This window comes from Silene latifolia, chromosome 4 (genome assembly GCF_048544455.1).
Source record: "Silene latifolia isolate original U9 population chromosome 4, ASM4854445v1, whole genome shotgun sequence".
NCBI lineage: Eukaryota > Viridiplantae > Streptophyta > Magnoliopsida > Caryophyllales > Caryophyllaceae > Silene > Silene latifolia.
Window position 1 is genome coordinate 29080210 of NC_133529.1, and position 72089 is coordinate 29152298.

General features: G+C 34.0%; 3 protein-coding genes across 3 annotated transcripts; 1 reads left to right on the forward strand and 2 right to left on the reverse strand.

The window, feature by feature from the left end:
- Positions 1 to 7408: 7408 nt before the first annotated feature.
- Positions 7409 to 9642, forward strand: LOC141653360 (acetolactate synthase 3, chloroplastic-like). The gene has a single exon (XM_074461096.1). The coding sequence runs from the start codon at positions 7489 to 7491 to the stop codon at positions 9433 to 9435; it is 1947 nt and encodes a 648-aa protein (XP_074317197.1). The 5' UTR covers positions 7409 to 7488; the 3' UTR covers positions 9436 to 9642.
- A 321-nt stretch (positions 9643 to 9963) lies between these two features.
- LOC141653361 (TITAN-like protein) lies at positions 9964 to 14556 on the reverse strand. The gene is made up of 7 exons (XM_074461097.1): positions 14219 to 14556; positions 13997 to 14123; positions 12640 to 12961; positions 12478 to 12548; positions 12031 to 12076; positions 11074 to 11492; positions 9964 to 10547 (listed from the first exon to the last, which is right to left on the reverse strand). The coding sequence occupies exons 1-7, from the start codon at positions 14497 to 14499 to the stop codon at positions 10488 to 10490; spliced, it is 1326 nt and encodes a 441-aa protein (XP_074317198.1). The 5' UTR covers positions 14500 to 14556; the 3' UTR covers positions 9964 to 10487.
- An 842-nt stretch (positions 14557 to 15398) lies between these two features.
- LOC141653362 (ubiquitin-like modifier-activating enzyme 5) lies at positions 15399 to 22470 on the reverse strand. The gene is made up of 14 exons (XM_074461098.1): positions 22286 to 22470; positions 21282 to 21350; positions 21089 to 21202; positions 20690 to 20818; positions 20404 to 20472; positions 19118 to 19270; positions 18960 to 18996; positions 17913 to 17995; positions 17467 to 17541; positions 17081 to 17155; positions 16530 to 16616; positions 16331 to 16446; positions 15944 to 15990; positions 15399 to 15815 (listed from the first exon to the last, which is right to left on the reverse strand). The coding sequence occupies exons 1-14, from the start codon at positions 22373 to 22375 to the stop codon at positions 15667 to 15669; spliced, it is 1293 nt and encodes a 430-aa protein (XP_074317199.1). The 5' UTR covers positions 22376 to 22470; the 3' UTR covers positions 15399 to 15666.
- Positions 22471 to 72089: the final 49619 nt, after the last annotated feature.

Consider the following 72089-nt stretch of genomic DNA (forward strand, 5'->3'; position numbering starts at 1 on the left):
AGTGGGACTATTTTTTAAGGGTAATTTCATCATCTACATAACCTATTGTCCACTTGTAGATGTGAAATGTATTTTTGAGTGAATTACAGTCAAACTTTTCAAACTTTGATCTAGAAAAAGCAAATGAGGAGTTTTGTGTGAATTGGAGGGAGTAGGATATTAGGATACTACTCTTAAACTCGATTAGTTTAAGATTAATTTTATTAAAGTTATAACTCAATTTTGTTTATTCGAAATGTCATTTATTAACAAAATCAAGTCTCATTATCTTACATTGTTATTCAGCTCTTTATTTATAATAACAAGATGAACAAATTCTCAGAAAAGAGTTTCAATTTTAAGAAATTGACTTCAAATTATTAAATATATATGTACAATCGTTTCACTTCTTAACCAATATATATGTAATTAGTTGTTTTTATCATAACATCAAACTTATAAGTTCGACCTAATTTATTACACTAAGGAGTACCTTATATTCAACTAATTAAATCCATATGAGATACCTCATGGTTAACCATTTACAAAAAAGATGTATTTCCACTTTGGTGGCCTGAGGTTTAGTCTAATTCCACTTTAGTGCCTCGAGGTTTGCATAACTCCACTTTGGTGCCTTGAGATTTTGACAATCCACTTTAGTGACCTATACATAACATTCTTAGTATTTTATATGGAACTAGGTTTAAACCCGTGAAATTCACGGGTCTGCTTTTAAAATTTTATTAACATAGGTAATCATGATTAAGATATACTGTTTAATTTATTTCGGGTTAATGATTATGCATTAACTATGCCGAACGATAAGAAAGAGGAACACAACTCGCTCTCTTATCAATTCACATGAGTTATCAGTTATCACACATTGTGCTCCCGTATAAAGTCCATTAGCATAATTTCAACTTAATAAAAAATTATTAAGTCACACTTAACCTAAAAATATTCAACTCAATATTAAGATTCTAGTTTGTGTTTTAATGGATATCAAATTGCACATCCAACTCTTATACTTGCATAAATTTAATTTTATGCCTAGACAATTGACTTGAAATGACTATACGACAAACACTCTTTTGTACCCTTTATGCATTTGACTCATGTTAAGATTTAAGACGGATACTCCGTCTTAAGCAGAACTTACCATTCATGCCTATAACACAATTTTGTTAGAAGACTTAATAAAAAGGTCCAAAATTATTAAAAACATCAATTTAATTTTATTTACTAAAGAATGTAAATACATACCCGAAAATATAAAAGACACAAAAAATGGAGAAAGTACTTCATTCACATATAATGAGATAATAAATCAAACCTTTAAAAGTACACTCCATGCGAACAAAAGAGCAAAAAAGTATTATTTTTACTAATCCAATAAGAAAATTAGGAAAAATAAGCCAAAAATAAAAATAAAAATGAAGAGGCAGACAAACATATAAACCGACCTGAAAATAACAAAACAGAAATCAAATTGAGCTCTTTTTGCCCACCAGTGCCATTCTTAATTGACAAATTAACCCCACAAATTCATGGATGTAGGCCATATATAGTATGTAGCTATATCAAATGGAGTAATGATTGCCGGCAAGTATTACCAAAAGCAAGCCCAGAGCATCAATAGTGTTGCGTGTTTTATGCTTCAGTTTTTCCTTATAGACCGTACCTTGATTTTCAACAATTTGTTTTGATAAATTTCTTTTTTTTTTTTTTTTGGTACATTTGTTTTGATAAATTTCTAAAGGGTTGTAATTCGTAAATTATGTAAGGTTTGTGTTAACTTTCTGTCGCTTTTGTTGTGACTCACGGAAGGTAATTGGGATTGTCCATGATAATGCATATTTATGTTGATTCATGGGGCATTTTCGAGAACAATCTAATTTAGACATACTATAGGGCAAAAATTTTGCTCTCTTTATCATATTTTGGCTCAATTATTTTGTTATGTAAAAGATAATTAAATATGAATCTCCATGATTTTAACATAATATCAATCAAAATTTATTATATTCCTTTTCTGTATAAATTATGGAATATTCTATTCCATATTTCATTCTTTACCCGTTGAATTAGCAATTAGTTATCAATCAGTTTTTTTTTTTTTTTTTTTTTTTTTTTTTTTTTTAGAATTTACTACTGGTGCTCATCAACTGCCACATAAGACTATGCTAGTAAATTAGGATGCCACATCAGCGGATTTGGCTACTGCTTTAGAGAAATATATGATACTTAAAAAATATGTTGAACATAACAAATCAACCATTTTTTTTTGCAATATTATGTTGATTATTCTATTTTGTATGTAGTTTAATCTCCAATTTTGCACTTTATTTCACTGAAAATGTAATTAATTAAGATTAAAGTTGACTATTAAATATTTTAGGTCACCAGAATGTAATTAATTAAGATTAAACTTGACTATTAAATGGTCGTTCAATTGGTTTTTATTCTTATGTGAATATTATTGGTAATCTAATCATACACATTTGATACGTAATAGAAAGTCGAATTTAAACTATTTATGCCATCGTTGTAGTTGTTTATTTCTAATATAGTCATTATAGAAATTATTCTCATTTCACCTCCATTGTATAAGCCAAATGTCATTCTTTACTTCTTTTTTCTAATGACATGTTACTATTTCCTGAATTATTTTTTAAAAATAAAAATCAGCTTTTTTTTTAAAGTTTTTGTAAAAGATAATTACGTGTTTGGTTATAAGTAACAACTCGAATCTTTGTAAATCTTTTAAATATTCAAAAAAGTTTTAAAATATAATTATCTTTATTACAACACGGGTTTTCCTAAGTAGTTAAAATCGAACAACTTAGATTTTTGACAATATTTTATATTTGTAAAAAATTAGGATCTTTTTTTTTTTCTCACAAAGAGTAATTCTATGTTTATAAAATGTAGGCAATTTTAACACTTTTATACGTTTATTAAATGACATTTTGCCTGATAAATATTTCTAAAATAAATATTCTTTATAAGGTTATTTTCCTATTATTAGATCCAGTTCTATTAGTATTATTTTTCTCATAAATAACGGATCTATTTCTAGTAGGATTATTTTCTCATAAATTATTAGTTCTACTCCGATTAGGATAATTTTCTCATAAATTATTAAGAGAAAAAAAGCTAGATCTACACTTTATTAGGATAATGATAATAATTTTATATAAAACTTATTTTATATATAGGAATTCTAAAAAAGTTAGACTCTCTAATATCGCTCGAAAAGTTTCTGCTTTATATATATGTATTGATTACATTCAAACTAGTTTATTTCTAAAATAAATATTCTTTATAAGCTTTCAATGACTTTTTAAAGGCCCAAAGTTTATTTATCCTTGCTTTACTTTTGTTTTCTGGGCCAAAAAATTTGGGGCCCTGTGCAGCCGCACGGCCCGCACAGGCCCAAAGACGCCCCTGTATGCTCTATATACTCTCTCCGTCCCGGTCAATAGTTATCTATTTCCATTTTGGGTGTATCATTGAATAGTTATCTATTTCCATTTTTGGCAACCTTTTGTGGCTCATGTGCATGTGGTCCAAATTCTCTCATATTTATTTCTTTAATCTTTGTGCCAAAAGTAATAGATAACTATTGATTGGGACGGAGGAAATATATACATAAAGACAAAGGTACAAAGAGAGGGGAATTGATTTTATATTTTTAAAAGATAAAGTAAAGAGTATAAAACATACCCAAAACAGAAACGTAAACTATTGACTGAAACACTAAAAAAGGGACAGTGTAAACTATTGACCAGGGAGGGAGTAAATGTTTAATTTTTTAGAGTTTAGGATAGATAGTAGGTACGTATTACTTGTAAATCCGATTAGATCTATATTAGTTTTATTAAAAAATTTGATTATAAGATTAGTTAACTGGCAATATGATTTATATTAACTTCATTGTGTATGCATTTTATTGTGAAATTTTCAAGAGCAAATTTCGTCTTGCCGAGTCCAACTCAAATACCTAGTCAAAGTCGCGCATAATGAAAGTAAAAAATAACTCATTTAAAAGCAAGGATGTCATATGGAGAAGGGGCATGAACGATGGTGGAAACCATAACTGCCTCAAGAGTTATGAAGATGTAAATATTAGCTTTATGTATGTCTTAACGCCCATAGTTGACACGATGTACAATTTAATACCGGCCTAATAAATCGTCATTTACATTCACTCCAACCAAAACAAATGCACTGATATAATTGAACACTTTTAATAGAGTTTGCTTTCTAATAAAAGTGATTTTATTATTGTAGTGCTAACTACTCTTATATTTACGACAAATGTTTAACATTTATTATGAACCAGTCTTAACATAAAACAATGTAGAGTAGTCAAATAAACGTTTTAGAAACTTAAAATTTAAAGGTGTTTTCAATATTGTTAATCATACAAATCCTCTCCATATATTATTTTCTCCTACAAAAGAAATCCACTGGAAAAACACTATGCCAATATCATAAATACTCGTGGAATATAAAGTACTAAACTGCCCCTATAACACTTTAGTTCATGTTCAACTTAAGATAGAAAAAGAAGTTAAAGTTACCATTACTTATAACTTTATACTCACTAAACTCTATATATATGCGTGCGATTTAATAAATTTAATCTACTTATATAAGGATAAAATTAAATGAAATTTATTTTCTACTTATATTAGGATAAAATTAAATAAAATTTGCTTTGTTCTTAAGAAATTTACTTTTATAAGGATAATTTTTTTTGTTTTTTTATAAATCTACTTTTATTAGGATACATTGAATGACATTTTAGTTCATTTTCAACTTAAGATAAAATGATAAGTTGTTACTCCCAATTACATATAAATTTATAATCACTAAAATCTACATATATGTGTGTGATTTAATAAATTCAATCTACTTATATTAGGATATAAAATTATATAAAATTTGTTTTTTTTAAGAAATCTAGTCTTATTTGGATAATTTTATAAATTTAATATTATTTTTAGAAATCTACTCTTATTAGAATAATTTATTAAATTTTTCTTTAAATTATAGGATTTCTAAAAAAATTGGACTCTCTAAGATCACTCGAAAAGTTTCTGCTTTATATATATGTACTAGTTGGAAAGCCTGTGCGATGCACGGGGCTCCCAATATAATTATATGTTGAAATGTATACTAAAGTTGATAAAAAAAAGTTCAACTATGTTGAATTATTGATGGAAAAAAATTCGTAGTTGGTTTAGTTGATCACTGATGAATTATTAGTGTTTTTAACATAAAAGCTTTGTCCTTCAATAGTATAATATCAAGTGACATAGTTACAGTATGTTAGTTTTTTCATTGTTACCGGTACAACTGATTTTTAATTAAAAAAGATGATATCAATGTTATGTAAAACAACAGGTGTCAAGATTATATATATTTAGTATGTTCAGAGAAAATGTTAAATCTCTTACAACATAATTTTTAGTTTTACCTTGACTATTTTTACAATTAAGAGTATTTGCTCCCTATATACTTTTCGCAAAATCAAATCCAAAATGAATTTCAACAGAATTAGTAGTCTCTAAACAAAAATCAAAAATATTAAATAGAATGCAAGGGTCAGGGGGCGCTTAGTAGTATCATCTTTGGCAACATCATTTAGTAGTTTATGGCATCACTAAAATCGTTGGGTTACCGAGTTAGTATTTTATGGCAACGCTGAAAGCGTTGGTTTAAGTTACCATGGTCTAGTAACAGAAAATTTTTAAATTTAACAAAAATTCAAATCATGTTGAAAATGGGAGTAAGCAAAATTTCGGAGGTTGATTTAGATGGTGATCGATTAATCATCAGTTCCAATAACAAAAACGCAACGAAAACGTTGTAGCATTTGGTATTAACTATATCACTTGTATAACATTCATAGATATAGTTGGATTATAGAGTTATCGTTCTTATTGTTTCACGCACCATCAATTTTTTACCGAAATAGTCTTTGACTATGTATACTTCAGACTACTTATCCTTTGAAGTTTACACTTTAATCAAATAAATTCATTATTTATCTACCAGCTCCTTAAATTTATTTTAATGCTTGATTACAAACTACAAATGTATGATACCATAAGTGGGGCAAAAATAAAAATGATAACTTGAACTATTATGAATGCCCATTATTTATGGATGTTCATTTACGTAGTACGCGTTTTACTCAATGTAGTACTCTTTTGACAATTTTACGCTTTCCATTTCACAAGCTTAGTGTACTACATTGAGAAAGAAAAAGAAAAAAAAATCTCCAAAAAGAAAACACACCCCTACAACCCACCGTTCACAGCCCTCCACCACAACAATTGACCACCCACCCCCATTGCCCCTTCCCACTGCCGGCGACCACCCTTTCCACTACCAACGACCACCAATGCCGAAAACAATTATCCCACCAAATCGACCAAAATAGACCTACACCACACCTAAATTATCCTCGTCGGCGTTATCGACACCTCGCCCCTCGTCGCCGACAAAAGCAACGTTGTCCTCTCCTCACTGCCTCCCCATGTCGTTGCTGCACCCACTACATCGTCCTATCACCACCAGACAAGCAATGAACAATAGTTTCTAATCATCAAAAACCCTAAATGAAGAAAAAAAATCCAAAAGAATGTAAGAAAGAGATTAATTTGATTCACAATTATGTAATTAACAAATTAAAAGTATGTTATGCACTCAAATTATCATCAATAGTTGAATAAATCAGTTTAATTTGAGAGATTGTATGGTTAGCTATTGAGAGAATTAAGGTCGTTAGTTTTTTAGGCAGGGGTATGTAAATGAAAATAAGTGGTAAAATGTATTGAGATGAGCAAAAAATGTACTGCGAAAATAAATTACGTTATTTATTTGATCATTTTAATCTACTTATATAAGGATAATTTGTTAAGATATATTTGATCTACTTATATTAGGATAGTTTTAATAAAATTTGTTTTCAATATTAAGAAATCTACTTTTCTTAGGATAATTTTATTTATTAAATTTTTTTCGAAGGATAATTTTATTAAGATATATTTGATCTACTTATATTAGGATTATTTTAATAAAAAAAAATTTCAATACTAAGAAATCTAATTTTATTAGGATAATTTTATTTATTAATTTTTTTCGAAATCTACTCTTGTTAGAATTTTAGTTTATTAAATTTTTTATTTTTTTTATCAATTTTTTTCCGCAATCTACTCTTGTTAGGATTTCTAGAAAAGTTGGACTCTCTAATATTGCTCGAAAAGTTTCTGCTTTATATATATGTATGTATTGATTGATTGATTACATTCAAACTAGTTTTAGAGGATTTTGGAGTGAATGGTTTTGTTTTTGTGGTTTTCTAATCGTGCCTTCGTAGTCCACAGTCTAAAACCCTTTGAAATCATCATGATTCGAAACTTATAAAGATATCCTGAATCCATTTACTCCATCTCCATCTCCATCTCCATCTCCATCTCCTCCCTTCTTCCCATCATGGCGGCCACCTCTACTTTTCCAACTTTTACTATTTTCAAACCCGATACTCCTAATTCCTCACCTACCCTCCATTTTCCCCCTATTTCCCAAATTACCCTTCGCCGTCGCCCCCTCCACATCGCCTCCTCCTTCACCCACACGCCCTCAACCCCCACCATCACCCCCCGCGCCGCCGATTCCCACCACCATTTCATTTCCCGATTTGCCCCTGATGAACCCAGAAAAGGCTCCGACGTCCTTGTCGAAGCCTTAGAACGGGAGGGCGTCCGTCACGTCTTCGCTTACCCTGGAGGGGCATCTTTGGAAATTCACCAATCCCTCACGCGCTCAAATATTATCCGTAATATCCTCCCTCGCCATGAACAAGGCGGTGTTTTCGCTGCCGAGGGATATGCACGCGCGTCTGGGGAAGTGGGGGTTTGCATTGCTACTTCCGGACCTGGGGCTACTAACTTGGTTTCTGGACTCGCTGACGCGCTGCTTGACTCGATCCCACTCGTCGCAATAACGGGTCAAGTTCCGAGGCGAATGCTCGGTACTGATGCTTTCCAGGAGACCCCAATTGTGGAGGTATCACGTGCAATTACTAAGCATAATTATCTGATCAGGGATGTTGATGATATTCCTAGGATTGTTAAGGAAGCTTTTTATTTGGCCAATTCGGGTCGACCCGGTCCTGTTTTAATTGATATTCCCAAAGATGTTCAACAGCAGCTTGTAATACCTGATTGGGGAAAGAAAATGCAGTTAGCTGGGTATACTTCTAGGTTGCCTAAGTCGCCTAAACACGAGCTTTTAGAGCAGATTGTTAGGTTGATTAGCGAGGCGAAAAAGCCGGTTCTGTATGTTGGTGGTGGGAGTTTGAATTCTAGTGAGGAGCTAATTAGGTTTGTTGAATTGACTGGGATTCCTGTAGCCAGTACTTTGATGGGTTTGGGTTCGTATCCTTGTGATGATGAGTTGTCTTTGCAAATGTTGGGAATGCATGGGACTGTGTATGCTAATTATGCTATTGATAATGCGGATTTGTTGTTGGCGTTCGGGGTTAGGTTTGATGATCGTGTGACGGGGAAGTTGGAGGCGTTTGCTAGTCGTGCTAAGATTGTTCATATTGATATTGATAAGGCGGAGATTGGGAAGAATAAGCAGCCTCATGTGTCGATTTGTGCTGATCTTAAGGTTGCATTGATGGGTTTGAATAAGATTTTGGAGTCGAAGTTGAGGAAGTCGAGTTTTGAGTTTTCTGAGTGGAGGGAGGAATTGAGTGAGCAAAAGAAGAAGTTCCCTTTGACCTTTAAGACGTTTGGGGATGCTATCCCTCCGCAGTATGCTATTCAGGTTCTCGATGAGTTGACCCACGGGGAAGCAATTATAAGCACAGGTGTTGGACAACATCAAATGTGGGCTGCTCAGCATTACAAATACAAGAACCCTCGACAATGGCTGACCTCTAGTGGGCTTGGAGCGATGGGATTTGGGCTTCCGGCTGCCATGGGTGCTGCTGTAGCAAGACCTGATGCAGTCGTTGTGGATATTGACGGTGATGGGAGTTTCATGATGAATGTTCAAGAGTTGGCGACTATTAAAGTGGAAAACTTACCTGTGAAGATTATGCTGTTGAACAATCAGCATTTGGGAATGGTGGTTCAATGGGAGGATAGATTCTACAAAGCTAACCGAGCCCACACGTACCTAGGGAACCCTGAGAATACTGAGGCCATCTTCCCTGATATGCTAAAGTTTGCTGAAGCATGCGACATTCCATGTGCTCGCGTGACAAAGGTGTCTGACCTGAGGGCCGCTATTCAGACAATGCTGGACACTCCAGGACCATACCTGCTCGATGTGATCGTACCACACCAGGAACATGTGTTGCCTATGATCCCAGGTGGAGCGACATTCAAGGATACAATCAATGAGGGTGATGGAAGAACCAAGTATTGATCAAATTAGGCTGTTAAAAACCATATATTTCAGAGTTTATGATTCTTTATGGCAGACTTGTGAGTTAACCGTATCTATTTCAGAGTGAGGGCCGAGGGGAGATGATTGTTTTTACTTGGTATGTCAGATTCAGATTCGTAGAACTCCGTATGTTGTTCCTCTACCTTTTGAAGCGTAAATTAAGAGAATATATTCCATCGGCTCCAACATTTCTTTACTTTTTATTTTTATTTGTTATGAGATGCATTTTAATCAAAAATAAACTAAATTGGGATACTAGAGTATTATGCATTGAGCCTGTGGAATTATGGGTGCCCTACGTAGAGAGAAGACAATTTTGTGACCTAAGATATTCGTGGTATGATCCAAATCAATGTACATAAAAATTGAAGGTGCGAATATAAAAAGACATTAGAGATCTGCAGTGAATATCAGTTTTTAGGTTTGACGGTCTGAATTGTTATCAGTTGATTCAATTTACCACCACTTTATTATAATGGCTAAACGCAAAAACGTATAGAGATGCACTCATAAAGAGAACATATTTTGCAAACCGTAACCAAGAGTTTGACACCTTTACAAAAGTCCAAAACACGGGGAGATGAACACAAATTATATTTACAGGCTTACAGAGTTACAGCTGAACAAAGCGAGTCCAACAATATCACAGGAAGAGTTGGCCATAAACTATTAAGCAAGAAAACCACACGATGCATCAAATTAAGGAGCAATGGTCCTAATCCTTGCCAGGATATTGGATAGTGACTTGCAAGCTTCTCTTGAAACTAAACCAATGCACAACTTCTACTTGAACACATGGTGCTAATCTCTGAGACTTGATCTCATAATCAACTGTAAACCTTGATCTAATCCATTGCGCAATAATGTCGAAGATATCTGCTCATAACGCACTTGAGAAAATCCTCAAAACCTCTTTAGTATAACTGGGTTGCAATGGAGTGCTGCGGCAAATTTGAAGCCATGCAGAAATATGCAGGTCATTAACATTGTGTAAAAGCTCTTTGGATGTTGAGCGGACATCATATTAGGATCTATGACGTATCACCAGCTTCTTCAACACCTCCGGAAGAAAAGGTGTCTGTCCCAAGCCGCTGCAAGTATAAAGAAAACATTTCAACAAAATGAAGAATTAGCGGCAAAGAAAATTCCATGATGACTTGATTTCCCATGAAAAAAAGTTGCATTACGCGTATGTAAGGTCCATTTCCCTTCAACCCAATTTACTATCAAAATAAGTGAAATTACATCCCTTCATTTCCCTCCAAATTACTCCATCCAAACAAAACCCTAAATGCATCATTCAAATTTTAAACATTTACTATATCAACTCAATTTTAAACATTTACTATAACAACACATCGCTCTTCTTTAGCTCCCGATTATGATGGAATAAAGTATAATGACTCGCTGGGCTTTTTTGTTCTGGAATAGAAGTTATGTGATGCAATTTTGTGTTTCTGAAAGTCAAAGGTCAAAAGTAATTCTGCATTGAAATATCAAGGCCATCCCCTTGATCCAGTGGCATCCAGCATCATTACAAAGATTCAGTTTTCATGGCACGCTGAAGGCAATTATGAGTTAAGACACAAGACAAAAGCCATAAAGCAGGAAGCTTACCATCCGTTTGCTGATGTATGGCTGTAATTTGATCTCGGCCTCGGGTTGACTATCGGCTTTTGACACGTCGACCTTTTCCTTCTTAAATTCTTTCAATGACTCTTTTCGGCTGCCTGATTGCCAAACACTACCGAAGTTAGGAAGCCAGTCAAGAGCAGATGTATTGGCAACAATCTCCCCTCTCTTTTCCATCTCCAGTTCTCTTTTCCTTTTCTCTGCCCACGCAGCCCCCACCCTCTTAGGGTTTAATTTACTCGCCTTTCTGCAATTCGTTTGAGCAATAATTGATCTGGTTGTCGTGGATTGCCCAACTTCAACTGTTTCAGCTTCTTCAAGCCAAGGAGGAGGAGCCCCAGAGTAAACATTTCCTTTATCGTCGTCCGATTTCCCAGAAGTAATCCTACTGAGAGTCTGGTAACCTAAAAGGGGAAAATCAGAAGAGCGAAAATCAGGCCTTTGTTGTGGCAGCATTCGAATTGGTAGTAAAACACAAAACATACACTACAAAATTAAACCCAGGCCACTTCCTCTAACAAGAAACAAGACCACAAAAATATATGAAGGCTGGAGAAACTATAACCATGGTTTGAAATCGTGGTATCACTATATCAGTCACGTTCATTATCGCAGTAATGGTGTCTTAGGAACGTACAACATTGTCAATTGGAGTAACTATTCTGGCCAACATTATCATTTTATAATAAAAAAACAACACTGCAATAGTGCCTTCATAAAAAAAAATTGGCTCACTGAAAATCTTGGACCCTTCCCGAGTCGTATTGACCAAGCTGACCGATTTACAAAACCAAGCAATAACTTGGCCGGAAATTTTCCATTTCTATCTTCGCCTTGAGATGTCTCGTATCAGTTTTTTTCGATCACGACACAACTCGAAGGAAAATCTTTCTGTCAGATTTTGTGAACCAATGCTGTAAGCCTCAAGAAAGAGATATTTACCATTAAGATAGGGCTCCCTGTTAGTTGTGGGTTGATTAATCTGGACCTAGCAATACAGAAAAACAATAAAAACAATCAAGTGCAAAACTGAAGATATTCAGCATGGTCATAGAAGAAAGAGGATAGCATGAATTGGGGCTGTAATCATAGTAGACGAAGCTGTGAAGGAATGGAATAGTTGTGGCTTTACAGGCAAGAAGAATCACAGATATAAAAATCAAGTAATCATTTTAGGCATTTCATATAATCCTTTTCCACATTTTCTTGGCCAAAATTATTTCATGTTTCTTTCTACGGAGTATTTCTTGATTCTTTGGGAAGAGGGGGAGGCGGGCAGACAAATTCAGCATGCAAAGTAAGCATACCAAGAACAAAGAGTCAGAGACCACAAATCAAAGCTTTGAGGATAAAACATAAATCACAAAAAATAACAATTGACAAGCTTACCTCTCCATGGGCAGGACCTTTTGCGAGTAAATATGCACCAGTAGAAGGAAGAGGACGTACACTACCATAGTCTGGGAAACACAAAAGGATGTAGACGAACTACTTGATAGAGATCTACGATTAAATATTTACAAGTAGGAAAGTAGAGTTGAGGATGGATACCGGTGTATGTTGAGCTCCAAGTGTTTAAACCATGTTCAGAGCCTTGGGGAATCGGTAAGCCAAGATCCGGATATGGACGGCCAGTTTTATCAGCTTCCGGGATATCTGAATGACATACCTGGTAATTCTCATTTGTATCATACTGTAAAGGCAAAACATTATTTGACAGATTGGATGCAAGAAAGTGAATATCATTATTGTCAAAATTATTCAAGATTCCGTAGTTTTGTTGGATATCATTTGATTCATGGGATAGAGATCCCTGGCATATCCCACTTGTTGCTGCAGCTTTACATCTTAAGACTTCACACTTCTTCTCCCACTGCAAAAGTACCACATAACAACTTCAAAAAACCAATCCACAAAAAAGAATAATTCTGGGATAAGCAAATAAATGTAAGCGACTTCATGTTGTAAGGACCCCCAATTTCGACGCGTAGAAAGCCATCCAGAAATAAGATTGCTAAATATGCTAATAACTGATTCTACTTGGAAGGAAAAAAATACAGGTAAACCTGCAATACAAAACCCTTTCCTATTTTAATGGTACATCGTGAGCTGATTAACACACGAAAAGTAGTCTGATCAGACAAAAAAAAAATTTGCTTCTTCGATGAGACACTCAACCTCAAAACATAAAGAAAGAAAGCATCGTACAGTGAGAATAACAGCAGCAATTACATATTTACCTCATCTACGACATCGAATGCATAACCTACAGGATATCATCATAGAACAACGGTACAAAAGACAGAAACAACTTAGCATCACCAAAACACCAAACACAAATTAATAGTCTAACTGGCTCAAATGATAACTTCTCCCGCAGGATCCATTTAGCATTAAATCATCATTCACCATATCTCCAACGATATACAACATGACGTTTAACATCACTTAGTTTTATCCCTATATGTTGGGATATGTTGCGAGTACGTTTTTTATGTTCCTTTTGTTCTAAACTCTTAAGTGCACAAAATCTTGTTCAAGCTCATCCCTTAGTTTATCAAGCATCCTATAAAATATAATTATAACAGCACCACTTCTAAATATTATGTTCATACATTGAGCTTAAAACAAAAGCTCTTCTTCATACATTACAATCTGAAATTCTGAACATAATCATACATTTTAACAGAATTTAAATCGCATATAGAACCGTACAAAACTTCATTTGAGATCGTCATAAGTTTATAATGATAACTACAGTAACTACTCCGTATGTTGTAGGCTTAAGACGGTCTTAAGCAAAACAGTTCCACAAACAGTAATCGTTAATCAAACTAACAAGATTCACAACATGAACAAAATCGACTTCGTTAATCATTAATCAAGATAAGAAGAACAAAAAGCATACCTCAGCGAATTTGGCCTCGGTAACTCGAAAAGAATCCAGCTTGTTACTTCCAGCACCATATTTGCACAAAAATTGCTTCACATTCTTCAAATGATCCTCGCTCGCTAAATGCTTTATCACATTACCACTTCAATTCAATTCAATAATCAATTAATTTTCTCCACAATTCAAACAAATCAATTGAACGAAAAAAACAATAAAATCACATGAACTAGAAATTACCTAACGAAGGAAGCGCCGGCATCATCGACGTCGAATTCGCAGAAAATGCACCAGAAAGAGGTAATTGGAGAAGCATGTTGAGGAAGATTGAAAGTAGGGTTAGAAATTGGGGAATTGAGGAGAGAAAGCTTGTTGAGGAAGCGAGAGAAGAGAGAGGAGAGAGAAGTGGTATGGCGAGGGAAGAAGTTATGGCGACGACCTTGATTGTGATTGATTCTGCATACTTTGCAATACTCGTATTCTTCGTTCTTCTTCTTTTTGTCTCGCTTCATCTTCTCCATCTTTACTTTCTCCTGCACTTCACTTCTCTCTTAGTTACGAGCAAATTCTCGTGTATGTTGGATCACGGTATTTGATTTGATATAACTAATTCTTGTATAAATTTTTTTTTTGGGTGTAAATCGAGGAACAGTATAATTCCCTCGCCGCAGGTGTTCTCACGAAGAGGGAAACGGTTGGTCAAAGAGTTTGCTCCATTCCTATGGGCAGGGATCGAACCCCTGACCTCATGGTTAAGGAATGAGGTAAGCAACCACCACGCCAAATCCATTTGGTTAATTCTTGCATAAAATTGAGATTCAGCATGAGAACAACTTACTTGGTAAAAGGTTGCATGTACTCCCTTCATCCCAAAGGCATTCTAAAATAGAAAGTTAGACAATTGACTAAGACAACCAAAATAAAATAGGCAAACAAATGACCAAATAGAGGGAGTAATAGCTAAGCTCGAGAGAATGTTTCACATGCATGGCCATGGTTCCTAAAAGTAATGCCAGATGTATTGTTGAATGGATGAACTTCAATATATTCGACCTCAATACTTATTCTCATCCCTTAATTTAAGGGTATCATATACAGTATATACACATTAACAATATACGGAGCAAGCTCTTACGGAGTATATAGTTACTCCGTATATTTCATTATCTAGTTCCTTTGCTTTTAAAAGTTAAGGTTGCATCAATAGGTTTCCAAGCACCCATATTTTCTTGTTAACGATTGCTCAAACGCACAAGTCAACAAGCGACGCAACATCTGAGAGGAAAACAGCAGATGGGAAGCAGTGCACATAATTTTTTAGGAACTAAAAATAATACCCGCCTATATTACACGAATATGAGCTTGGTTTCCAGAATCTCCAGCCCCAATCTCCCTCAGTTCTTGGTTCGACATATGCAACTTCCTTAATTTTGTTGTATGTGATAAAATGAAGATTTACAGTTATGAAATGAACTACAAAAATTTTACAACTTCATTCTGCATTTTGCAGAAACACAAAAAACATTCTGTGCTGGAGTTAAAATCTTGAACCTTCTTTCTCTATAAAAATGATGGGGAATAAAAAGTAAATGTCAATTAGAAATCCTTTCAATAGGGCTCCCCTGCCACTCATTTCATTCGAACGACCTTCTCCACTGTTTGTATGCAAACTAACAAATATATAATGCCTATTCAGCGTTAAGCGCCTCAAGTTGTTTCCTTAGCTCGTCCAAGTCGTCAGCTGAGTCGGCACCTTTTGTATCTTGTTCCGACACAGGTGTAGCTATGTAAGCATCTGCAGCTGGGAGCTCGTGAACCAGGCCTTCTGGAAGGGCATCTGAAAGTAGCCAACAATGGTTGAGGACAAAGTAATCCAGATTTAATATTTTGCTATTAAGTTTAATAATGAAAACGTAGAGCACAATAGAGAGGAAAAGCTCTATGACTTTAATGGTTGACTATTACCTGCAATTTGGCTAGTAGATCCTTCCGGCGTACTGTCATCATCGACGCTGAACGAACAGGGAGATTGAACGGTAAATTTAAAAAACGTACCAGTTGAAAACTATCTAAAAAAAGGAGTGTTACAGACTAAAGCTTCATGATCTTGTCTTTGTCTAATAGAAAGTTATTGCTAGACTTCTCGAGTTCTCGTGCTTTAAATTCTCATGAGATTAACACATATTACACGGGATTTACTCTTGGTTTCTGCTGTGAGTTAATGGGTAATTGGATAGGAATTTAAATTTTACTACTATGAGACCGTCTCTTTAGAGTTTAGAGACTAACTGTTGGAAGAGAGAATCATGTCGATACTTCCCATGAAGACATGTAGTAGAGAAAGTGACATACCTAATATTCCATTCATTATCATCGTGAAGTGGACCTTCTGGTGCCAACAGTGCTTCTGCCTCCATCTTGGCCTTGGCTGCAGCATCCCTTTCAGGTTTTGCTATCATGTACTCCTTCTGCAATAATAGACAACATTTACAGCACGAAACATACAAGCTGAACAGATCGGATCCCACCAAACACGCAATCATTACCATACCTGTCTTTCCAAGCAAGCTGAGTTTTGACATTGCAGATTTGGTTTCATTTCCATAGTGGGAAAATAGTCCTTCAAAGCGTTATAACCCTGAATATAAAGCAGTGAAGTAGAAGCAATGATATACGTCAAAGTGCAATTACTTCTGAGTTCTGACAATTTGGCGAGCACAAAGCCTCACACGAGTTGCTCATGATAATATTATCACCAGATTGACCCTTACTACATATAAATGGGGGTAGTTATTCTTCGAGTCAAGGGTTTATGGGGTATAAGAGTAGGGGTTATAATTAAATGGGCGGATCTCACATTATACTAGCATAAGCCATCTTTCAAGAGACCAACTGTTCACGGGATCGAGGATAAGCAAGATGTTGAAAGCAACTTAGGTCTAGCATTCAGCACAGCCACAAAAGCAGCCATGCAATGAACAAGAGACATATTGGAAGAACAAATGGGAGAAAAAGTTTTTAGGCTATCCATACATCAAATGGGAGAACAGATAGATCAATAAAATCACAATGACCCACGCAATCATAGATTAGAGAGGCTACCAAGTATCGTGAAACTTGTCCGAACTTGAGGAGATATTTGAGTGTATTTTGCACAAGAAGTCCAGCAACAACACCCTACAAACCAATCAAGCACAATTAAGAAATTTAGCACAGATCAGAATGGCAGAATCCTAGGGCTGGCCAGAATTTGCAAGAGATTGATGTGACAACATAAATTGCACAACTTGGAATAACATATTTTGCTCTCTCAATATTTGGGACACATTCAAGGTTTTTCAAATTGTTCCGTTGTGAAAACCCAGTTTCATGATGTTTAGACAAAGATAAGAAGTGTCGTGATAAACAAATAATAAAAGACCTTACAAAATCTTTTAAAACTATCTCCAATATGATATTCTTTAATTCAGGGTGATTGGAATAATTACCATGGTTGTTGGGAGAGATGCTGCACAGACACCTTCACGCTTCAGTGTACGCTCATCTACTCCAGATGCCACAACCTGTATAAAATCGACAACGGCACATCAAGGCTACAGTTGAGTTTGCTTCAAAAACTTGTACTTAACATACTCCGATAGTGGTCATTTGCCTTTTAATCTATACGAAAGGAAGAACACCACCCCACTGCCTCAAGGGCTCTTGTCTAAGGCAAGGTAAGGGGGCATTGAATGTATGCAACCTTTACCCCTGTTTTAGAAAACACAGAGATTGTTTCCGAATGACCCAAAACAATTATTGCGTCAAGAATTACATCCGGCTGCTGCTCCGGAGTACAAGAAGCACATCCATATTAATGAGTCATTTTCTTTTAATTCAATTGTCTTTAATCTGTATATATTAAAAAAAATTAATGAGGTAATAAGTAGCCTACCAAGGGGGGCACGCATGCAAAGCAGGCTGTTTCTCCAGGAATAAGCAATTGTATATGGCCAGAAACAGCATCCTCTGACACACCTGTACATGCAACAATATCGGAATGAACTTCAAAGATACTGAGCCGCAGTAATATATCAGATTCCCCATGCATAGAAGTACAAAAAATGACAATCAAGGTTGGCAAGCTAATTCATTTTCGCAGGTAGACAGACACTTTGAGGTTGTGACGTAATTTCTTCGGAGCAAAAAAGGAATTATATTCCTAAACCCCATTTGGGTACAAAAGTCCAGAAAAGAATCATCATACAAAACAAAAGTTGCTTAATAAGTTACTCTAAATACAAAGTAAATGTAGAAGTCACCCACATGCTAAAATAGTGTAAATAAAGATTCTCCCTCGTGCATTGGATCTAAAGTAGGAGGGAAGGAAAGGCAAGTGAAAGGGAGGGAGAGGGGAGGGGAGGAGTGCGTTTCCCCGGCAAAGCTTTCCCCCAATCTAATTGCCAAACAAACAAAGGAAATTGTTAGACTCCCTTCCTTCCAAATTTCTCTAAAAGGATTAAAAACATCTAACATAGCCCCTAACAACCATCAGAAGAGAGCCAGAGCACAATAGAAGCTATCGCTCAAAATGCAGGAACAACTTAGAGAAATTAGATGCTTTGCTAAATTGCAGAGGCTTTAAGCAAGTCTTTTTGATATTACGATGCAGGTGATTCTTGGACACACGCTTATCATGCATGTCTTAGTCTTAAATAATCCCTTTATTTCCCCACTTTAAAAATCGAATGGCATGATCAGACCACGCTAAAGTGGCAAACGGCAAGTCGGAACCTGGAACTCAATAACAAGTAACAACAATGGAAAAGTAATGTAATAGAATTTCATAGAGATAACAAATATGTCAGACAATTTGAACGACCAACAAGTCTGGACCATGTTAGAATTTGTATTCTGAACAGCAAATCAAATGTTGGAATAACACTTCTTTCATCAAACAGAACACAACTGATCCAACAGACAAGAGAAAAAAATCACTTACCCGACTCCATCCATGTTTGATTCAATTCATTGCATGCCTGTAGAGTAAATATTACCATTTCAGGTAAAGGTGACACAAAGGAGATGATTGTCTCAAACTCTCACGCAAGCACCATAAGCAGCAAAAAAAAGAGCTGAAAGGTGAAGATGAGAAAGAACCTGATTAACCACCATCCTTGCTTCATAATTGTCCACACAGCTTAACACAAGATCTACACCACTGCCTGCCTTCGCCGGGCAGAATTTTTTATTTTTCAAACTAGACATGAAAATTTCAAAGCCTTCTACTGTTGTTATGTTCATCGTATAGCTCTGAAAATAGAAGGTAAGTTAGCAGTCAAAGTAGAGCAAAGTGAAGAATAAAGTTTAAAGTGAGACTCTGTTATGTTAAACAGGTACCAACTGATATATCTAGAATTACCATTCAATTTCGCAGATATGCGACATTTATCAGATTAGTCTTTTTTCATTAAGTGCCTTTTGTTGGTGAATGCAGGTTGTTAAATGGTGGGAATATGAGAACAACTAAATAAGATCCAAATGCAAGTAAGTTTCGACAAGGTCTGGGTGGAGACTTGAAAACAAATTTGATAACTCAAATAACGCAGCAATTAACAGCAGTTCTTATCCACGTAAGAATCACAAGAATACAAGGTAGCCTCTCAGAGTCTTTGGTGACAAAATCTTGAATCAGGCATATACAGGAGCTATATAAAGGAAAAGAATGAGAATATTGGAGATTGATAATACTATAATTAATCATCCTGCATCAATGGTGCTAATCTTAAGGTTCCGACCATGAATTAACCACACCTATGACAGTTTTCATTGTTGCAGCAGTTAGAGAGGTCATATTTATACAATTATCAAGAAAAAGTGTAGCTAGCAGATTGAGGGGGACTTGGAGGGCTTGAAGCCTTAACAGATAGTAGCTCATGCCTAATAGCTGGTCTCTTATCACTCTGACTTGCATTTCAGTTTATTAGATACTACATGATTGCGTTACAAAAAGAATACAAATTGTTAAAAACTAGAATTTATCATATAAAGCTGGCTTCATCAGAAATTCCACAGGTCCAAGCAAGTAAATTCACCTCAATAAGTTGCGAGTTTATCAAACAAGGTGTTTGTCGAGCAACTATGTTTGATATACAACCTTTCACATAATAATCTAAGCACCGTGAGAAATTGAGCATGACTTGTAGCATCAATTTGTGAATATCGTTTTTCTAGCCTTGGTTCCAGATTTCAGCTGGTCAAACTATTTCTTAAGGAAAATTGATTAGTTCCTTTGCTTTAACCCCATCCCTTGCATTAAGAGTTGAGAAACTGATCTAGTGACAAGTCCGACAACTCAATCATCAAAGCAATACAGAGAAAACAGAAGTGAAAGATGCATATCATCAGTTTCATAATATGATGAAGTATATATTTAGTATACTCACCTCAAGTACAACATCAGGATTTATATCTGATAGAGTCTGAACAGCAGCATCAGTCTTTGTCATACCAACCTGTAATTGAGAATCCACCATGCAGATGTAAATTAGCAACTGGAGTATATATATTTTTTAAAACAGCACTATGCGATTCAGCTGTAGTCCAATAAAAATTTAGTTATCCTGTGAGCTTTTAGTTACGAAAATGATACTACCAAGACCAACTTCAAAGTAAGCTAAAAAGGAGAATTTATATAGAATACAAATGAAAAAGATCGTATATGAGACAGACCTGCTCTGGACGGAAAAACAACCTATTCATGTTAGCCAACTCCACCGTGTCATAATCATAAAGCAACAATCGACCAATGCCGCATCTAGTAAGCATCTCAGCAGCAACACTTCCTACCCCACCAATACCCTGTATTGTCAAACCATGTTCAATAAAAAAAATTAGAAGTTAAAAAGCTATCTCATCAAACTAACTGATCTGAAAACCAAATTACAGAAAATTTTGCGATATAGCAACCCAATTACCACAACACATGAAATATGCCGAATTTAATTTTCAAAAGTTGAGCAAAAAAATCCCATCATAAATTATTAATGCACACAATAATTTCTAGAAGTGAAATTATTAAAGAAAAAAGTAAATAAGAAACAATTATATAGAGAAAGTTCAAGAACATACCACAACTGCCACGGAAAATTCTCGTATTCTTTCATAATTAGCTACAATGCCCATACGTTGAAGTGCCATTAATCGACTATAAGGATTGCTGTCAATCACTTCAGCACTCATATCCTGTTACATTTCATCAATTCATTATTGCAAACTTAAAACTGCAAATCAGACAAAAGTCTGAAAAAGATATATATAGGACCTTGACTTTGGATCGTTGAACTGGTGCTGACTCTGCAAGGCCGGCAAGATGTTCTACTCGATGTTGCATCTGTAATGTCGGTCAGTAACCAAATAATGAGATAAACAACGTGTATCAATTCGTCAAACAAAGAGCAGTACAACAAATAAATATGACAAATAAATATGAACAAATGTCACAACAGACTGTCGACTATTTCATTTCTATCATGGATTCATGGTCTAGTGCAGCATATTAACAAAATATCAACTACATAATTCCAATACTCCAAGTCTCTAACCTTTGGCAGATACACCTCAAAGCTTAAAGCTATTATCTTTTGTACATTTTACTCATAGTTTGTGCTGATAAAATTTAAATTATTTACGTATTGTATAGATACTTAAAAAAGCAATTTCTGGATCCGCCATTGGTGCCTCCCACCCTAAAACACTACAAACTAAGGTAGTGGTATCACTGGTATGCTAATCTAAACTCGCATATAAAACGACAAATAATTACGACAATTTCTCTAAAACTTCCGATGAGTACCAGCAAAAACAGGTAGAAGGAGTGAATCTAAACTCAATAACAACTAAAGTTCTAAGCACATTGTCTCTTTACCTTACAATTCTTCATACTCCAAAAACATTCACATTTGTAAAATACTATCCCTCCCTCTCAATCACTTGGCTACCTTTGATTAAAATACCGCAACGGATTGAGACGGGGGCGTGTGTGATTAAAATAGCGCAACGGATTGAGACGGGGGCGTGTATAAAGTAGCCGATTTATTAAAAACACACAAAACAAATCAATTTAGCATCAAATAAAGAACATGTACACCAATTCATATCCAATGTCAGCAAATGCATGCAATATTTTTATAATAAAACAAGAAAATTGATCAAACAACTACCAGTACCTTAATTACAATATGAATTATAAATTCAGCAATTAAAACAGAGAAATCAATCAATGACTCGGGTAAAAAATGAAGGAATGGTGAGAATCAAGCAAATTACCTTATCAATTGAATTAAGAAGAGTTGGATCAAGAGAAGATTGCTTAAGGGCATCGAGATCGGCGAACAATTGATGGAGTTCGGCCTCCATTGTTGGCTGATTATTTGCAGTGTTTTGGACTAATTAGTAAGCGTTTTCAGATTATTTAGCTACTAGTTTAGGACCCGTGCACTTGCACGCGCGTGTATAGATTGTATATTTAAAATTTTTCGTAAATTTTTAGATTTACTACATTGTTTTGGTTTCTTATTTGAGTAAATTATCAATTACACCCATGCTTAATCCACTTTTTTACATTTTCTCCTATGTCAATTTTTTTTAATAAATTACACTCAAGTTAATAGCTCAGGTTATAAATTGCACCCAATATCGGATTCCGACCACATTTGCGTCAAATTTCAAATTTATTAGGTTAAAACATTTATTTTAGGACGATTTTGCCCTTCTTCCTTCCTTTATTAAGCTTATGTTTGTTTGATGTTTAAAATCCCATTCATTCCCTTCTTCAATCTTCTCTCTCATATCTTCCCCAATTTAATTTCCTTCATTGTGTTGCTCATCGTCAAGATAACTCATTTCCCATTGTTTTTTTTCCGTTCATTGTGTTCAGTTTAATTAATTTGCAGTCAATAAAATTCATACTTTGAAGAATGAAGGAGAACTTACCCGGAAATTAAGGTCACCAAAATTAACCTAATTTAATTCCCAACAATCATAAACCCATCAATTAGGGTAAAAAACATTGAATACTTTCCGAGCAAAGATTAACAATCAAACAATAAACTACAAACAAATACGAAAAAAGATAAAGAAGGAGAACTTACATAAATTTGGGGATGGATGAACAATCTTTCAAATAAAGGAGCTCAATGATTCAAGGATTATGATGGAGATTTGGGGGAATATTTAGGGGAAAATGTTTAAGGGAAATATTTGGGGAAAGTTTAGGGAAAAATAGATTGAGGAGATGAAATAGAGGAAGTAACTCAAAAATCACAAAAAACTTAGACTAATAGTCGGGGGCAAATTTGTCATTTCATAATTTTTTTTGCCTGAAAATGGGGTTGGGTGCAAATTATAACTTGAGCTAATAACTTGGGTGTAAAATAAATAAAAAAATTGACGTAGGAGTAAATGTAAAAAAGTGGATTAAGCGTGGGTGTAATTGATAATTTACTCTTCTTATTTGAGGTAATTGATTTCACATATGTTACATGGAAATTATATACTTGACAATTACAATTACAAATACAATACTTTTATAACAATATAATCTACATATTTAAATTATAGTATTAATTTTTTTTTTCAAAATAATATTAGTATTAAGAGAGTATTAATTGTAAAAACATAGTTATACTCTTGTTGTATATTATGCTTACACCCGTCGTATCTCATATCTTTGATTAGAGCATGCATATGCCGACATATTTACACCTATGTTTTTTTTTTTTTTGGTTACAAGAAGCGGGAATTACCCTAAAAGAAAGCGGAAGGGAAAAAACAAGGAAAACAAAACAAACCAAAAAAGAAACAAAGCAAACTAAACAAAACTACGCAGGAACTTGCTAGGTAGTGTACGAGGGGACCATCCTAGGCCACGAAACTCCACTAGTGTCCTGTTGCATCAGGCGGAATAGGTGCTCTGGCGTTTCACCCGGTTCTCAAACTATCAGTTGGGGATTCTGTCTCACCCCTACATTCGCAAGCCAATCCGCACATCCATTTGCTTCCCTGTAAATGTGGTGTATTTCAATGTTCCATGGATGTGCATTCAAGAAGCACTTACAAATCTGGGTAAGATGATAATGCGCAGCCGGTAATTCGTCTCTAGCATCCAATAGACGTACCATCACCTGCGAATCATTTTGAATGATTAACCTAGGAAAAGCTCTCTCCTTGGCTAGAATAATCCCTCTTTTCAGAGCCATCAGTTCAGCTCTTGTGACGGCAGCGTTCCCCAACCTCTCTAAAAAAGCCAGCAACATATTACCCGCAGAGTCTCTGAAAATGCCCCCTGCTCCTGCTGACCCAGGGTTCCCTTTTGAAGCCCCATCCACATTCAGTACTACCCATCCATCAGGTGGTGCTACCCACCTTACAAATGTTTCATGGTATTTGAATTTGTTTAAATCCGCCATCAAGTCAACAGATTCCTTCGCATTTCTCACCTCCCATACTCTCTGCATTAGAAAGGTGAAAATACAGTTCGGAATTTCATCCTCTCTTCCAAAAATCCTGAAGTTTCTCCATCTCCAAATCCACCAAATCACAATAGCAAAAGTAGTCGGCCAAGTATCATGACTCTCATTTCTTGGGCTCGTCAGGTTCGAAATTATCCAGTCCCTTAACGAGTTTATCTGAAAGAACTTATTAGTGGTGGAAGAGGAGAAAAGATGCCAAACCTTACGTGCTTCCCTGCAATCTCGAAGGAGATGTAGCGTGGTCTCCTCCATTTCATTGCAAATTGTGCAACTTGGGTCTTCGATGAAACCCCTCTTTGTTCGGTTCACGTTGGTCATGATTCTGTCATGAAGAATTAGCCATAAGAATAGTCTGATTCTCTGAGGCGCCCAAACTTTCCACGGCAAATTCCAGTAGCTCTCCGGTTCATCTGGAGTTTCATTACGAATTAAGCTTATTGCAGATTTTATAGTGAATTTACCAGACGAATTACGAGACCAGAAGATTGTATCAGCATTCTCCATCCCCTGCAGGAGCTCGTATGATGCTATGGTTTGATTGACCTCCGTTGGTAAAAATTCCGCAAAGAGTTCCCATCTCCAACCTGTGCTTTCTTCCCACATTTCGTCTACATGTGCTTCTTGCAGCTGAGTTGGTATTTCAGCTGTTACAAAGTCAATCAACGGACGGTCCATTACCCAGTTTTGCAGCCAGAACAGAGTGTTCCTTCCATTGCCCACTGAAGATTGGACTCCTTTCTTAACAGTCTCAACAGCATCAACAATACCTCGCCAAACATTAGAGGATGCTTGCTTTGGTTCAAACATATTTATATCACAGCGGCCCTTACAATATTTATGTCTCAGAACTCGAGCCCGCAAAGAATTTGGTTCAGATAGCATCCTCCAACCCAGTTTGGCCATGAACGCTACATTAACTTGGCGCATAGATCTTAAACCCAGACCTCCATGAGCTTTTTCTCTAGTGACAGTGTCCCATGAGACTAGGTGAAGACCACGTTTTTCTGCGTCTCCTCCCCACAGGAATCTCCTTGCTTTTTTGTCTAATTCGTCACACGTGGTGCGTGGGAGCTTAGCTGTCTGCATTGCATATGCGGGTATGGTAGATAGGGTGGATTGAATGAGGGTTGCACGACCCGCCATGGAAATATGCTTAGCCTTCCATCCCGATAATCTTTTATCCACCTTCTGGACAATGAAGTCAAAGGTGTCCTTGGATACACGGCCATTTATAGTCGGCATTCCAAGATACATTCCAAGATCTTCTGTTCTGGCTATATTGAGTTCCCTCGTGATATCTTTACACCTATGTTAAAGCATGTTAATAATTTCAAATATGGGCAAATTTTACCATATAGGATAAGTTTTGAAATGTTTGCACAAAAATTAAAATTGAAATTAGGACAAAATAAAAAGTAGAATTACGAATTAAGTCAAAATAATATCAGTTAACGTATACACTTGAAAACTTGGCATAAAAGGAAAGAACGCTTATGAGTTACACATTATGATATCTCTATAAATTATTTTCTATTTGATATACTAATCAGTATATGTAAATGATCATACTAAAACCTCTCTGGTCTCTATGTCCCATAACATTACTCGTGTCTCATATCTTTTGATGTACACATTCAAAAGTCATAAACTAAGTTGAATTTATTTTTTAGTTTCAAGGTATTTAATATTTGACTGGTAGAAATTGGTACAAAATCAATTTAAAAATCAATTTGAGGTTCATTTTTGTTAACATGGTGGGCTCATTTCATAGTTAATATTAGTCGTGTATGAGTTAGTAGATATAAATTTGATCATTGTGGGCCAGTTGATTAGTGGGATAATGAATTTTGGTAAAATTGTGCTTAGTATGAGGTGAGTATTTAGGCGGGAAATTAAAAAAGATATTTATGGTTTGTGTTTTATTATTTATAAGAAATAAGAAATAAGAAATTGATCACTTTTGTCAATGTAAGTAGAATATAGACTGGTAAAAGTGATCAATTTAATGATTTTTTTTAAGTAGTCACTGTTAGTAACAAAATAGTGGTAATTTTAATATCAAAAGCTAATTTTTTACTATAAAATGGCCATTTTTATGTGGTCTCACCATATTAAGGTATCATGTCATAGTATAATTTGTGATTGAGAATTAGGCCATTGAAACTCTAGAGTGTAAACCCGTTATTCATGTTCGCTAACGTTAAATATACATCCAATCAATACTCTTTAATACATACCCTTTAATCCTTTATTAATGTTTAAACAATGTCAACCTACTCATAATCAAATTTCATTCGTATAAATTGCATTAACTAATAAAATTTTTTGAGGGAAATCGGAGATAGTCTCTAAAGAAGTTATTGATATAACATTGTAATCATTTATCGTTTTCATGACCATTATATAATTATATTGTTAATCGTGACTTGAAACGACTCTTTAACTTTGTATATATATTCTTATAATAAGTGTACTCATTTTATTTTTAACCATGTTTTCATCTGTTTTATTGCCCATGGTATTGTTTTGTATTATAATTATAAAATAAGACCTTCTCTAAAGACATTTACCCAAAGCTTCTCAAATTCAATTTGTTAGTTGTTAGATTGTTCAATTTACTCGTGCAAGGAAAGGGGAGATGCTATAATAACATGATAATCGAAGATTGGCAGCAAAACATTAAGTTCATAGTAAAAAAAAAAAAAATAATCAAGATACAATGTCAATTGTTATTGTTTTATTAATTAGTATAGATAGTTAGATTGAAAGTTATGAACACTTCAACATGACTGGCCACTTTAACAAATAGCTATTCACACCGGTTTAAAAACGTAAAAGGAATGATTTTGAGACTAACAATTATCTAAATTGCATGATTAAACAATATTGTCTAATCGAGTAAAAACATGATGCTTAAAAAAATTAAATTCATGCCATCAAACAATTGTATATACTATATAGGATATGAAAATTATTTAAAAAAACCACAAAATTCTAAAACTAATTGTGATATTATGGAGACCTTAAAATATAAAGAAGTTAGTAAAAACAACAATAAAATATGGTGGTATAAATTTTATGTTAACAACATAAAATAAATTTTATATATTGGGCTATTTAGTTAGTGGGCCAATTTTTAAGGAATCCTAAAATCTATGTTAAATGTGGAGTGAAGTTTTGGAGGGAAAAAAAATATGTTTTGGTTGTTGTTTTATTATTTTATATAGATAGATAGATATATAGATAGATGATCGATACTATATATATTTGAGAACCACCATAAAAAAGAGAATTCTGTAATTAAATAAATCTATACAACTTAATTATACTGTATAGTTTGTAATTGATAGCATCGTGTGATGGCCCCGACTAAGGGAATTCAATCTAAATATTATATAGTTTTGTTTGAAGTATAAATTTATAGAACTAGTTTTGAAGCCCGCGAAAATCACGGGATCGTTAATAATTTATTGTTTTAATCAGCTTAAAGATTATGGACTATGAATGTTTATCTTCCAACAAATATTTAGGCGTTATTTTAAGCTCTCTTTATTGATTAAATGAATTAGAGTGTTTAGACCGACATAATAAAATCTCAAAGGTGTTTAAGGTAGACAAGTAGAGATATTGTGATAACACAAGAGATGGTAATCGTAGATAAAAATATGGCAATGTGTATAGGTAGTATAAATGAGGAGGAAGCCAAAAATTCATCATTTAAGAAAAAGGTGATATGCTAAATTAGTAGAATGTATTAATTATTAACAATTATAAAGATGAGAAGAAACTAAAAAGTTTATTACATTTACATTCTTTTGTCACATTAAAATTTGTCATTTTAGGTATCATTTAATTAAATTGTATACATTTATTTATAGATGAGTGAATGAAATCAATGTCATGTAACTATAAATTGATAATCCACGTCACATTAAAACTTTCATGTTACATTTAATTAAATTTGTCATTTTAAGTACCCCTTTAATTAGATTGTATAGATTATAGATGGGGTTTTAGGGCCGCCGCATGAAACTTCATAGTGAAAAGAGTTGCATTCAACTAATAAAAAGTTGGTTAAGGTAATATTTTTAAATTATGTGAGTATGTATCATCCTCCTGCAATTTGAAAACACAAAAATAATAAAAAATAAGATTCTAATTAATTCAATATACAATAAAGAAAAAAAGTAAAAAAATATTCTAGTTATCTATGTAAACTTTAGATACCAATTTTTGGAATAAAACGGAAATTTTGATTGTTATATAATGGTGAGGGGAAAGCAAAAAAACATCATTAAATAAAAGTAATAAAGTTAAATAAATAGGGTAAATTGATGACTAAAGTTATGAGAGGGAGATAAAAAGTTTGAATCAATTTTTTTTTAATTTATTTTGTATGTTGAGACTTTATATTTTTTAAATCTATAAAATATTATTAAAAGGCTAACCTTTAAATGCCACGTAGACAATGCCACATGAGATGAAAAAAAGCCACGTACGCAATAAGAATGTGACTTGACAAACTAATATGACATGGATTATCAATTTATTATTGTATTGCATTAATTTAATTCACTTATTTTCTTTAAAAATTCATCCATATTTCATTAGCTTTAAACTTAATTAACTAAAACAAAACTACAATAAAAAAAACACTCATCTATCTATACAATATAGTTAAAAGGCTACTTAAAGCATCTAATTTTAATCTTTGCTTAATACTAATTCATCTATATTGATTACTTGATTATTTATCTATACAATATTATAAAAAGCAAGATTATATATTAAGTCGTCTCTAAAACTCTCACATGCTTATAAGTAAATTTTTTTTTTGAAAAAGTATTAGTTTCAAACACAAAAAATAAATTAATACAAACTCTTTATTTTTCTCTTATAAATTTGGTTATTAATCTACCTATTTATTTAACTTTAATTTCTTTTATTTAAAATAGGATGGTTTTTTTGGGTTTCTCTCACCATTATTATAATTTGTAGTTACCATATTTTTTTTATCTCCCATTTAATTCACAAAATCGTTCCTCTTCCTTCCAATAAACTGATGAAATTAAAGAAATAATTAATGACAAAAAGTTTCTTATATAGCTATTATAACAATCCTAATTTTCATTTTTATTCAAAAAATTGGTAGGTAAAGTATTGAAGGAAATGTAGATTCATATACATATTAACATACTCATATATGTCTAAACTAATTTGTCATAAAATTAATAAAGGTCTTATGCATGCAAACATTAAATAAAGAGATGGAAAAATCTATATCTCACCATGTGATATTCGGATTTATGGGCACAAGTGAGTTCACCTACTCACTTGTTCTTGAGCTTTCCAAATGGAAGAACAAGGATTCAAGTGTAGAATCCCTCCCAAAAGCATATACCCAAGGAATACATCTTAAAGACTAAAAATAATGTGATCTAGTATTATTATTAGTCTTACTTAAAAATATAACACAAAATGTTTTTGTTCTCTCATAAATTTCGGTTGAGAGAGAAGAGGATTTTGTGATTTTATTTCTCTAGAAATCTCATAAAATGTAGAGAGCATTTTTAATTTTCTTACACTAGAAAATTATTGTATTCTATGAATGAATGAAATTAGAAAAAGAAAAACTCCTTTTCTTTCCTTTGGGTGGCCGAAAATATGGCCTTGGGTAGCATGCCCAATGCCTTTAGATTTTGCTCTTCTCAAAAGCTTAGGTTGGCATGCCTACTAGCTAGCTTTCATCATTGTGTTTATATTTAAACAATTAACACAATTTCCACTAACTCCCTCTTAATATTTTTGGCACTTATAAAATGGAGAGTCCATTTTATATTTTGTCATTTGTCAATTTTGTCACATGTTACATGTTACATGACATGTTACAATGCAATGTATTTTTATCATATTAAAAATCAACGTATTAATAAAAATACGTCATATACAAAAATCGACTTAGTAATTCATAATTACTTGTACCAAAATATTTTACCAATTTATAAATCACAATAAATTGTATTTATAATAATTCATTCAATTCAATTGTTTCCTTAAACAATAATTTCATCTGAGCAATGATACAATTCGATTACTCAGACCGTACCTCATTTAATCATATTTACAATAAGTTACGTAAATTATACTCACAAAATCATCCGTCAATTTTAAGCAATTTAATTAACTCGTATCGGTATACGATTAATTAAATAATCAATTAAGAGTATTTCCCTATAGGTATGACCTAAGGGGATCAAGCGATCACCACCGCCGCACGACGTGATAATGTCAAACTCTAGTCGACCAATCATTACCGATATGTGTGGACCAGTTGACTGTAAAATATTACATCCACATGTATTCTTAAAATGAGATTTAATAATGATATTTAAATCATGTGATCGCACTATTGTTGAGGACACATTTCCCAACAATCTCCCACTTGTCCTCGACAAGTGTCCGTCACCAATTCTCTTGTCCTATTACTATCTCCCACTCAATGCAAGGTGTCTTTCGGTCGTACTTGCAAGTGATCATATCGAGAGTGGTTTCCTCGATCCGGAGAATAAGCGATTGACCGGATTTATCTATCATAGATACCTTCCGAGCGTGGCCACGCATTTCGAGTTCATTACTCCTCGAGTGGCCCTGAGATATTGTTTTGACCGACAAGGGATGGACAATTCTATCGCACTCATTCCCTTCGACTAGCCAGCTGACCATCATAACCCAAAATATGCCCATTTGACCCCATTTACGAAGGTCGTAGTAACACAAATCAAAGTTAGTCCGAAACCGAGCCATCTTAGGTGAATAGTCTTTAGTCAAAAGAATCGACTCATTTGAATACTATAGCAACTCTCGCCACGACCAGGCTATATAAATTTGCCAGAACTCTATAAGCGGTCATTAGGCCCGACAAAAGTTCTAATGATCTGCCTATGTGATCGACTAGTCATCTCACATGACTCTATGGCATTTGAACTTGCCATCAATCGCATCACACTCTAGTCACTTCGAGACGTCACCTCATACAAGTGACTATGGGCGAATACAATGTTAATCCGTGTTCACTTTAACGGGGTTCAATTGTCACTACAACTCGTTTGGATGTAACAAAGTATAAAAGGAGTTTTTAAAGTAAAAACTCGAACGACAAATGCGATTATCACATATGAATAGTCAATGCCTGATTACTATTTCATATTCTATAATCTAATTTGATCTTGCATGTAGTTGTTAATTTCAATTCAATTGAAATGACATGACTCATCATGTTTAGCCTTTGAGAAGGCTTTGGTTAGTAGGTTTTATCAATTTCTTGTACCTTACTCAACCTTACTACATACTCGTTTTCCTTTGTAATGTATACATTTTCATCACAAAACTTTCTGAGTACGTGTCGAGATCCAATCAAGACATATGCCCTCTTAGCCTAAGAATAGCTCCCACTGTTTTCACAGTGTGCGGGACTCATCCTTCTTGCACATCTCATGATCGTAAGTGTACTCAATTTCCGTTATAAATATCTCTCATTGTTCTTTATTGCCTAGAACGATTCTAGAAAATCTACTTCTTAATAAACATTGCCACAATGGTATCTTTAACCATCCTAATGTGTTTTGATTATGGTTTTGTCGGAAACCATGCGCAATCTCAATTGTCAATTGTCACTTGTGTAACACCCTTACACAATATTGCATCATAAACACTTTGCATCATAGCCTTAATGCTTCTGCAAGCACTTAAGGGTAATCTTTATGGCTTACTTGGTAAAGATTACTTAAATTTCAATTTGAACCAATTCATCATACTCAAAGTATATGAAGTGTTATACATCATTATTCATTTAATTGATCCGGCAGCGGAAGCAAATGGAATCAATCAAATATGTTCAATTTAATCGAACTAGTCATGAATCTTATCAACATAAGACTTCTTATTGACGTTAATATCACGTGGATTTATCTTCATAAATCCGTATATTAAAGATGTATTATAATACTCCAAAAGTCTTAAATCATTCGCAATGATCAATATGTCATCCACATATCGGACTAATTAAAAAAAAAAATTCTGTAACTCCCACTAAACTCCATGTATAAACACAACTTCTCGACTTATCGAGAAATGTTTTATCACATGATCAAAATGTTGATTCCAACTCATTGATGTCCTACTTAAGACCCTCTCTTAAGTTTCACATTATCTTAGGATTGCAAGAATCTAATAAACTCATGACATGTATTGAATACATTCCTTCTATTGAAGAAGTGGGTTTTAGATTCACTCGCTATGTATTTCATAATAATGAAACACAATCCCTAAGAAGATCCAAATAGACTTAAGCATTTCAATTAGTGCAAAAACCTTTTGCAACCAATATTGCTTCGAAATATTAGTGCAACACCCTTTGTCACTAATCAAGCCTTTTATTCGGATTCTCATGGCTCTAAGCCTTGTATTGAGTTGTGACTTAAACACTCTTATGTAAGTCACTTGTTCATTACTGCTTTGAAATATTAGTGCAACACCCTTTGTCACTAATCAAGCCTTTTTATTCGGATTCTCATGGCTCTAAGCCTTGTATTGAGTTGTGACTTAAACACTCTTATGTAAGTCACTTGTTCATTACTTTCTAGAAGTAATCAACTTGAATCAAACAATTTCTTTTGTAAGTTATAAGCTCTTTACTTTCTTAAAAGTAGCATGAATTCATCATTTTTAACAAGTGACGAATTTAACCTCCTAGGTTTTGAAGAAACAAATGTCTTACACAAAACGTCTCATGTAGCCAAGAATGGCCAGTTTCTTGCGACATAACATTCTCTGTGGCATTCTATGTGGCTCTTGAATAATTTCTCCCACTCTGTCTACTAAAAATAAACTTGTATTTTAGAAAGACAGCTTCACGAGCCACAAACCCGTCGTACTCGTGATAATTGAAAAGGAAAAATGAGCATTTGTTTCTTGTGAAAACTTACAAATATGGTACCCTTACCATTTCATATCTCATATGATTCGATTTAGTGGAAAAATAATTTAGACAAAAATGATAAAATCCCCAAAATGATCAAGTAACTCAAAATAACTTGATTGAAATCCAAATCATATCGAATAGCGTTTGATTTCTTATCTAATCACACATTATTCCATGATGCGTGCTAAGAGAGATTAACTTGTGATACTATATCACATTACTTTGGCTTATATCAAAGTCTTCACTTTGATAATCCCATCACGACTAAATCGTGATTTCTTTAACTCTTTAAACTTCTTTAAAGATTTTCTATTTACCTTATTAAGTGAACATATTAGTGTCAACTTAAATCGTTGGTAAAAGATAATGATCAACCTATATTGGATCGATGATATACAACCTCAATCTCCTTTTCAACCAAAAGGCACGAGACATCTTGCTTTGAATACAAGATACGCATATACCATTAACAATCTAATGGTTTCAAGAGTACTCGTTAACTCTTTGCGTTCATCATTCCAAAATATTAAGGTTTAATCTTGGGTTACCAATTTGAGTCTTGCATCATCTTCATGATATATTATTCTAGTTTGGTTTAGAATATAATCACCTTGATGATGGGCTAGCCATACATCAAATCATGGTGTATATGGTCACAAAAGTGAAACCTCTTTTGTATCTTTAACAAATTGTATTCTTATTTAGAGTTTATGTACTTAATAGTCACAATTAAGTACAACTCCAAACCCAAAACTAGATTGATTACACAATGACTCTATCTCTCAATATGATTGTTGCTAGTCATCATATTCTAATCATCCTATGTATCAAGTACAATGATGAAAACCTCCATTGGTTTCTAATATTGACGAAGTGGTACTAGCAAAAATTATATTTAATCAAATAAACATTTAAAGAAGAAGGTCCCATTAGATGTCCCACAACTAACTTGTTGATTCTTCAATAATTTGGGGTAGTTTCCTTTCTCGTGTCCAACATTTGAGACAATGGAAACTTTATCGGTCGGGATTGATAGGTTTAGTATCGTCATTCTCAACAACTTTACTTTTAACATTACCTTGTATCAATTCCATTATAATCTTTTACTTCTTGAACCTCGTCCTCATCTTAACTGTTTAAGAGAATGCTCCCACTCATTTCAATGAGTCTTTGCTTTGAGAAGCAAAAATTGAATTCATGAAGATTACTCTCCATTTGTTCGTTTTAGTCTTAAAACTTTCATTGAAGTGGTTGCGTTATTTTGGTCAATTACGAATTCTGAAAATCTAATCACCAAAACAATTTATCGCTTCAAGGTACTTAATTCAATTAAGCACATGAAAAATAATCCATTGTAAGTAGATGTGTTAGTCAAAAATCAAAAACCTGTTTGATAATGAATAACTTTATTCTATACTCTTTACAAGAGATCCTTAGCAATGGTTCATTTGAGGTTTTTAGAAGCAAAATTCAAATTTGTCTCTAGTTACGATGTTTTAATGGAGATTTTGGAAAAATCGAAATGATATCGTATATGAATTGTGGTAAAGAAATAGAACAATATAATAACGGAATAGTGGAAAACTTAACATTTATCGTTATATTAATACTTGGAAAAACAAGTATAGCATTTACATAGTGACCTCTACCCAACTATGATAAATGATTCCAAGATCCAAATTCATATTAACTTGGGCACGGTGGGGCCGATACATCCCTTATCAATATAACTCGGTGGATTAACTCTTTAATTGATTCTACTTTTAGAACTCTTGGTCGATAATATTACATTAACAATTATCTATAGCCCAAAACACATCGACAAGGGCACGGTGGGGCCGATACATCCCTTATCAAATACTTTTGTTGAGTTCAATCCAAATTTCGAATAAATGTGTCCATGATCCAAACCCACATTAACTTGGGCACGGTGGGGCCGATACATCCCTCATCAACATGAATTCGGTGGATTAACATTCATCACCCACTTCCCCTACGTAACAAGGTTTGTACCCCGGTGTGGCCGAGTGCACTCCCTCACGAAATAGGTTTTCATGGTTTCTACTATTTGGTAAGGCTATGTCTCAATTGATAGTTTTAGCGAGAGGTCATGTCAATTTATTATCTATCACGTTTTAAGTGAACTAAAGCGGTGAACTACGATAATTCTAATTGACACGGTCGATAAACTCGATAAAAAGACAATGCATGTTTAGTTATGGCGATTTAGCGATGCATGTGACATAAAATAAAAAAGCAAGCATAAAGATAAATAAATCCTAGTATGGCCTTCCTAAAAATAGAAAAACTATTAATCTATTACATATTCGGAAACCAACTCCATTGGTCCCTTGAACTTCGGTTGTGACACGCATCTCGAGGTAACACCGTCTTTATGTATCGCCATTCTTGAAGTAATCCGTCTTTTGGAACTCCGGAATGAATAAAATTACATAATAAATTACATAATTTCCTATTATACATTTGTAACTAAAATAAAATAAATCTATTAAATTACAAAACGGTGATACGAGATCACAATAAAATTACAACCGAATCGATATTCCCATACATTTCGGGAAATACCAATTAAAATCTAAGGCCATACTAAGTAAAATTACATAATTCAAAATTTCATAAATTAAAATTATGACAATCATAAAGAAAAAATGCATCATTATAATATGTATGAACATGCTCAAATTTTATGCTAAATCGCCTTTAATTAGCCAATATCATATATTACTCGGTTTTTACGGATTTGCGTGATTTCAACATTTTATAATCACAAAAATACATAAACTCATATTTATGCATAAGTTAATTACCCTAACCTCTTAGGACTCAAAATATAGTCTCCACTACTAATTTGACCATAATTAACCTTTATTTCCAAAATTGTTCATAAATGGACCAAAAATTACAAAAATAAGCTATTAAACTTCAAATAAATCACAAAATTTCAAATAAATTTGAAATTTGAAATTTAAATTCATGAACATTCTGGAAAAATTCCATGACACTCATAATGTTCAAAATCTTAGGTTAAAAATTTCGAAAAAATTACCGGAAAAACAATGTTGCGGTTTATCGATTTTTAATAAAATAATCATAAAAAACATGGAAAAAATATTTTCACTAACTTTTCAATTTTAGATCTGGAAAATATAATAAAATGCAACATTAGACGTTTTTCCTAAGTCATAGATTATGTTTTATTAATTTTCACTAATAATGTCACTATTTATGCTATTTTTCTTCAAAAATCCATAAATCATGCTAAAAGACTTCTTTATAGCCAATTATTTTACACACATCTTGTAAAATTGCATGTGACTACATATTAATTTTCTATGACCAGATTCGAAATTTAACTCATATTAACCTATTTTTCTCTTAAATCCGAATTTAATAATGAAAAAATCATTTTTCGAGCATAACAAGTCCAAAAATTATGAAACTTTACAGGTTATCTCAAAATAATGTATGTAACAACATATCCAAAAACCAAGTGAAAATTCGAAGTATAGCTAATTTTAGACCAAAAATGACATTTTTACTTCATAAAATCACATTTAAATGTCATTATTGTAAAATATGAACAATAAAAATCCGAAAAATTAACCAAAATATCCTAAAACATTTTAGGACCAGAAATATTAACATGCATGTAATAATTTCGTGATATATCATAATAACACAAATTTTACAAGTTTTATTTGTTATTCATATAACTCGGAAAAACTTTTAACCAATTTGCATGCAAACAACCGTGGCTCATGATACCGATTGAAGGAAATGTAGATTCATATACATATTAACATACTCATATATGTCTAAACTAATTTGTCATAAAATTAATAAAGGTCTTATGCATGCAAACATTAAATAAAGAGATGGAAAAATCTATATCTCACCATGTGATATTCGGATTTATGGGCACAAGTGAGTTCACCTACTCACTTGTTCTTGAGCTTTCCAAATGGAAGAACAAGGATTCAAGTGTAGAATCCCTCCCAAAAGCATATACCCAAGGAATACATCTTAAAGACTAAAAATAATGTGATCTAGTATTATTATTAGTCTTACTTAAAAATATAACACAAAATGTTTTTGTTCTCTCATAAATTTCGGTTGAGAGAGAAGAGGATTTTGTGATTTTATTTCTCTAGAAATCTCATAAAATGTAGAGAGCATTTTTAATTTTCTTACACTAGAAAATTATTGTATTCTATGAATGAATGAAATTAGAAAAAGAAAAACTCCTTTTCTTTCCTTTGGGTGGCCGAAAATATGGCCTTGGGTAGCATGCCCAATGCCTTTAGATTTTGCTCTTCTCAAAAGCTTAGGTTGGCATGCCTACTAGCTAGCTTTCATCATTGTGTTTATATTTAAACAATTAACACAATTTCCACTAACTCCCTCTTAATATTTTTGGCACTTATAAAATGGAGAGTCCATTTTATATTTTGTCATTTGTCAATTTTGTCACATGTTACATGTTACATGACATGTTACAATGCAATGTATTTTTATCATATTAAAAATCAACGTATTAATAAAAATACGTCATATACAAAAATCGACTTAGTAATTCATAATTACTTGTACCAAAATATTTTACCAATTTATAAATCACAATAAATTGTATTTATAATAATTCATTCAATTCAATTGTTTCCTTAAACAATAATTTCATCTGAGCAATGATACAATTCGATTACTCAGACCGTACCTCATTTAATCATATTTACAATAAGTTACGTAAATTATACTCACAAAATCATCCGTCAATTTTAAGCAATTTAATTAACTCGTATCGGTATACGATTAATTAAATAATCAATTAAGAGTATTTCCCTATAGGTATGACCTAAGGGGATCAAGTGATCACCACCGTCGCACTGACGTAATGTCAAACTCTAGTCGACCAATCATTACCGATATGTGTGGACGGTTGACTGTAAAATATTACATCCCACATGTATTCTTAAAATGAGATTTAATAATGATATTTAAATCATGTGATCGCACTATTGTTGAGGACACATTTCCCAACAAGTATACATACATAGATAACTAAATGAATTCTTTCGTTTTTTTATCCTTTTTATGTTTTAAATTAATTAAGAGTTAGAATACTATTTAATTATTATTTTTGTATTTGTATTGAAATTGCAGGAGGCCAGGATGACATACTCAATCATCAATAACATTGCATAAAATCTATACTATCTAATTAAAAGGGTAGCTTAGAACATTTAATTTTATTCCACATGACATTTTCACACCCCATTAATTCCTATTCATTTATTTATTGATTTTTTAATTATATTGACAATATGACATGCATGGAATAATAAATTAATTTATAAATCTAGCTATAATCTATAATTAAAAAGCAACCCAAACTATCACCATTATCTGAATGTCATATTTTAATTTCATAAGATAATTTCTAAACCACTATCAAATAAAGTGGATTTTTTTTTAAAAAAAAAAAAAATAAAAAAAAAAAATAATAATAATAATAATAATAATAATAATAATAATAATAATAATAATAATAATAATAAAGCAAACCTTTTACATTCCATTTCTCCTTCATGCATATTTATGTCTAGATTAAACTTCATAATAATGAGAAAAATCTATAACTTTATAATCTAAATATACAATCAATAAATCTAATGAAAAGGTAAGCCAAACTATCTATCATCATCTACATGTCATATTTTAATTATATAAGATAAAATCTTAAACCAAACTCGTGTAAAGTTGATTTTGTAAAAGAAAAATATATAATAATAATAATAATCAAGCAAACCTTAGACATTCCATTTCTCTTTATTCCTTATTTATGTTTATATTAAATTTCATAATAATGAAAAAATGATGTTCAAAAGTCACGAACCTTATTCATATTTATACTTATATTGAATTTGATAATAATGAAAAAAGGATACTCAAAAGTCATAAAATGCATCCTCAATTATTTATATATATTTGATGAAAGAGAAAAATTGTAAGCCAAAATTTTCTTTATCCCTATCGTCAGTAGAACTAAATGTGTCACTAATTTTTCCTATCATTCTATTCACATCAAGTTACGTGTATTAAGGTTTTTAAATTATTAACTAATTTATTTATTTTTTATGTAAGTTCCATTGGGTTATGAAGTGTTCATCACATTTTTAACTTCAACGTTTGTGTTTGTTTTGTTCTCATTTAGGGGCTATTAAGATTTGTGGTGTTGGGCTATTCAAAGGTTAATATACTTACATCTCTACGACTTCATTCTCATTCCCTCTTTCTTTCACTGTTTAAGAGAAAATTTAAATTAATAACGATAATATTGCATAAAAAATTTTTTTGCTATTTTGTTGGTTAATTTAGACTAATTACTGAGTTACTTTTTTTATTATAGGGACGATTCGTTGAAAAAAGAAAACTATATGGAAAAATAAAATACTAGGATTGCTTAAATAACTATATATTGAAGACTAACGACATCAACATAAATGGCTAATGTTTTTCTTTTTAAAAGTATGTTTTGTTTTGCTATTTGTTGTTGTTGTTTTTTTTTTTTTTTTTTTTTTTTTATCATTTTACCTTCAAAAAAATAACAATCTTCACCTACTTGACTTATTTAATTTATCGATTTGCTCTTTATGTTAACATGTAAATGCCTGTAATTTTAGTACGTAATCTATCATGAATTATTCATAAGGTTATTTTACTATATGTTTTGATATTTTATAAAATTTCAATTACTAAAAACACTAAAACTATCACACTCAAAATAGAACATCCCGTGAATTTCACGGACCACAAAACTAGTTTTTTTACTAATAAGCATGTGACACATGATAATAAAAAATGAATTTTTTTATGACACATGGCTTAGTGATATGACTTAGTGAAATATCTAGTCTTGCCTTTTTATAATATTGTACTTTACATACAGGGACGAAGCTCGGACCAAATTTTGCCCAGGGCCGAAATATTTTAATTAATCATAAACAACATTAAAAATGTGACAATAACAAAAAAAACACACATAAAACTACAATTATGATATAACTATAATAGAGCTCGACGCTCTTTCAAATCCTTAAAGGTATCTATAATAGAACTAGTACTAATGTTTTTTGCTATTTCTCGTTCAATGTTGATAAGCAGGCAACTTTCAAAGAAATCGGCTTCCATCTTATTGCGTTTAGTTGTTTTAACAACATTCATTGCTGAAAAAGCTCGTTCGGCACTTGCTGTAGATACCGGGAGAGTTAACAAAATTCTAATTAATCTGAAAATAAGTGGGTACATATTGTGCTTCCCAGTATTCACCAACCACTGACTTAATTCAGATATTGTCGACAGCTTCTTAAGATCCTCATGTCGAGCTAACTCAACCTCATAATGACATAGTTGTACTTTTAATTCCTCTTTTTCAACATATGTGAAGTCTTCAGGATAAAACTTATTGACAAGGTTACAGATATCACTTATCTTGAAATGTTGTCCACTTGATCTAGGCTCCAAAGCACAACTAAGAGTTAACAACTCAACTGATTTCTCATTAAATCTGTAGCTCAGCTCTTGTAATTGGACATCAATTGCAGCATAAAACAAATTTCTTCGATAATGGACTTCAACTGTGTTTTGATCATGTTGACGACGAGCACGACCTCCTCTTTCTATATAAATAGAATTCATGTCAGGAACTTCTATATTACGCCTTTCACAAAATAAGATAACTTTTGATAGAAGGGAATCCCATCCATCATTTCTTAACTTTAGCAAAAGTGTCTTTGTAGTCTCCACAAGGTGCAATGAATTAATGATATCTTGTGATTTCCGTTGTAAAGCTTGGGAAAGCAAATTAGATAGCTCTAAAACTTTCTTCATAAGATGCAAAATGAAGACAAATTCAAAAGAAGTCATTGTATCAAGCGCAGTAGTCGCTTGTGCACGTTCAGCGGATGTATCTCCTTCATCAATTAACTTATGGAAAATAGAACAAGTGGCACTAAACATTTTCATTAAGCTTGAAACAGACCTTAGATGAGAGCTCCAACGAGTATCACCCGGCCTTTGCAAATTGCTTGCCTGATTCAAACCAATCCCAGTCTCCAGTTCTCCATCTTCAATCAACATATTTATCTCATTGGAATACGCATTTTGTAGTTCGTTAACTCGCTTATAAGATGCAAGAATAAAATTGATAACAAATGATAACTTGGAGAAAAATTGGAAAATTGGTACGACATCCTTTGCTTCTTTGCTACAAGTGCTAATTGTAAGCGATCAAAGCAAAACAATGAACAAAATATGCATAAGGACATTCCTCAATGACCAATGCTTGCAACCCTTTCCATTTTCCACTCATATTGCTTGCACCATCATACCCTTGACCCCGTAAATTTTTCAAATCAAATTGATAATGAGAAAGAACCTCAAATATCTCCTTCTTTAGAGTCATAGCACATGTATCATCAACATGAACAATACTGAAAAAACGTTCGTTCACTAATCCAAGATTATTAACAAATCTCAAAATGATAGCCATTTGTTGTTTGCCAGACACATCCCCTGCTTCATCAACAATAATACAAAAAGGGTATCCACCAATTTCCTCCCTGATGACGCGCTTTATTTTTTCTCCAAATATTTGTAAGATTTCTTTTTGTATGTCTGATGATATGTAAGAAGCATGTCGAGGAGCTTTATTTAACACAGCGCTCGCCACATCCTTATTAAAAGATGCCTGATGCTTTATAAGTTCAAGAAAATTTCCTCGATTACTTGAATTTTCACTTTCATCTCGACCTCTCATAGCCAATCCTTGCATAGCTAGCCACCTCAATGCTTCAATTGTAGATGTAAGTCGCAATCTATTTTTAGCAATATCTATGGGTGTTTGTTTAGCATAAATGTTTGGCAGATGTCTTTCTTGATGGAGAAAATCTTCTAACTGTTTCTCAGCATTTTGATGTGATGAATTTGGTGCAGTACCCACATGAACAATAAAAGCACCTTCTTTGCTCGTGGCATGCTTCCAGTCTTTAAACCCATCGATAATGAAAGCTCTATTACTTTCCGGCTTATTAAATAAAAAACACGGGAAGCAAAATGCAGCATCTTTTTCAGGAGAGTATTCTAACCATGATCGAAATTTGTCGTACCATGAGGCCTGAAATCGGCGGCCATGAGAATCTGAACCGGATTTTTTATAGTCTTTTGGTTGATACACTGGTTGATATGGACCCTTCAAAATATAAGCTCGTCTTATTTCATTCTGTTTTCCGACTGGATATTGACATATTTGCTCACGTTTTCCAGGATCCCGTTCCACATGATAAGAATTAGTTGAGGGTTCTAATGATCTCATTACTTTTGTAGGTCTACTTTCATCAAGAGGAGTAGTCTCATTATCCTCAGTGTCAATAGGTGCATTTGTTAATGATCCTCTAGCTTCATTGTTTGAAATTTCACCATTTTTTCTCTTGAAAAACTCGGTTATTGTAGGAGTTTTACCCATTATAACTAGTTGACAAAGACACCTAGTAAACATTTTATTTAACAAAAAAAAAAAAAATTAAAAGAATTTCACATTTCCACCGAAAATTCAATTATTCAAGCATAGGATACCTACCTACAAGTTGTAAAACACCCACCCATTATCCAATAGTCCAATACCCATTAATCCCCTAAAGACTAAACACCTAAAGCATCTGAATTCTGACATAGACCATAGTGACGTCTTTTTGTTTTGTTTTTTGATAATTACAAAATCAGAAATTCAACAAACTAGCAAAAACATCAAAATTATCAAGGTAAGAACATCAAAACGTCTTTTTGTTTTGTTTTTGATAATGAATATGGGGCATGGTTCATCCGTTCATATCTTGAGCAGTTCAACAATATAATTATCAAGGTAACTGCATAAGTCACTTTCTCATCAGATTTGCAATAGTAGAGATCATATACAATGAATATATGTAATTAATCATTCATCAAACTAGCAAAAACATCAAAAATAATTGAGCAATTTTACTTAATGAAAGTTAAACAATAAAATTAGATGAGAAATTACTTGTATTGTAATAGATTTCTGTGGTCTTGACTTTCGATCGACGGCGAATCGGCAATACACACCCACGATTTGATTTTTGGACTGCTCTTTGTTTGTTTATCTTGTTTTCCAGTAAAAAAAATTAGGGTAATTATAGGAAATTTATGTTCTTTTAACTATGGTAATTATTTTTTAGTTGGTTTCTTTACATATTTAAGCTTCTTTTTCTGATATGCAGAGCAAGAATCACGGAGGAGAATCATACACAATCAAGCAGTTAGTTTTTTTTTTTTTTTTTTTTTTAAATTTTTTTTTTCAAAAATCCAGCCCGGGCCATGACCCGACGGGCCCAGGCTATGCTTCGTCTCTGTTTACATACCAATTTTTTGAATAACATGAAAATTATGATTATTATTATATAGGTGAGGGGAAAGCAAAAATATCATCACTAAGAAGATAATAAAGTTAAACAAATAGGGTAAATTTACGAATGAGGTGAAATATAAGGTTTTGTTTGTCAGTTGAACTCAAAGCTTGTAAGAATAGAAACTATACATATATGAAAATTAAAGGGTTAAACAAATAAAAAAAATGGAAAAATAAAACAATAGGCGAAATTAGTAACTTACAACATAATTTTAAAGCGTTCACATCAAAGAAGATCATGACATTGAATCCTATAAAACACAACAAAATAAAGAGGTTAGACTTAATTTACTAATAGAAATGTTAAACAAACCCTAAAAAAAAAAAATCAATACCAAGATATACACAAAAGATATGTAATTTCACTTAAAGAGATGAAGTATTTATATATAAAAAAAAATTCTACAACATTCATTAAGATTAAGAATTCAAAAGTAAGATAAAAGGTTGAAATTAGGTTACGAACTTACACTGAATAGGAGAAGAGGAAAAACAAAAGTGGACTAAATGCATATTAAACCATTCTGAATGCATTATTATTATTATTATTATTATTATTATTATTATTATTTTTTTTTTTTTTATTATAAGGGATGCGCGCAGCTTTCATTAAAATAAAAATAAAAGTTTACATGAAATTGGTGGGGAGCCGAGAAACAATCTGGGCCCCCACACCCTTAGCAATAGCAAAGCTAAGTCTAGTAAAAATGTAAGCGGCCACCCGAGTCCCCGCATCCTGAGATACCGAGAATTTCTGGATCCGCTTGAGCAAGGCAACGGCATCCGAACCCAGCTCTCCAAGTGAAGAGAAAGAGAAAGGTAGGAAACCATAACCCGCTACCGCGCACAAATCCCCATACTTAGCACACTTTTGCTGAGCAGTATCAGCGACAACCCGACCCGGTACAAAATCTGCCAACCCGATCCCGAGTCAAAGGGGAAGAACTGTCGGAGTCGACACACATATCACGCCCCCTGTCCCAAGAATAAAGCAATAAATCCGCAGGACGAAGAGAGCCACCATGCCCATCAACCAAACCGATATCAACCTCCTTCCCCGCAGTAATACCAGATCTATATCAGATGTCGTAAAGAGTGTCCCGGACAAGGTTATGCTGATGTTTAATGCCCACAGTACCTGTACAAGAAACAACGTGGTCCCCAAAAACATCCCCAGCAAACACCCGAGAGCAAGCAGGACAGGGCCTAGATACCGTGAATAACGGAACACCCAGACGATACCCCAGCACACTACGGTAAGTCCTCCCGTTCATAGTCTGCCCCAACCCTGAAATAGGAACCGCACGTAACTAGGGGTGAGCAAAAATATACGATACGGTTTTATAACACGGATACGATACGGTATACGGTTTGAGTTATACGGATTTTCGTATATACGATACGAAAATCCGTATATACGATACGGTTTTATAAAAACCGTACCGTATCCGGGTCGGGCAAAAACGAAACCGTATATACGGTTTCTGACACGGTTTGAAGTTTTTGTATAAAAAAAATTAAAAAATGCAAAGTTCCTCTTTGAACTCCATTCTTGTAATGTTTTTTACGACTTTTTTTTTACTAATTTATCTCAATAAACAAAAATCAGCCCTTTATAAGAGGTGGTCATATTAGAGGTAATTATTAGCTCTTGAATAATTACAATGTTTAATTGGGCATTTGTCACCAAACCGTATCCGTATATACGGATTCCGTATACAGTTTTCCGGCACCGAAAACCGTATATACGGTTAAACCGTATCAGATCCGTATAGTGATTTTTGCGATTTTTAAAACCGTATACCCGATACGGTTTTTAAAACCGTATCGGGTACACGGTTTTGCTCACCCCTACACGTAACCAATCAGAGGAGTGAGAACCCTGCTGAGACTGCCATAAAGCAAGCTGGCGCGGTGTCAAAGAGAAAACAGACTCTGAGGCAGCAGCAACCGTCGTGAAATATCTGCCAATTTCTTCATAAGTTTGGGGGCAGCAATCTCACTAGGGTGACCTAATAAACCAGAACCTGTAGTCGCAGTAAACACCTGCGCAGCATCATCAAAAGTAGGGCCAGCAGCTACAATACCAGAAGGGCCGAGGAGCTTAGCCTGCAAACCAGCAGACTGCAAGCGGGACGCCATAAAAGCATAAAATAAAACATCTCCCGCTGCATAGACACCAAGACCACCAAGATGAAAAGGGAACGTAGCAAGGCGCCACTGCCAATCCCCAAAACCCGGCCCTGACGCGGTGATAATACGTTCCAAGCTAGAACGAAGAGCGGCATCAAAAGGAAGATGGACAGACCCAAAAACACTAGGGGAGCAAGTAGAGCTTAGAAATACCAGTACAAGCTCGAAGAAGAAGCAACTCACACTGCGGGTCCTCAATCCTCGCAACCAAGTCCATTAGCTCAATGGTCTTAGTTACTCTCGTCGCCACAATCTCACTGCTAAAACCAGGACAAGTACTGTCAGGCCCTCCCAAAACTGTAACACCGCGTAATGGCCGAGAAATAGAAGTGGGGGAAAACTCCAGGAAGCCGACTCCGTGGATCCTCAACAGGCCAAAAGACCTCCGTCTTGGAGACATTAAGATGTAATCCAAAACGAGGGCCATCCACACTAATCAAGTCCAAAACCTTCCCCACCTCCAAAGTATCACCCACGATGGTGCCATCATCTAAGTACCAGGCCTGCAAAGTGAGGTCAAAAGTGTCCCGGATCTTGCAAACCAAGGGATGCAAAACCAACGCGAAAAGCAAAGGCCCCAACGGATCACCCTGCTGAACTTAATTAGACCTGAAATATTTTAGCATATTAGGAGTTTTTTGAGAGTTGTCACATGGCAATTAAATACTACTCAAGTTAGTCTTTTAATGATATTTTATAGATGATTTAGCTAGTCATTTAACTATATTGTATAGATAGAAATATATTTCAACGCGGACATCGGCAATCCAAAGGCATTTTGGCAAAAAAAAAAAAATGGGGAAGATGATATTTTGAAAATTGTTTATGTAGTTGAATCATATGTGGGTGGAGTAAAAGAACATGGATTACTAATCCGATTTTGATTTTTTTTTAAAGAAGGAAAAAAGAGTGGATTAAAAAATAATTTGTTGCTAGGTGGCTTTTAGTCGATGTCTACGTGACATTTATAATCCTAGGTGGCTTTTAGTCGATGTCTACGTGACATTTAATATGTGCTTCAAGTAGCCTTTTAATGAAATTTTATAGATTAGAGTGACACGCGGATTAAGATGTGGCATTGCAAATGCATACGTGACTTTTCCTTATCCTACGTGGCATTGTCTGCGTGGCCTTTGGAGGCTAGCCTTTTAATAAGATATTATTTGTGTTATTAATGGCGAATTTAACAAAAATAACCCAACCTTTGATAAGTCTTCCAAAAATAACCCAACTTTTTAGCTTGAACATTAATAATCCAACCTTTGCATTTTTGTCACAAAAATATCCCAAGACCTCACCTACACAATTTTTTACCAAATATTGAGAAAGGATATTTTGTAAAACAGTTTCATCAATCTTTAAAGTCTATTTTGTGATTATAAATACAAAAAAATTGATAACCAAAAAACTGGAAAAAAAAATTCTTAATTAAACAATGAAAAATTCATTAATAAGACAAATATATAATTTTTTGAAAAGAAATAAGATAGATTTTAAATTAGTAGAAATACTTATGAGAGATATAATTTTTTTTTAATAAACCCGTAATTTTGAGGAATCCAAAAATTTTTAAAACCATATAATTTACGTCTTTTAGGATTTTGATCAATACTGGAAATATTTTTCAATTTTGTTTTTTCATTTTCTAATTTTTTTTCATAATTTTATATAATTACTTAATATATGGTCAATAAGTTAATGAATTAATTAATATATGAGTAAATTATCATTTAGGAAATATATAAGTAAGATGTTGGGATATTTTTATAACATAAAAGCAAATGTTGGATTATTCTTGTTAAAATCAAAAGGTTGGGTTATTTTTAAAATACTTGACAAACGTTAGGTTATTTTTGTTAAATTTACCGTTATTAATTAGTATCATCATATAATTATACAATTATTTAACATATACAAATTTAGGTTATATTTCGGAAACTATTAAAAATAAATAAATCAAGCTAGATTTCCAAAATATATAATATTCTATAATTATTTCGATTTGATTTAATGCATATATGTAATATATTTATATAAATATATAACCTCTTAAAATTGTATGGTTATATAGTAAAAGTAATTATGTTAATAGTGAAAATAATTGTACTAACATTGGATATAATAATATGTTAGTAATCACTCATTTGAATAGTCAATGTAATTATATTAGCTTTGGGAGTAGTGAAAGTAATAGAAGTAACAACGGGAGTAGTTAAATTATCAATATTCATGGGGCAATTGTGAAAGTAACAATAATTACGGCAGGAGTAGTGAAAGTAACCATATTAATAACGAATGTATTAATAAAAGTAACAATACTAACAACAACAGAGAGCATATATGAACAATTAACTAACTAATTGTAATACCACAGTTTTCTGGGTCTTGTTACTCGGCTGAATAGGGCTAACTCGGCCGAGTAGAGCGTCGTGTGTTTTCTGGTCAGGCTACTGTCTAGGAACACTCGGCCGAGTAGTGTAATACTCGGCTGAGTAAGGGGTACTCGGCCGAGTATCCGGTCTGACGGGGTTAATTTCCGCGATTTGATTAAGGTGATTAGAGATTATATATAAACTTCGTTTAACAGTTACTATTCATTCTATCAAAACCTAAACTACGTTCTTCACTCCTCTAATCACCCTAATCACTCTCAAGTAGGGATGTCAATGGGGCGGGATGGGTGCGGAGGAGGGGTAACCCGCACCCGCATCCGCGAACTATGATGCATACCCACACCCGCCCCGCGACCCGCAGCGGGTTGAACTTTTCAAACCCGTCCTCGCCCCGCGGGGACCCGTTGACCCGTCAAATTACCTATCTCCTCACAAAATAATTTTTAAATTTATAAATCTTGAATCTAAAACATACTAGTCTCGTACTCTTATACATCTTATACAAATAAGTTTCCGCAAAGTGGTCTAACATTTAATTAACTAGTACACAAGGTTTTTTAAATCACGAAATAGTTTGAGGATTAACGTTTTTTTTTGGGTTTAGGTTGTTGGGTATTTGGGTGGGTAAGAACTAAGAAATAGATTGAATTTGTCTAGGTTTATAAAAAAAATGGTTTAAGCTTTTTATCTAAGTTATAAATTTTATTTTTATATAGTACAAATTTGTCTAGGTTTATGAGTAAGGCAGGTATAAGCAGAGCATGGACATGCGAGACGGGGCGGGCGGGGCGGTGTTGGGCGGGGTGGGTATGGGGCGGGTCTCACATGATACCCACACCCGCCCCATGACCCACCTCGAATGACACTTTTGAAACTCATCCCCGCCCCACGACCTATCAAATCATTACCCGCACCCGCCCCAAGTGAGGCGGGTGTGGGCAAGACCCGCCAAAACACGCCCCACTGACATCCCCACTCTCAAGGCTAATTGATCGATCGCAAGTCTACACTTACGTCTTTTGTCTCGATTTCGTTGGTAAGTCTCTAGTGCCTTGTAATCAGTTAATAGGTTGTCTTTTAGGGTTTTGCCCTAATTATTGATTTGGGTTAATTTGGGGGAATGGTTTATAGTGATGGTATGTGATTATTGTGTGTAGGTGACGGTGTCATGGAGAATTGCTATTGATTGCTTGTGTGTGCTTGTATTGCGAAAAGGTAGAGTTTTCCTACTCAGTTGATTGTATAATTAATTTAAGATGTGATGATTGTGATTTAATTGGCATGATAAGTATTGTTGTTGTTTTTTATTCTGATGATTGGAGTTGTGGTGGATTGACTAGGTTGGTGAGGTACGTCCTCGGCTGAGTGAAGTCACTTACGGGAGTGGCTTCACGCCCTTGATCCGCCCCTTGTGGAACCCGCCATAAGAGGGGATGTGCACATTAAGGAACATGGGTTGTTGCTCATTGCGATGAGTGGGGCTTAGGTGGGCAAGGCTGCGGTCCCCCACTGGCGATGTGGATTATCTGTTGCGGCAGTAATCTGGCAGGACTACACACTTAAGTGTGTAGTTAGATATGAGGCATGATTGGAAATGGAGAATGATTGTGGAGTTGTTGTCATGGTTATTCTTGTATGTTGCTTATTTTGATTATGTAGTGAACTGACCCCGTTGTTGTTTTGTAAAACTGTGGTGATCCATTCGGGGATGGTGAGCAGATTGTGACAGGTGATGGTTGCCTTTAGCTAAGGAGACATGAATGGGATGTCATCACTTCGAGTCTAGCTTTCGCTGTTACGAGTTTAGATGTTTTGGATTTCATTTGTATTGAGACTTTATACACTTTTAGTTTGGTATTTCTTTGAGACGGTGTAATCATTAAACTTGATACTTTAATAAATGTTTCTGAATGGTTACTTTTAATATACTAACCTTGGGCAACCAATATGGTAACAGTTTCTCATGCTGGGGTGGTCCTTGGTAAGGCACCTTTGTATGTGGGGGTGTTACACTAATTGATTTAAGTAAAATATTAATAGAGAGAGTAGTGAATTTGTCTCATAATTTATTTCATCATAATTTCAAGATATGGCATAGAAAAATATATTAAAGTTAAATTTATGAGTTATCCAACTTTAAAGTATTTTTATTTAATTGAAAATAAATTTTAATGGTAAATAGAGGTAGCTCGGGCGTATCCGCGCACCACTACTAGTTTATATGGGTTTTTGAATCACTGTTTTGACCGTCCCAATTGAGTTTTAAGTTCGGAGTAAGATCTAATCCGTAAGTGTAATAATCCGAACTTTTGAGTTCACTCAATCGAGTGAACATCTCACTCGGCCGAGTGGATCGGGTCGCTACCGCTTAGAACCATGTATGAGTGAGCCTTATCCTCTTCCTTCACTTTTTATATTTCCTCCACATTTCCCTCATCACCGTATCCACATCCACCTTACCCCCTTCACTTCACCATATTTTCCACCACAAATGTATAAAAAGAAAAGAGAGAAGAGAGATTAAAAGAAAAGAGAAGGATCTCGTCACTCCGCCTTGAGACGCGAGGTAAGACCGTCTTACACTAGTTATACCTTAACTAAATTATATCATAGACCCGCCTTGACCCCGACTCACCTTAGGACCGCCTTTGACTGTCGTTTGACCACATTTGACCACCCAAAAAATGGGTTTGACCGAACTAGATCTAGGATTATAGTGTTGTTGTGTGACCGTCTTAAGACGAGTTTCTAACTCTACATTCGTGACGAACTTGGGGTGGTATTGGGTAGAGGTTGTCGTGGGATGTGTAGAGAGTGGAGTGGTGGTCGTAGGTGATGCGATAGGGGGCTGTGGTGGTCGGAAATAGGCGTCAAGGGGGGGGGGGGGGGGGGTACACGGGTTGAGTGTTGTCATTGTTTGTGGGTCGTGTGGTGTATGTTGCGGCTGTTGTTGTTGGTTGCTATCGTCGCCATTACTTCTCCTGGACCCACCGTGGTCAGGGGAGGCCACGGTGGTGGTTAGCGTGGTCGTCCGTAGCCGGTGGCAGCTGTGGTGGTGGTGTTTGTGTCGTGTGTGGTTGTTGTTGTTGATGCTGGTGTAGTTGTTGTTATTGTTGTTGTCGGCTGTCGTGGTGGCTGTCGTGGTTGGTGGGGGTGGCGATAGTAGGTGGCGGGTAGTCGGGAGTCGGGATTTGAATTTAATTATAATTAGTTATTTAATTATATTAGTAATTAGATTAATTAGCAATTCATATTTTATTTAATTAGATTAGTTAGTAATTATATTTAATTATCATAATTAGCTGCCGATTTTATGGAGGAGCGCATTTATATCGATTTGCTTGCTTATTTGACGGGATTGCTAAAAGGTAGGTTTACCCTACTCAGTTCGATAATGTGTTTAATTGTTAAATGAGTCGTTTGTCATTTAATTGCATTGGATGAGTCTGTAATTGGCATGTGATACGGTATCTTGCATATTAGTGTTATTTTATATGTCGGAGGGCATGATTGATTATTTGTTGCTGTGGAGACGGAAAACGGTTGGGAGACCGTCTTCCGCTTGAGTCGCCTCTTGGAGTTTCCCGCTCCCAGAGGGATGTGCACATTAATGACTTGAGTTTTGGAGGGGCGCATGTGGGTGAGGCACGACGTCTTGCAGGGAACCCGAGTCGCTCTTGGGCCCGGTACCACCGACGTGTTCAGAGTACCTTGTGTGAGTGTGGTGTCGTGGACGTGTTCCTGGCACCAGTTGATAAGTCCATTTTATATAGACTTTATCTCCTTATTTTGGCTCTAGTTTATATGATTATTGTACTAACCTTAGTGATTTTATGAGCTAATATTATATTCTAGTTGTCTTTGCATGTTTTGTCACATTTTGTAGGAAGTTGAGCTTTTAGAAGCTTATTCCATCACTTGTGCAAGTAACTAGAAGCAAGGCTAAGTAAAGAAGCAAACATTGGACCAACCTTGAAGTGTTACATGGATTTGCATGCATAAAGATATGGATTAAAATGAGAAATGTAAAATAAGGTCTTATGCAAGTTAAACAAAAGATTTGAAGTCTAACTAAGGTGGAAACTTTGGATGCTTAGTGAAGCTTTGGATGCTAATATCACATTTAACCGGGTGAATTAAGATGGGATTAGTGGCTCACATTGGATTCCCTTGGCATTTAATTAAGAAGTGAAGAGATTTGAAGCAAGCTTTGGGATGTTCATTGGATGCTCACTAAGCATTTAGCTGGAGGATTGAAGTTGAGTTAATAGCACACTTAGGATTCCTTTGGTAATTAATCAAGGAATTAAGAGAAAATACTTGGGGTCAACCCCTTGTATTTACTCTAAGTTTCACCCCTCATTTCCTATATAAAGGGTGTAGACTTCATACACACTTCTTACATACCTTCTACACCACTTTTATACTCTTATTTTAGTTCTTAGTTTAGTTTAGATTAGGTTTTCCTTTATCATTTCCTTTATGTTATAAACAATTTCTTTAAACATTTTAATTTATATTACAAGTTCATTTACAATTTCCATCTCAAGTATTTGTTCTTCTATATTCAAGTTCTATTTCCATTGTTAAGTTAATTTCATTTATAGTATTATTTTGTTATTCCTTAGTCTTTTACATCACTAGTTAGTATGTTTATCTTTATCATTTCATATGTCATTAGGTTAGTCTTCATCATGCATAAGTAATTCAATTGTCTAGGGAATAAGGGAAACCATGCATAAGTAGTTCTTGCAATTGTTGAACTAGGATGTTATAATATCGTTTCATTGTTTCTTCTACATGTTTGCATTGTTTTGTTAGTCTTTGATAATTGATCACTATCTTAGATTAAATTTGTTAATTCATTCTATAAGTCGAGAGGCACGAAATCAGATTAGACTAAGCATATGTAATAGGACGACCTAGTCATAAATGAGAGTTTCTCTAGGACCCGGTCTATGGTTGACACTAATATCGAGAGGTGGGTGTCTCTAAGCCTAAACAAATAACGATTTATCAACTCTTATGTTTAATTTGAGCATTTACATAATTTGCATGTGTGACCTGACCTCCCTAGACTATTTCTTTATCATTATTATTTTCTTCCATTATCTAACCAACCAATCATACGATAACCGACCTTGATAAAATTCACTCCATAACAACCATTTAACAACTACCGTCTCTCTGTGGATTCGAACCCTACGTACTACATTCATTTGTGTCTAGGGTATTTATTTTTGCATAGGTATATGATAGCCTATCACCAGTGGTTGTGGGTACATCTGGGCGTGTCCCGGTACCGGCGTGACGGTTGGATAATTGTGTGTCATTCATATCATGGTTATGTTGTAGACTCACGCACTTGAGTCATGTCACACTTTATTTATCGTTACTGACGTTTGTGTGTCTATGAAATTGTCACCTATCTCTGGGGTGGCCTGTGTCGATCCATATGATATTCTTTGGTCATATGGGGAGAAGGTTAAGTACAAGTTGTTTGGATAACACGTGGGAGACGGGACGAGCTTGATGAGTCATGAGACGAGTATAGTTGGCTAGAGAGTATAGTTGTCATGAGTTATACTTTTATTCATTTGTTTACGTTTATGTAATTCACTAAACATTATATTTATTTATGAAATGTTCTTTTATTGAAGTTTTGAAACACTACCTCGGGAAACCGAGATGGTAATGCTTCGATCATCTTGGCCGGATAATCGGGGTGTTATAAAGTGGTATCAAAGCGACAATTTTGGAACCTAAACCAATGAACTAAAATCAATCTAGGAGTGTCTAATAAAATAAACACGACTTGAGTGCAATAAGAGGTCAATTTTGGGTGAGTAGGATCCCTCACCTCAAAACTAGATCCTATTATTTCGGTTGGTCACTACATGGGTGGTTATGAGTCGGGAAACGCGAAGTGACATGTTGCATGATTGTATGCGTGATATGAATTTTGTTTGGCATCTTGCATGATTTATTTACTGAAATGAAATGTTGCTTAATTACATATAGGTGTGATCATAGTTTAGTTCCTTGCCTTATATATAGGTCCATTCGATGCATGATGATATGTGAAATGTGGCGTGATTATGTGTTTACTATAACAAGTCGATAGGTTTTGCATGATATCGTTATTTATGATGTGGTGCATCTATCGTGTGAAAATTGGATGTAAGTATTCATATGTATAATGTGTTTTGATGAATGGTTATTACATGTTAGAATGTGATTGGTAATGATGGTTAATAGATTAGTCATTAGTATAAATATAATGTTTGTGAGTCGGGAATTGCAAACCATAGAGGGGCATCAAACCGAGTGCGAGCTAATACTCGGTCGAGTACCAGTCACTCGACCGAGTGGACCATTTTTCAGAAATTTCTGGAAGTGAGTCACTCGATCGAGTGGAGTAGGCACTCGACCGAGTGGACTCAGCACTTGGCCGAGTGCCACTCTTCGGGTTGTGAATTTCGCTAAAATTTGGTTATTGCCTTATTTTTATCTCTTTGTTCCTTCAATTAAAGTCATTTTCTTGTAAACATCACTGTTGATTGTTTGTTGCTCAAATTCAAGTTTTTACCCTCTTTTAGTCCCTTAAATTGAATGATTTCAACATGTATGTGACGTTTTCTTTTCTCTTATTTTGACAACTTGATTTTGTTTAAACTTGTGCTAATCCCTTCAAATTTTGCCAATTAATGGCATGTTTTGTTTGATTAATGATATTAATCACCTTTTTTCGAAATTTATGATGTCAAATATGAAGTTTTCATGTTGAATTGTACCCAATTTTTTTTTATGAACTCGAAAGTATATGTTCTTGAATCGATAATTTGATTTTGCATTTATTGCTTGTTAATGGTTTAGTAAGGATCAAAGTTTGGTTGTTATTGCTAATTTTGTCGTACATTTGAAATTTTGTCTTGAAAATTTTGAAACTTTAAGGTTCATTTTTAAACTTTGATTTGTTTGCGTTTGAAACTTAGTTTAATTAACCAAGGAGGCTACTATCCTTGGCAGTAACGACATGTATCATCTTGAATCAAGATTTCATTTTGAAATGATGCGCAAATCTTTTGAAATTTATCTCAAAATGAACAATTCGGATCTCTGCCTTTAAATGTGACCTAATTATTTCTTGGTGCTTAGTCTTTTTTAATGTAGTATTGTTTTGGTCTAAATGTTGTACGATGATGCTAAGTATGATATTCCAATTTAAAAATCTTGTTTTAAAGTTTTTCGGATTTAATCGAGTAATAAGACTCCAATCTCATTAACAATATGATGCATTGCCTTAATTCGAGAATCTCATCTTAAAATTTTGCCAAAATGTTTTTTATACCATAGAGTATATGATTAAATTTTACATTTTCATATTTAAATAAGGTTTCCTTGCTTTATAGTGTTGCAATTTTGTTGATAATGTGTTGTTTTGTTTATGCATGGGTCAATGCTTAGCCTACCTTGCGGATTGTATGATTTTGATGAGTGAGGACGTATAGACTTGCGATGAGGGGATGTGAGACGGGAGTGAATCGGCGAGCTCATTAGGATAAGGAGCAAAATGCTAATAATGTGCGATGAATGAGTGTGCCATCTTGAGGGTTATGAATGGGAAACAAGTGTTTTATTGGAATTGAGGTAAAATTGAGTAAGTGATGTGGATTTGAGTCAAGTAGAGAGGTACATGTATAATGTTATGAGTGGTAAGTCATGGAATGAGTACTATCGGTTTAAACTTTGAATGATGGTTAAGTAGTATTGTAAGTATTGTGGGTAAAAGAACATTGAATGGAAATGAGTGGTATATGAGTGTATGTTGACAAAGTAGAGCATGGAAATCAAGAGACATGAAAGGGTAATAGACAAATAATGAACGTGGAGGAATAAAATTTTTATGCTAGTAGTGGTGTTGGTGATCAAGAGAGTAATAATATTTCGTTGTCTAGAAGTGTTAATGTATTTAAAGGGTTTAAATGAAGGGTTGAAGCATGGAACTATATATAGACATCAAGTTTGGGAATTTGGAAATACAAGGAAGATGGGTTAGCCTATACAAAGTTGTGAGTGAGTGAGTTGATTACATAAGATGACCTTGTGGACAATAGGACAATAAGTGATGTGTGATCTAGGTCGAACCTTTGTTGTTTGATTGAACTTATGAATAGTGAATGAGGTTGGTTGCATGTTGAGGGATATTATTGTTGAACATGAATTAGAAATTTTGGTTGATAAATAAATGAGATTTGAATGGTGTAATAGTGAGAAAGCAATTAAGGTACCCAAGGATAGAATAAGGTGGTGACTTCGGTTGTTCATAGTTGTGGGAATATGTAAATTGAGTTCGAGGAGTGATGAGAATAGAAAGATATTAACAAGAATTTATGAAATAGGGTATTAGATGGAATTTGAGGTGATCAATAAGATTTGAGGATGCAAGATGTCTAGTAAAAGTCGTAGTGATAAATGAATGGCGAAACTATTGGAAAGTTAGTGTACACGTGATATGGTAATTGATGGTTATATTATTATACTGACTTCGGGTTTTTTGGGGGATGATATTTTGTGAAGACAAAGAGATGAGGTTGCCCTTTGAAAGTGGAGTTTCCGAGGAATGTTATATTGTGAGATAAAGTTGTAGATGTAGTACCACCAAGTTTGTCTCCATGGGTATAAGTGAGAGGGAAATATGTAATTCACGTAGGCTAAATTGTGTTGTTAAGCTAGTTGGTCATTGATGTTATATAGGGTAACCATTTAATTTAAGTATGCATGCATGACATGCGAAAGTAGTAGTTTGATATTTTGGCGTATCAGTGATAGTATAGATGTTGTTTGTAAAGTTGCCTCCCAATCGTCGAGTAAAACACCCACGGTGTACATCGTGACCTAATTGTCGTGCCTAATTGAGTGATGAAATAAGAAAGCTTGAAAACGAGTTTGAGAATGAATACCTTCTGCCCAGGTGACACTCGACCGAGTGCACCATGCATTCGACCGAGTGGCCGCCTATACTCGACCGAGTGGTCTGCTTTGACCCTTATTTTGTTCATACTTGACCAAAATATTGGGTGTATATCCTTATATCGCGGTTTATGTTAGTTGACTTATGTTGGATGAGCATGTGGACGTTATATGGGTGATATTTTGTGAATTATTTACGTTTGACCATATTGGGTAGTTTTGCTATTTAAGAGTGAAATTCAAATGAAAGTTGTTAATTGACATGTATAATTGGATGACAAGAATGATGTGATAACCTTGTTTGATGCGTATTAATTGCGATGCATTTATTTTGTTGTGTACAAGTAAGATGAAAATGCAAGTTATGTGTCGCCTAGTGTTCATTACATGATAGTCATTGTGGTCTTCCATATAAGCGGAAGTATTAATGATGAATGGGAATAGATATGGAAACACATGTGTAATCATGTGGTGGATTTGACGCGGTATATGCGTGGCATGATATCCGAAAATGGGAATGTGGAACATGGTTGAGTCACATTATAAAAAATTTGCATTAGTTGATTGTTTCCTAGAGTCTGTATAGTTGGTGTTTTGATGTGCATACATGATAATGTACGAGGATTGACGTGATATAGATACGTAGTAATAATCGAGTTATACCCCATGATGAATACGTATTCATATAACCGACATGAGTTAGAAATTATCTATGAGATTAGAGTTTCGAACCGTGGGTTAGACCTGACGCTTGACCTTTGGAAGGCGCGTAGGGGTACCCGTAGAGAGACTTCTAGAGAGGTTTCTAGATTGGGATTATAGCAATGGCATAAGATGATACGAGATTTGATAATGGATTTGCAATAGGTAAGAGAGTGTGTTGAACCTGAAACAGAGTCATTTGTGGAATTTAGTAACGAGCGTATGAGACTGCAGCTTGAGGTTTGATAGTCGAAATTCGGGACGAAGTTCTCTTTTAGGGGGAGTAGATGTAATAATTCGGAAATTTTTGGAAAGAGAAATAAAGTACAGAATGTGAGAAAGTAGTGAGAATTGAGTGAAGAACTTTGGGATGAGTGTGATGTTTAGAAAGAGCGTATACGGTTGATAGACATGTGAGGTGTGAGAGATTGCATGAGATTTGAGGAAAGGAGAGAGTGAGGTGAATTTCGGAGACGAAGTTCTTTTTAAGGAGGGAAGATTGTAATAACCACGTATGAGTGAGCCTTATCCTCTTCCTTCACTTTTTAGATTTCCTCCATATTTCCCTCATCACCCTATCCACATCCACATTACCCCCTTCACTTCACCATATTTTCCACCACAAATGTATAGAGAGAACAGAGATAAGAGAGCACACACCCCCCTGTCCAATGGAATGGTACTGGTTATTAGGGTCATCACTGGAATGGGCAACCTACTGGTACTGGTTATACTGTTAGTTCTGGATACAGTTGGTTACAGGGCACACACCCCCCTGTCCAATGGTACTCTGATGTTTGGAGTCTATGGAATATTCCTAAGCATGCTTTTATAGGATGGCTGGTTCAGAGGAAGGCTCTTAATACTCGTGTTAAACTAGCTAGACCGAGTCTGTGCAGCTCTGATAGGTGTTTTTTGTGTGAAGCAGATGTTGAAACTCATGAGCATCTGTTTACAGACTGTATCTACACTTCGAAGGTGACTGCTGGAGTTGAGGAATGGATGCATCTTACTCTTACTGGTGGTACTGGTTATACCAAGCTTCAGTGGAAGGTTTGTAGCTTGGCTAAGATGGCAATCTGGTATAACATCTGGTATATCAGGAACATGTGCAGATTGGACCATAAAGTGAAGAAGCCTGAACATGTTGTAGCTGAGATCATAGCACAAGTTCGTCAAAGAATCATTCACAAGATAGATAGCATAGAGAAGTTAAAGAATAGAGATTGGTTAGCCAAGTTAAATCTTTATCTCATGTAATGGTGTTGGTTTTTCTTAAGACTAACACATGAATGCTTTAGCTTGTAATATCTTTTTTATTAATAAAAAAAAGCTCACATTTAACCAAAAAAAAAAAAAAAAAAAAAAAAAAAAAAAAAAAAGATTAGAAGAAAAGAGAAGGATTCCGTCACTCCGCCTTGAGACACGAGGTAAGACCGTCTTACACTAGTTATACCTTAATTAAATTATACCATAGACCCGCCTTGACCCCGACTCACTTGAGGACCGCCTTTGACCGTCGTTTGACCACCTTTGACCACCCAAAAAATGGGTTTGACCGAACTAGATCTAGGATTGTAGTGTTGTTGCGTGACCGTCTTAAGACGAGTTTTTAACCCTAATTCAATTGATATTAATTTGTCTAACCCTAATTAAATTCACGTAACTCAATTGCAAAAACGTAATGACAAAATGTTGTTAGTGAGGTTCGAACACGGGATGACTTGGTATAATATTAGTTTGATTTTGAATTAGTTTTTAAAAATAGGCAAATTGTAAATTTTCCGACTTCTTATCAATTTGAATGCATAAAAAAGGAAATTACTTATGTTATTTTCATCTTTTTTCCTAAAATATTGTATTTGTAACTTATCATAGCTATATTTCGGCCAAAAATATAGTTTCCTAATTGTATCACTATATTGTGGCGAAAATGAATATATAATAGCAAGATAAAATAAAATTAAAAATGGAAAAGATATGCAATATCGTAATTGAATATGAATAAAATTAAAAATATAAACGATATGCACTAAAAATGAAAAAATGTGCTTAGGAGGGTTCAAACCCTCGATGCATGAGAAGAGGGTTAGTGTTTCTAAAAAAATTGAGGTTAATTTGCAATTTCAAAGTGAAATTCAAATTTAAGAATAATGATCTCTAATTGAAAAAACTATTACACATAGATTAGTTAATTTTTATTTTGAAACTGAAATATTTGGAACTCAATTTTAGGTTCGTAATTTGACTAACCCTAATCGATTGTCAATTTGAAATTTCATTTTTATTTTTATTGAATTGAATATTATTGAATATGTATTTGATTTTTAAATTATAACTAGTTTGGCGTAAAATTTATTTTAACTAATATAGCCAAGTTCTCAAATTTGAAATATTGTAAATTTGAAACTTGGTAACATTCAACACAATTGGCGGAAATGGTTTTTTTCAATTTAACACAATTGACGCCAATATGAATTTTAGGGTTTAGGGTTTGGTTTTGGAATATAGGGTTTAGGGTTTGGTTTTGGATATAGGGTTTAGGGTTTTATTATTTAGGGGTTAGGGTTTTTAGGGTATAGATTTAGATGTTAGGGTTTCTATGGTATAGATTAAATCGAGAATGTAAGTGTGTAGTAACTTAACCCGATCGGAAAATAAAATCTATATTTTATGTAAATATGTACTAACTTAGCCCGATCTAGGTCAAAATCGATATTTCACGTAAATACGTACTAACTTAACCCGATCATAGCTTGAATGCAATATTTCATTCAAATACGTAATAACTTAACCCGATCATAGCTTAGAATCGATATTTTATGTAAATATGTACTAACGTAACCCGATCATAGGTTAAAATCGATATTTCACGTAAATACGTACTAACTTAACCCGATCATAGCTTGAATGCGATATTTCATTCAAATACGTAATAACTTAACCCGACGATAGCTTAGAATCGATATTTTATGTAAGTATGTACTAACTTAACCCGATCCTATCTTAAAATCGATATTTCAATCAAATATGTACTAACTTAACCCGATCATAGCTTGAATGCGATATTTCATTCAAATACGTAATAACTTGTGTAACTACCCCACGGTAATTGAAGAGGTCCATTGATAGGCTTAAATGACTAGCGCTTAAAGGGATTGAAAGTACTACTCATATCAACAAAGTGCACTTTCTTTTCTGGTTATCTATGCAAAAGAACTCCAAAGTTAAGCGTGCTTGACTGGGAGTAGGCTTAGGATGGGTGACCTCTCGGGATGTGCATGAGTGAGGACAAAATGCGCTGGAAAGGACTCGTGTTGATCTGTGGGCCATGTACACAGCTTCGCGAGTTACCATGAGTGACCACTCCGGACCCTAGGTTTGGGTCGTTGTGTTACAACTTGACCCAATCATAGCCTAGAATCGATATTTTATGTAAATACGTACTAACTTAACTCGATCATATCTTAAATTCGATATTTCATTCAAATACGTAATAATTTAACCCGATCATAGCTTAGAATCGATATTTTATGTAAATGTGTACTAACTTAACTCGATCATATCTTAAATTCGATATTTCATTCAAATACATAATAACTTAACCCGATCATAGCTTAGAATCACTACTACAGATACAGGCTACAACAACGGGTAAAAACCGTTGTTAAAATAAAAAGCGGACGTTGTTAAAACGGCCGTTGTAAAAGGTATTTACAACGGTTAGGTTATTTACTAAAACCGTTGTGGAAATTATTCACAACGGTTAAAAGCCGTTGTTGTTGTGAGTAACTCGTTGTGGAAAGTTTGACAAAATTTTGGTGGGAAAGATATAACAACGGTTATAATATAAAAAATCGTAGTTGTATCTTTCCCACCAAAATTGTGAAGACTTTTAACAACGGGTATACGGAATATAACCGTTGTTGAAATTGTTAGTAACAACGGTTCTTCTTTTAAAACCTGTTGTTGAATATTATGCGCGGGTATTTGTGAAAAGTCTTTACAACGGTTCTTCTTTTAAAACCCGTTGTTGAATATTAAGCGCGGGTATTTGTGAAAGGTATTTACAACGGTTTCTTTTAGTAACCGTTTTTATTACTTTTTCGTAATTTTTTTTTAAAATTAAATTTGTTTCATGCCATTCAAAATCCTGCATATATCAGCAACATCGTAAATCACAGTTGGGTTCATCAGAACTCAATAGATACAATTCAATCACAACAGCAGCATCATACTTACAATTTGTTTCACTTTCAGATTAATTCATACTAACAATTTGATCACTTTACATGAACTAAGATTTCTAAAACTGTGCATCCCCCTAGCTCTATCTACAAAGATCATTCCCTAACTTCAACAAAAAAATTTACTAAGCTGATATAAGCTCTAAGTATCATACATTTAGTCTTCATTGCAATGTTGTAAGACGTATTTGCCTAATAAGTCCCTTACCTCGTCTATTTGGTGCCTTTTATACTCAGGTACTTGTGGCGCGTTGATTACATACTGCGGAAAAAACAAAGACAAGACATTATTGATTGACAGCAGCATTAGTGTTGTTCATTAGTGTAACAACATACATCATTCAGCATAGCAACATTATGGTATAGCAGCAAGCAAGACAACTGAAGGAAATGTAGATTCAAATACATATTTAACATACTCATATATGTCTAATTAATTTGTCATAAATTAAAACGGATCTTATGCATGCAAACAATAAAATGAATAGAGGAGAAATCATGTCCTTACATATTAAATTTCGGTTATTTGGGCACAAAAGAGATCACCTTTCTCTTTTGTTCTTGAGCTTAATCCAATGGAAGAACAAAGATCTAAGAGTAAGATCTCTCCCTAAATACTATACCCAAGGCTTAACCCTTAATACAATTAATATTATAAGATCTAGTATAATATTAATCTTAGTAGAAAATTGAACCAAAAAGTTTATAAAACTCTTATATATTTCGGTTTTAGAGAGATAAAAGGGAGGATTTTATTTCTCTAGGAAACTAGTGTTTTGGATGAATGAATAGAATGAATTAATAATCTACAATCTATTGTATATTATGGGTAAAATAATTAGAAGAACAATGATGAATTGTTCTTCTCTAAACCGTGTAAAAGGGAGAAGAAAAGGGGAGCCAATGCATGGATTTATTTGCCTTCACAATGCATCATAGGCATGCATGGCTAAAAAGCAAAACAATCATTATGTTTAGCTACCAATTAAACAATTAATTAGCTTAAACCTCTCCTAAATTTCGGTCCATTTGGTAATATGGAATCCATATTATTTTTTGTCAATTGTCTATATGTTACATGTCATATGTCACATATATTTGTTATGTATTTTTAACATATTAAAAATCAACGTATTAATAAAATACGTCACATACAAAAATCGACTTAGTAATATCATAATTACTTGTGCCAAAAATTTTACCAATTTATAAATCACAACTGATTGTATTTATAACAATTCATTCAATTTAATTGTTACATTAAACAATTTATTTCATCCGAGTAATTATACAATTTAATTACTCAGACCGTATCTCATTAAATCACATTTGAATATGATACGTAAATTTTACTTCCAAAATCGTCCGTCAATTTTCTAGTAATTTAATTAACTCGTAACATTATACGATTAATTAAATAATCAATTAAGAGTATTGCCCTTTAGGTATGACCTAGGGGGTCAACTGATCACCACCGTCACACGACAGTAATGTCAAACTCTAGTCAGCCAATCATTACCGATATATGTTAACTTGATTGACAAAGTAACTATATTACTTCCCAATTGTATTCATTTTAATGAGACTTAAACATGTGATCATCATGATCAACAGTCGTGATCGCATTATTGTCGGAGGACACATATTCCAACAATCTCCCACTTGTCCTCGACAAGTGTGCGTCACCAATTCTCTTGTCCTATTACTATCTCCCACTCAATGCAAGGTGTCTTTCAGGTCGTACTTGCAAGTGATCATATCGAGAGTGGTTTCCTCGATCTGGAGAATAACTGATTGACCGGATTTATCCACTCTGGATACCATCCGAGCGTGGCCACGCATTTCCAGTTCATTACTCCTCGAGTGGCCCTGAGATATTGTTATAACCCTGACTAGGGGTGGACAATTCCTATCGCACTCATTCCCTTCGACTAGCCACAGCCATCATAACCCAAAATATGCCCATTTGACCCCATTTACGAAGGTCGTAGTAACACAAATCAAAGTTAATCTGAAACTGTGCCATCTTAGGCGAATAGTCTTTAGTCAAAAGAATCGACTCATTTGAATACTATAGCAGCTCTCGCCACGACCAGGCTATATAAATTTGCCAGAACTCTATAAGCGGTCATAAGGCCCGACAAAATGTTCCTAACAATCCGCCTATGTGATCGACTAGTCATCACACATGACTCTATGGCACTTGAACTTGCCATCAATCGCATCACACTCTAGTCACTTCGAGACGTCACCTCATATAAGTAACTATGGGCATAAACAATGTTAATCCATGTTCACTTTAACGGGGTTCAATTGTCTCCACAACCCGTTTGGATATAACAATGTACCAAGTGAGTTAATAATAACTCTAACGACAAGTGTCGACATCACACTCGGGTAGTCAATATCATATTACAACCTTGTGATGTTTATCATAAGTGTAAACACTTATCGATTGCAATAGAAGTTTAACATCCCATGTGTCCACGTGTTCAAACTTCTTACACTTGCAATTTCCTTCACATTCATGTTCTCATACCATGAATTTTACCAAGCATACATCAAGGTTCTCGACCTTGGTTTTGGTTCTTTAACTTGAAAGAACTTTCTTATCGATCATCTCATAATGAACGAATTTGTGATGAATAATACAACTTGTACCGATCAAGTATTCCATCCACACACAATGTACTAGGTATATGTTTTGTAGAATCTTGTAACAATTGACAAGATTATTAGCTTAGTACTTCTCACAAGTCCTAGCTTTATTAGGAAAGATTGTTTTGAATAACCTCTTATTTAACCAAGTATCTTTCCAAAACTTCTCATTTCTCTTTCTGGGCTTGAAAGATTTGGGATTCTCATAAATCCTCATATGTGCTCGGATTTTCTACAATATGTGCATACTCTTGACACACAATAGAACATCCGTCAATCACTGAAATCGCTCATCGGATTCTACTTGAGAATTCATGACGCTTCTATTATGGCTCACCAAGTCAATCATCATGCTCTTATGCATATGATTCATAATTGGACATGTACATGATTATTCTAATGGCGGAAACATTAGTTACTAATAATCATGAGATCAACCGTTCTCAGGTTCAATGAACTACCATGACTGCTAATGGTAATCCCATTTTCATTCATACGAATAACCTACGCGTATGTTGATGTGATGTGTATCTCTTAATACTAATCCAACATCCCATGATGTAATTGGATTCATCATTGTCCATTTTCATCCAGAATTGAAAACTCAAAAGCTTCTTTATGAAAGAAGGTATTAGCTCGTCATTCTTTAATGAGTAATGGGTTTTATACATTCAAGGATGATAGCTCCCACTAAATCCCATGTCTTCACATGAGAATTTCCTAACTCCCACTCAATTCTACATATTTCGAAATTGACTTCTCAATCGAAATTTGTCAAGAATATAAATATAAATTGCTTTGCCAAGTTACTAGGATAAAACCATATATGTTCCCATCATATCCTTTCAAAATGCCTATTTTGAAGTGGTCTCATCTCAACCTTACGGAAGGAGATTTTAAATCTCTAACACACTCATGTCATAATGATGTGTAGCAATGTCATTATTCAAATACAAATAATATTTAGAATAGGTCCTTCGGAATACCCTTTCGGAAGGAGGTTTAACCATTTCATAGCGAGGTTAAACAATGACATTTGTGTGGTTAAAACGTTGGCTATTGAAGATATCGGAATATCAAATTTTGCAACTTGATCATAACTAGTATGTTACTTTGATTCATTTAGGCTCTTAAGTAAAACTCATGATTGAAACTATTGGTCAAATGATTCATAACCTTAGTCAAAAGCTTGTTAAGACTTTACATTAGTCATTTTTCTTCCAAAACTTCTTTTGGTCTCCTCGTGTAGTAATCTTGAGAATAAACTCTTATGATTACTTTACTTGGTCTCTTAAGTCATTTAGAATTAACTTGAGACTATAGATCTCATCTATTTGGTATACTATGTAAATAGATATACCTTCATTCAAAACATTCTCTCTTGCGTAGATCTTCATTTACACAAGTACACAATTATCTTGCCTTGTGTGTTGTGTCCTCATTTTTCTCCCACTCTATCTTTAGAATGAATACACTAAGCATTCAAAGATAGCATATGAGACACAAATTAATGATGTTGAATTATAAGGAGAACTACCTCATAGGTAGACTAATAGTTATTGATTTCATATGAGTTCTTGGTGATTGACATTCCTTTAAGAGAGTTCTTGGACTCAAAGTCACTTCATAAATGATCATACACAAGCCTTAAGCATGTGGACATATAATGAAACCGGTCATTATATTTGTCTATTAGATCACTTTAAGTGAATAATCTTATGTTTCAAAACGCAAGCAATTTAAAGATGAAATTTTAGAACATAAAGGATAAATGATAAAATGGGTGACTTGGGTTGCAAACCAAGTCACCATTATCCAAAATACAACTCATTATCCAAAATACCTTTCCATGTCAAACACGGAAACTTAAAGTTCTAAAATCCAAAACATAACTTAAAATAAGACAATGAAAAACAAGGCTCCATAAAAGCTATCCTTAGCTTCTCCATGGTATATCATGCTTGTTTTTCTTTTCCTTTGTCTTTGCTTGGTGGAGGCCCTATTTACAATAAAAAGGGAGATACATTATCACAACTTTGCATCATAATACCATAGTTGAATTTAGAAACATAAAAGAAGGTTAGTCATTTACCTACTGGAGTGATCTTTCCAGCTTTGATATCACCAAGGTATTTGGAACAATTCCTCTTCCAATGTCCCATGCCATTACAATAATGGCATTTGTCAAGAGGACCCTTCTTGACTTTGGAGGTGCTAGTTTCACAAGACTTAGCTTTGGTGAATGTGGGAGCTTGCTTCTTGCCCTTTCTCCCATTCTTCTTGAACTTCCCCTTACTCTTTGTGCTTATGTTAAGCACATCCTTGGGAGGGTTCACATTTAACCCCATGTCCCTCTCGGCTTGCACAAGTAACTTGTGCAACTCCTCAAGAGACACATCCTTGTCTTGCATATTGAAATTCACCCGGAATTGCACATATGCCTTAACCTTAGACAAGGAGTGTAGAATCCTATCTACTATGAGTTCTTTGGGGATTTCAACCTTTTGAATTTTCAAGGTCTCGACAAGCTCCATGAGTTTGAGCACATGAGGGCTAACCTTTTGGCCCTCTTTGAAGTCGAGATCAAAGAATGCCGCGGCCGCCTCATATTGGACGATCCGCGGAGTTTGTGAAAACATGGTCACAAGTTTGGAGTAAATCTCATTAGCATTGCCCATTTTGAAGGCTCTCCTTTGGAGTTCCGCCTCCATCGCAAATATTAAGACATTTTTCATTGCGGCGGACTCCTTTTGGTAAGCCTCATAGGCTTCCCTAGTGGCCGCGGTGGACCTAGTGGAGGGCTCGGGTGGAGATGCCTCGGTAAGGTAACGAAGCTTGTCGTCACCTTCGGCGGCTAATTTGAGTTGGGCATCCCACTCGGAGAAATTTGACCCATTCTTTTCAAGTTTACATCAATCCATAAAGGATCGGAGCCATGATGAAGTAGCGAGTGGTGTAGCATTAGGAGTTGGTGTTGCCATTTGTTATGAATAAGAAGTGGTCTACAAAACAAAACATAAGGAGTAAAACAATTGTCGTTTTAATTATACTCGTAAAAATGTATGATTTAAACAAGTTTTATGCATTTTTCTAGTGACCTCTACCCAACTAGAATAAATGATTCCAAGACCCAAATTCATATCGACTTAGGCACGGGGTAGCCGATGAAACCCTCATCAATATAACTCGGTGGATTAACCTTTTAATCGATTCTACTTTTAGAACTCTTGGTCGATAAAATTACTCTAATATTTATCTATAGCCCAAAACACATCAACAAGGGCACGGGGTAGCCGATGAAACCCTCATCAATTACTTTTGTTGAGTTCAATCCAAATTTCGAATAAATGGTTCCATTATCCAAACCCATATTAATTTAGGCACGGGGTAGCCGATGAAACCCTCATCAACATGAATTCGGTGGAATAGACATTTATCACCCACTTCCCCTACGTAACAAGGTTTGTACCCCGGGGTAGCCGAGTGCACTCCCTCGCGAAATAGGTTTTCATGGTTTCTACTATTTGGTAAGGCTATGTCTCAATTAGTTGTTTTTGGCGAGAGGTCATGTCAATTTATTATCTATCACGTTTTAAGTGAACTAAAGCGGTGAACTACGATAATTCGAATTGACACGGTCGATAAACTCGATAAAAGACAATGCATGTTTAGTTATGGCGATTTAGCGATGCATGTGACATAAAATAAAATGCAAGCATAAGATAAAAATCCTAGTATGGCCTTTCCTAAAATAGAAAAACTATTAATCTATTACATATTCGGAAACCAACTCCATTGGTCCCTTGAACTTCGGTTGTGGCACGCATCTCGAGGTAACACCGTCTTTATGTATCGCCATTCTTGAAGAAATCCGTCTTTTGGAACTCCGGAATGAATAAAATTACATAATAAATTACATAATTTCCTATTATACATTTGTAACTAAAATAAAATAAATCTATTAAATATTACAAAACGGTGATACGAGATCACAATAAAAATTACAACCGAATCGATATTCCCATACATTTCGGGAAATACCAATTAAAATCTAAGGCCATACTAAGTAAAATTACATAATTCAAAATTACATAAATTAAAATTATGACAATCATAAAGAAAATGCAGCATTATATTATGTATGAACATGCCAAATTTTATGCTAAATCGCCTTTTAATTAGCCAATATCGTATATTACTCGGTTTTTACGGATTTGCGTGATTTCAACATTTTATAATCACAAAAATACATAAACTCATATTTATGCATAAGTTAATTACCCTAACCTCTTAGGACTCAAAATATAGTCTTCACTAATAATTTGACCATAATTAACCTTTTATTTATAAAATTGTTCATAATTGGACCAAAAATTACAAAAATAAGCCATTAAACTTCAAATAAATCGAAAAATTTCAAATAAATTCAAAATTTGAAATTTAAAATTCATGAACATTCTGGAAAAATCCATGACACTCATAATGTTCAAAATCTTAGGTTAAAAATTTCGAAATTTTTCCGGAAAAACAATGTTGCGGTTTATCGATATTTAATAAAATAATCATAAAAACATGGAAAAATTATATTCATTAACTTTTCAATTTTAGATCTGAAAAATATAATAAAATGCAACATTAGACGTTTTTCCTTAGTCATAGGTTATGTTTTATTAATTTTCAACTAATAATGTCACTATTTATGCCATTTTTCTTCAAAAATTCATAAATCATGCTAAAAGACTTCATTATAGCCAATTATTTTACACACATCATGTAAAATTGCATGTGACAACATATAAATTTTCTATGACCAGATTCGAAATTTAACTCATATTAACCTATTTTTCTCTTAAATCCGAATTTAATAAAGAAAAATTCATTTTTCGAGCATAACAAGTGCAAAAATTATGAAAAATTACAGGTTATCTCAAAATAATATGTGTGAAAACATATCCAAAGATCAACTTAAAATTCGAAGTATAGCTAATTTTCGACCAAAAATGACATTTTTACTCATAAAATCACATTTAAATGTCATTATTATTAAATATGAACAATAAAAATCCGAAAAATTAACCAAAAAATCCTAAAACACTTTAGGACCAGAAATATTAACATGCATGTAATTATTTCGTGATATATCACAATAACACAAATTTTACAAGTTTTATTTTGTTATTCATATAACTCGGAAAAACTTTTAACCAATTTGCATGCAAACAACCGTGGCTCATGATACCGATTGAAGGAAATGTAGATTCAAATACATATTTAACATACTCATATATGTCTAATTAATTTGTCATAAATTAAAACGGATCTTATGCATGCAAACAATAAAATGAATAGAGGAGAAATCATGTCCTTACATATTAAATTTCGGTTATTTGGGCACAAAAGAGATCACCTTTCTCTTTTGTTCTTGAGCTTAATCCAATGGAAGAACAAAGATCTAAGAGTAAGATCTCTCCCTAAATACTATACCCAAGGCTTAACCCTTAATACAATTAATATTATAAGATCTAGTATAATATTAATCTTAGTAGAAAATTGAACCAAAAAGTTTATAAAACTCTTATATATTTCGGTTTTAGAGAGATAAAAGGGAGGATTTTATTTCTCTAGGAAACTAGTGTTTTGGATGAATGAATAGAATGAATTAATAATCTACAATCTATTGTATATTATGGGTAAAATAATTAGAAGAACAATGATGAATTGTTCTTCTCTAAACAAATGTAAAAGGGAGAAGAAAAGGGGAGCCAATGCATGGATTTATTTGCCTTCACAATGCATCATAGGCATGCATGGCTAAAAAGCAAAACAATCATTATGTTTAGCTACCAATTAAACAATTAATTAGCTTAAACCTCTCCTAAATTTCGGTCCATTTGGTAATATGGAATCCATATTATTTTTTGTCAATTGTCTATATGTTACATGTCATATGTCACATATATTTGTTATGTATTTTTAACATATTAAAAATCAACGTATTAATAAAATACGTCACATACAAAAATCGACTTAGTAATATCATAATTACTTGTGCCAAAAATTTTACCAATTTATAAATCACAACTGATTGTATTTATAACAATTCATTCAATTTAATTGTTACATTAAACAATTTATTTCATCCGAGTAATTATACAATTTAATTACTCAGACCGTATCTCATTAAATCACATTTGAATATGATACGTAAATTTTACTTCCAAAATCGTCCGTCAATTTTCTAGTAATTTAATTAACTCGTAACATTATACGATTAATTAAATAATCAATTAAGAGTATTGCCCTTTAGGTATGACCTAGGGGGTCAACTGATCACCACCGTCACACGACAGTAATGTCAAACTCTAGTCAGCCAATCATTACCGATATATGTTAACCTTGAGTTTGTGATAACTATATTACTTCCCAATTGTATTCATTTTAATGAGACTTAAACATGTGATCATCATGATCAACAGTCGTGATCGCATTATTGTCGGAGGACACATATTCCAACAACAACATCAGCTCTAATTTAAAAAAAGTAATAAACACATTATTAAATTACTAACCTTTTCTGGAATAAGGATATATCTTCGCGTAATAACCTCCAACATGAACCGATAAACGTAGTATCCACATTGTATGCTATCCGGCTGGCGAGGGACCTATTATTACATAAAAAAACGAAGAGACGAGAAGGCCCACATCAGAATCTTGCACTTTAGGTATTGTATTTGCGCACGTATTATTATTAAAGACAAATTTTTGCACTGAAGGTATTATATTTGAGCACGTACCCCTGTTATCGTAATAAAAGTCGGGAAATCATCAGAATCTTTCGTGGGTTGATCCTCGTTAGCTCTTTTCTTCTCAAAGGCCCTTTTTTTATAAAAAAAAAAGAAAGGAGGCAGAAACTCATATTTTTGGGGGCAAAAATGAGCTTTTTGCTATAA

Coding starts and splice junctions, on each gene's coding strand:
- LOC141653360 (XM_074461096.1), top strand. CDS start 7,489: ATGGCGGCCACCTCTACTTTTCCAACTTTTACTATTTTCAAACCCGAT.
- LOC141653361 (XM_074461097.1), bottom strand. CDS start 14,499: ATGGAGAAGATGAAGCGAGACAAAAAGAAGAAGAACGAAGAATACGAG. Junction 12,962..13,996: donor CCGAGGCCAAATTCGCTGAG/GTATGCTTTTTG, acceptor GTACTTTTGCAG/TGGGAGAAGAAGTGTGAAGT. Junction 12,549..12,639: donor TTGGAGCTCAACATACACCG/GTATCCATCCTC, acceptor TGTGTTTCCCAG/ACTATGGTAGTGTACGTCCT.
- LOC141653362 (XM_074461098.1), bottom strand. CDS start 22,375: ATGGAGGCCGAACTCCATCAATTGTTCGCCGATCTCGATGCCCTTAAG. Junction 21,351..22,285: donor TTCTTAATTCAATTGATAAG/GTAATTTGCTTG, acceptor CCGACATTACAG/ATGCAACATCGAGTAGAACA. Junction 16,447..16,529: donor CAGCTTGCTTGGAAAGACAG/GTATGGTAATGA, acceptor CTATTATTGCAG/AAGGAGTACATGATAGCAAA.